Source organism: Gossypium arboreum, chromosome 1 (assembly GCF_025698485.1).
Source record: "Gossypium arboreum isolate Shixiya-1 chromosome 1, ASM2569848v2, whole genome shotgun sequence".
Classification (NCBI taxonomy): Eukaryota; Viridiplantae; Streptophyta; class Magnoliopsida; order Malvales; family Malvaceae; genus Gossypium; species Gossypium arboreum.
In genome coordinates this window covers 76,363,291-76,435,379 of record NC_069070.1, presented here as the reverse complement: position 1 = coordinate 76,435,379, position 72,089 = coordinate 76,363,291, and the positions used below count along the sequence as shown (strand labels likewise).

General features: G+C 33.5%; 5 protein-coding genes across 9 annotated transcripts; 2 read left to right on the top strand and 3 right to left on the bottom strand.

The window, feature by feature from the left end:
- Positions 1–1,007: 1,007 nt before the first annotated feature.
- Positions 1,008–3,680, bottom strand: LOC108480763 (uncharacterized). Of its 4 annotated transcripts, XM_017783860.2 has the most exons (6): positions 3,461–3,680; positions 2,873–2,967; positions 2,399–2,471; positions 1,541–1,604; positions 1,402–1,415; positions 1,008–1,295 (listed from the first exon to the last, which is right to left on the bottom strand). In XM_017783860.2, the coding sequence occupies exons 2-6, from the start codon at positions 2,955–2,957 to the stop codon at positions 1,286–1,288; spliced, it is 246 nt and encodes an 81-aa protein (XP_017639349.1). In that variant the 5' UTR covers positions 2,958–2,967; positions 3,461–3,680; the 3' UTR covers positions 1,008–1,285. The 4 variants fall into 4 exon arrangements, with proteins under 4 accessions (XP_017639349.1, XP_052875560.1, XP_017639348.1 ...); XM_053019600.1 differs by lacking the exon at positions 1,402–1,415 and having other exon boundaries at positions 2,873–2,994; XM_017783859.2 differs by having other exon boundaries at positions 1,008–1,415.
- Positions 3,681–41,725: 38,045 nt separating this feature from the next.
- Positions 41,726–45,369, top strand: LOC108482044 (COP9 signalosome complex subunit 4-like). Its single transcript, XM_017785150.2, has 14 exons — positions 41,726–42,050; positions 42,143–42,294; positions 42,578–42,681; positions 42,795–42,855; positions 43,018–43,110; positions 43,195–43,295; positions 43,545–43,653; positions 43,747–43,791; positions 43,879–43,947; positions 44,037–44,128; positions 44,214–44,256; positions 44,805–44,864; positions 44,947–45,006; positions 45,093–45,369. The coding sequence occupies exons 1-14, from the start codon at positions 41,921–41,923 to the stop codon at positions 45,165–45,167; spliced, it is 1,194 nt and encodes a 397-aa protein (XP_017640639.1). The 5' UTR covers positions 41,726–41,920; the 3' UTR covers positions 45,168–45,369.
- A 195-nt stretch (positions 45,370–45,564) lies between these two features.
- LOC108480721 (uncharacterized) lies at positions 45,565–49,465 on the bottom strand. The gene is made up of 11 exons (XM_017783803.2): positions 48,800–49,465; positions 48,633–48,687; positions 48,441–48,540; positions 48,105–48,327; positions 47,833–47,886; positions 47,626–47,753; positions 46,732–47,308; positions 46,497–46,611; positions 46,356–46,405; positions 46,133–46,273; positions 45,565–46,003 (listed from the first exon to the last, which is right to left on the bottom strand). Exons 1-11 carry the CDS (start codon positions 49,301–49,303, stop codon positions 45,728–45,730), a joined length of 2,223 nt encoding a protein of 740 aa, XP_017639292.1. The 5' UTR covers positions 49,304–49,465; the 3' UTR covers positions 45,565–45,727.
- Positions 49,466–55,450: 5,985 nt separating this feature from the next.
- LOC108482625 (uncharacterized) lies at positions 55,451–57,291 on the top strand. The gene is made up of 3 exons (XM_017785750.2): positions 55,451–56,094; positions 56,182–56,520; positions 56,651–57,291. Exons 1-3 carry the CDS (start codon positions 55,477–55,479, stop codon positions 57,131–57,133), a joined length of 1,440 nt encoding a protein of 479 aa, XP_017641239.2. The 5' UTR covers positions 55,451–55,476; the 3' UTR covers positions 57,134–57,291.
- Positions 57,292–59,152: 1,861 nt separating this feature from the next.
- On the bottom strand, positions 59,153–67,952 carry LOC108483084 (protein ESSENTIAL FOR POTEXVIRUS ACCUMULATION 1-like). 2 transcript variants are annotated; one of them, XM_053029077.1, is made up of 10 exons: positions 67,542–67,952; positions 66,508–66,596; positions 65,401–66,318; positions 65,200–65,320; positions 64,979–65,104; positions 63,767–64,513; positions 60,886–63,580; positions 60,210–60,400; positions 60,045–60,109; positions 59,153–59,779 (listed from the first exon to the last, which is right to left on the bottom strand). In XM_053029077.1, exons 1-10 carry the CDS (start codon positions 67,609–67,611, stop codon positions 59,753–59,755), a joined length of 5,049 nt encoding a protein of 1,682 aa, XP_052885037.1. In that variant the 5' UTR covers positions 67,612–67,952; the 3' UTR covers positions 59,153–59,752. The 2 variants fall into 2 exon arrangements, with proteins under 2 accessions (XP_052885037.1, XP_017641777.1); XM_017786288.2 differs by having other exon boundaries at positions 60,050–60,109; positions 67,542–67,940.
- Positions 67,953–72,089: the final 4,137 nt, after the last annotated feature.

Genomic DNA, 72,089 nt, shown 5'->3' with positions numbered 1-72,089 from the left:
AAATTCATTAGCCTTCAAACGTTAATATTAGTATATGTATAATATATGATATGTTGCCGTTGTATGCACCTAAACTCGTTCCTTTCAAATTTCATATTACGGTTACTCATTTTTATAATATTTAATCCGTATTCCATGTTTGTAACTTTGTTTTTTTATTATAGCATCGAACTCAAATTTCAACGTTTTAATTAGTATTGGTCGGCTCATTCCTATTCTTAACCATTTGAAGTCGGTTTTAAAATTGATTATTTGAAAGTTTTTCAAAATAAGACAATATTTCGTGTTTGGAAGTTCGAGAAATCGTGCCTTACCGTGCTGGGTTCCGATTTTCCGTTCAACCGAATAACTGAATATCCTTTGAAATTTCATCCATGTTTTCTTAAAATGAGGCAATATTTCGTGTTTGGAAATTCGAGAAATCATGCCCAATCGTGCTGGATTTCGATTTACCATTTAACCAAATAGCTAAATATCCTTTTGAAATTTCAAATGCATAAGTTTTGAAAATCATGAGATGATCTTGTATCGAGGGTTCGAAGTGTTGTATCTTACCGTGCTGGATATGATATTTTATTCCTTCTGAGCAAGAGAATCTCAATATCCAATTCAAAATATTTAAACGTTTATAAAGGAGTTACGTTTTAAAATCTTTTTCCAAATTTTCGACATTAAGGGCATAAATTGATCAATACGGTACCAAATTTTGAGCATTGCAAGAGTACTAATCCTTCCTCGCGCATAACCAACTCCCGAATCCGTTTTCTAGTTTTTCGTAGACCAAAAACGTTATTTTAATAAACCAAAATGTTTTATTAAAATGATCCATCACAGGATGGCCCGATCACACCTAAACAAAAAAGATTGGTGGCGACTCCATAATTTATTTTTGAAGTCGATCCTCATTTTTCAAAAAAATTAGTTTCGACAATATCAACATTCTTACGCTTTGTATCGTCCAAAGGAAACCAAAAAAAGAAAAAAAAAGAAAAAGGTAAAGCCAATGGTAAAACTCAAAGAAGAAAAATGTAATATTGCTACATTATGGTTCAGAAACCGACTATTGAATCAAAAACCGAAAAAAATTACACATTTAGCATTTAAGATTGCGGTGAAACGTAACTTTTGACATAAAAACCATCTCAATCTGAATACTTTAAGTGGAATTCAAAAGCATGCGCGTTAGAGCACTTCCAACAGTAACTACAGCAGGGCCAATGTTCTCAAGTTTTTGCCAGTGAAAGCCACGAAAATAGTGTAGAATACAGGGGACACGTGCACCGGTTCACTGCATCCTAACATCGTAGCATGCAAAATTGCAAATCCACATCAATTTAGATTTTTAACCAAGCAATTTGAACATTTTGAAACTCGTATCATCATAGCAACGCAACTCCAAACCTTAAGATAAATGCCTGAAATTTAGGGCAAAAAGTAGCATTAAATATGACCGCATGCACTATAGTGGTCGATGACTAACAGTTAAGGAAAGACATACGTATCAGGGTTTTTCAAAGAATATCCGAAAACAGAAAATTACCGGTAAAGTTTTAGCAAGGGATACAACAGTGTAGCACACACAGTTCCAACCTTCTGAAGCATCACTGACATAAAAAGCACTCTCCAAATGTAAATTACGCCTATGCAGTATATAAACTCAAAACTACATTTCAAAACATCATTTGTGATATCCACATCTATAGGACAACCAGGAAGGAAAGAACATTAATATCCCATCTTGATTCAAGAAATCTATAAGATCTTTCAAGTTTCAAGGAGAAAGGAACCAGCTTCAATAATCACTAACAAGCTTATAAAAATTCCATGATCCACATTTTTTTTTCAAATTATTTACAAAACAGTAAAGATTAAAACAAAAAATTAGCATTAAATTCATCAAGAAGGTGCAAAGAAGAAAAAGAACCCTAAGCTAGAAAGAACTCAAAACTACATTTTTGTCACAAACAAGGTACAATATTGTAAAGATTAAAAAAGATTTAGATGAAGGGAAGCCAAGCTCTAGACAATTTTTTCTGCCTATAGCACCAAAAATATCTAGCTGGAACAAAACCCCTAAATTTTTTAACTTTATTTAAGCCCATATACTTTCATTACACAGAAGTAAGGCCTTAATCTGTTATTTGCACTCAAAACACTTAATCTTTAATTTTACCAAAGAAGCCTTTAATTTTCAACTTATAACTAGATAAGCCGTTAGCTTTAAGTAATACTTTATTTGATATAAGGGCTTATTGGAGTACAAACAAAAAGAAAAGGAATAATTTAAGTTCAATGAATGTATAGAAGCTTATATAACTTATAAAGTTCGGGAGCTTTTTCAATAGTTCAACCAAAATATTCAATGAATAGTGCCAGACAGTAAGGCTAAGGATTTTACCCCTTCAAGAACACAGTTACATATCGTGAGCTGTTGTAGAAGATGAACCACATCAACACAATGACCAACATATCTTCCATGGTTTAGGAACTGACAAATGGTATATGAAAATGGTACAAAGACATAAAAACTGTTGTGATGCACAAATAAGCTAATAGGATCCTCTGCCGCTATTCTAAACTCACAGAAAAGGAAGCCAAAGTTTCTTGAAATACCAATGTCTAAAACGTCATTAAATTAAACATCGGGAAGAGTTAAATTGATGACACAACCGATCAGAAAATACTAGACAACGCAAGACAGCTCCTTGTATAACAATATCAGTATAATCTGGTCACAGGCTTAAAAAAATGACCATACTTTGACTTTTGTTAGGTAATAGGTGAACAAAAAAATACTTCAACCACCTTTGAAGTGTGCAAATCCTGAGACAGATTGGATCTCTTCAGGCAAGAGAAACAGAAAAAAGGATACTGAAAAGGCAACGCTCCCACCAATCCAACATGTAGAGTCCAAAGGTGACATTGTATAGAAAGATCTTGCGTTGAACCCAGTTCATACCTCTTAACCTATGAATTGAAAAATGGGAAATCCAACTTCATGGCGAAAGTCATTACAATGATTAAATACCTTTAAGGAAATGTTGAAACCATCTAATTTATAATTCAAAATTTCCGTCAAAAGCAACTTATATTTCTCAATATAACGCCATGAAAGCATAATTCTATATCATTATCAGAAAGAAGTGAGAAACCACAAGATCTAAACCTTATCGTCTTACTTAATTCACTGGTGCTTTTTGAACCAATAAAGCAATTTATCCAGCAAATCATGACGGAAACTATTATCAAACAACTTCAACAAAATTTCAGATGCAATCCAAAGCGACGAAGCTTAAGTTATTTGGATCGAATGGAAGTAAAGAATTACATGGAAGAGTTAAAAGGATAGAAATTCTGAGGGTAAATTGAAGGAATTCAACGCTTATTTAACTGAGAAATTGCTACTGATTTCTCGAAGATATAAGCAAAATCTTGAGGTATAAAGGAATCAAAAGCCTACCTCACCGGTGCAGGCGCCGTTAACGGTTCCGATGAATGGATAGAGAGTGAAGAGATTCTCTGAGAATTGCAACAGCAATTAGCTAAGGGAAAGTATAAAAAAGAAGCTTAACCCACAATTCCATATACATAGATTTGAGAAAAAAAAAAAAAAAAAAAAAAGAAACGCTTTAGCAAAGGCTTAACCCACCAATTCTAATTACCTAGTAAATCAAACCATTCACTCTATTTTAAAAGGTTTTATTCATAATTTAACCTCTAATTTTCTTTTGTTTTATTTTTATCCCATTTTATTAATTAAATTTTAAGTTATTATCCGTTTTATTTCAAAAATAAGCTATTTTAAAAAATTAATGAATTAGAGAATGACAAATCATTGATAATATAATGATTGATTAATGACATGATAAATTGACTAATGACATAGTATATTGACCAATTTTTATTAGATGTTAATCAGTATTGACCAATATTAATCGACCATTGATTCAAAGTTAACATACCATTGATTTGTCAAAAAATCATTAAAAAATATTTAAATTTGTAAAATTTTGTTTAGAAATGAAAAGAAATTGTAAAAATATAAAAATTATATTAATTATTTAGAAATTTTAAATTTATTTTAAAATATATAAAATTATTTATGCTCCAACTTGAGAAAAATGTACAGTTTACTATTAATTTATGGGTTAAGCTTTTCTTTTAAAATAGATTTAATTGGGTAGAAAAATAGTATAATTAAAATAATAATTTTTAGATAATCTTTTAAAGGTTTTATTTACAATTTAGTCTTTAAACTATACACATTTTTTATTTTGGTACCTAATTTTTTTCTTATGTTGGTATTTAAATTTTGCATTATTTCCTATTTTGGTACCTAAAAGATAACAACATTTAAAAAGTTGGCCAATCAAAATGCACCACGTCATCCATGGGATGGCAGATTAATTGATGATGTGACACATTAACCTATGATATAACAAGTTAATCAAGTATTGATCAGATGTTGATTAGAGTTGACCAATTGATTCACTCACATTGACAAATTATTGACCGTTCAACAAATCATTAAAAATAATTTAAAATCGTAAAAATTGTTTTAGAATGTAAAAATTATAAAATTAGTGAAACATTATTTAGAAATTTTAAAAATTATTTAAAATATATATATAAACTGTTTTTTAGTAGAAAAGAGTAGGCAATGCCTAATTGCTAACTGGACAAAGCCGTGGAACTGCGACTCCCAGTCTGCTGCTAGAACAAGCTGATTCAAGGACGATGACATCTCCTCAAGAGGATGTCATCCAAATGACGCACTTAAAACTAAATCCGCCAAGTGATATGTACACTTAAAAATTTTAAAAGTTATAAAAATTCTTAAAATTTGTAAAAATTGTTTAGAAAATAAAAACTTGTAAAAATTATAAAATTGCAAATTTTTAAAAACATAAAAATTATGAAAATCATTAATAATTTTAAAATTGCTATCATTATTTAAAGATTATGAAAATCACAAGAATTTTAAGAAATTGTAAAATTATAATTTTTAAATTATAATGTTTTTACAATTTTTTAAAAACTAGCTTCTAATATTCTAATTCAATGTTTTTCTTTTTCTAATTTAAAGTTTAATTCATTTGCTAAAAATGTTAATTATACTGAGGCCTAATTAACCAAAACTTATCATTGTCAACCTATGGGCGTAAGGATGAATCTTCAATCTCTTTATTTGAACAAATATTGCCATCTTTATCATAATAATTTTCATAATTTTTTAAAATCTTATTATTTTTACAATTTTAATCATTTTTTATTTTTAATGATTTTCACAATATTTTAAATTATTTAATGTTTTTACATTTTAAAAAGAATTACAGTTTTATAATTTTTAACAAAATTTCAAAATTTTTAAAATTTTAAAATTTTTAAATAATTTATATATTTTAAAACAAATTTTAAAATTTTCTAAATATTTTTACTAATTTTTATAATTAGTTAATAATTTTTTCAAGTTTTTTAAATAATTTTCTAATTTCTAAATATCTTTTAATGATTTTTTGACCTGTCAACAACTAATTAAGATTGACCAATGCTCGATCAACATGCCACATAATCGTTCAATCTACCATGTCATTGAAGATGTGGCATTCTAATTGGGCAGTTTTTTTGATGTTGTTAGCTTTTAGGTACTGAAATGGGTAGCGATAAGTTCAGGTACCGAAATGGGATAAAAAAGTTTAAGTTCCAAAGTGAGAAAATGAGTATAATTTAAGGGCTAAATTATGAATAAAGCCTTTAAAAAAAATGTAACCCACAAATTAGTACCTAAATTATACTATTTTCCCAAAGTTGATATCTCTGTTAGTTAAACCATTAACTCTATTTTAAAGGAAAGGCTTAACCTACAAATTAATACCAAAATTATACCATTTTTTTTGAAATTGGTACATGAACTTATTTTGGTCACAAATAATATGGACACTATTCTTCTGTTACCCATTTTACACCAAAATGTTATATTTGATAAAAAAAATTCCAACTAATAATAGACGATTGTCGAAACCATTTTTTTTAAAAGGGGTCGACTTTTATTTAAAAAGAAACGAAAAATGGGAGACGCCACCAATCATTTTTATGAGGTGTGATCGGATCACCTCGTAATTTGATTATTTTAATAAAATATTTTGATTTACTAAAACAATGATCTTGGTCTACGAAATTCAAGAAAAAAACAGGTTCGGGAGTCGGTTATGCACGAGGAAGGGTTAGCACCCTCGTAATGCCCAAAATTGATACCTAATTGATTAATTAAAGTCTTAGTGTCGAAAGTTGAAAACTCGAAAAGAATTTAAAATACAATCCCTTTTTTATTAGTGTTGATAGAAAAACTTGAATAGATTAAAACGAGTATTTAAGGCCTTCTTGTCTCGAGATAACAAGATCTCACATCCCGTAAGTTAGGACACGACATTTAAATCCTCGAAAATGAGTTTTCCTTTTAATTGCTTTATTTTAAAAGTTGTGCTTTGGTTTTTAAAAGGTTATTCGGTTGTTTAGATCCAACGAGAAAAATCGAAACCCCGTAAGTTAGGGCATGACCTTTTCGAGTTTCTAAACACCGAATATGGCATTTATTTTTATTAAGAAAACGTATATTTTGAAATTTGGACGAATATTTAGCTATTTAGGTTTAACGAGAAAAATCGAAACACTATAAGTTAAAGCACAATTTTCTCGAATTTCTAAAATGCAAAATATTATCGATTTTTTTAAAGTTTTCCCTTTTTTACGAGTTAATGTAATTTTTTAAAATGATATGCGAATGAAATGTCGTATTAGCAAAGGACAACAATGAATATATTAATAAAACAACACATAAGAATCACATTATATACACTATTTTAACATTAATGAGAACCATCAAAAAATAAATAAAATAAATAATGGCAACGATAATATCAACGACACTCACGCATAAAGAACAATGCCGATACAATCATAAAGACAAAGAAACAACTACACAAATAAATATAAGGAAAATAATTTGTAAAAATATAGAGAACAAGGACTCAAGTTAAAGTAAAAATAAAATTAAGGACATAATTTGTAATAAAATATCTAAATAAATAATAATAGTAATAATAGTAAAATATAAGAGCACATGAAAAAACATAAATAAATGAATCTTTAATTATTAAAAGATTAAATAAATAAATGAGTAAAATAATAAAAAATAATTTGGTTGAAAATTATAAAAGAATATGAGTAAATAAAACAAATAAAACAAAAGAAACAAATAATATTAATGAAACAAAAAGAAATATAATAATAGTGGCAAAAATATTAATTTAACTAATTTAATAACGAAATAACCAAAATAACAAAAAAGGGACTGAATTAAACTTTAAAACAGAGATTTGGGGCAAATTCGAAACAAGTAAAAAGAGAAAGGACCAATCTAAATGCACGAATAATAAGGAGGGACCAAAGTGGGAAATAACCCTGTCCTCCAAAACGCGTAGTATCAGGGAGGACCCAATTGAAATCGAAATAAATCATGAGGTAAAAATTAAAAAATAAGAAAAACTTGATTACAAAATAATAAAAAAAGGAAGGGCTAAAAAGGTAATTAGCCCTTCCGTTAAAAACATGCACATCCTTCCCTTGGAGCGGGTCGGGTTCGGGTCGGCCTTCTAAAATGGCGCCGTTTTGGCGTTTGGAAAGGTCAAATGAAACGGCGTCGTTTCAAGGTTGTATAAAAGCCCAAAATTTTCTTAAAACTCTCATTTCAACCCTCCCTCTTAAAAAAAAAACAAAAATAAAGCTCTCAACTCTCTCCCCCTTTTCAGAATCCGGCCTAGCTCAGGTCATTGGGCTGCCGACCGTCCATAGTGCCGACCGCCAGCCACCAACGACGGCACCACTGTCCGCGGTGGCCGAAGAGCTCAAAAGTCCCCCTTTTCAAACCCCTTTTGAATGGTTCGCCCCTTTATTTAAAAAAAATAAAGTGAAAAAGGACCCCAAAAGGCTTGATTTCTTTTAAATACCGTCGCATTGTCAAGCCCCAAACTGAACCCTAAGGGTTCTAAGCTTTCGGCGCCGGAGAGAAATCCAAATCGGAAGGATCTGGAAGTTTTCTTCGTTTTATTTCTTTACCAACAAAAACAAATAAAATATCATAAAAAATCACCTTTTTGACTTTTAATTTCTGTTTTCTATTGATTGCTTCGTAAAAAAAAATACAAAATGGCTAGTGATTCTTTTATAGATATACAAAGTTTGTTTGTTTCTTTGCTGCTGTTGTGTTATATTTTCCTAGATTTGTAGGTACAGAGGCTATAGGCTAGCTGTGTACCGTGGTGGTACGAACGTGTTGACGTGGAGGCACGAGCGACGCTAGAGGCTAGTTGCGGCGCAAGCATTAGGCCTAGGGTTAGGGTTTTCTGAAAACTTTAAACTTTTGGGCCTTTTGGGCCAATGTAATTGGGTGAGGGATTTGTGTCATTGGTTTTTATTATTTTGGTACTGGATAGTTTAATGGACTTTAGTCTTTGGTTTTGGTTTTATATTTTGTTTTATTTTTTGGGTCTGTTGGGCCCAGGCAAATTTGGCCCATTACAACTGTCATGTCATAAAACTTGGCAATGCCAGCCATGTTCGAAATTTGCTTTCTCAAGATTGAGAATTGAGATTGAGACGTTGGGAATTAATTTTGTTTTCAAACTTCACCCCCATTTCAAGATGCCGTGAGTATTGTAATATTGCTGCCTGATATGGAGAAAAATGATTGCTGGGGTAGTTTCTGTACAACACCAACACTAATTAAAAAATAATGTCTAAAGGCATTTTAGTCATTAAAAACTGCGTTGTAATCAGTTTAAAAGCCCCTTTTGGCTGAGAGAAAAGGGGAAGTTGTAGTTTTAGGTTAGAGAGACCTTTTTGTTTTTAAGGTTTTTTTCATTTTTTAGTGTAGGTTTAGGGTAGTTTTCTTCTCCATGGCTATAGGATTTAGTTTTTCTGGAACTTCTTTATTTTCCTTGCATTTTCTTAATTAGTTAAGTTAGTTTTTACTGTAGCTTAGGTTTATTAGTTAGTTTTTACTGTAGCTTAGGTTTATTTACATGTCTAGCATCTTAAACTCTGTTATAAGCACATTTTAATCTCTAGTTTAATATCATTAAGCTTGTTTACCTCTCATTTGTTTAAAATTATAGCTTTAGTGTTCTTGATTATTCCTCTTACTGCCATTTTTATTGTTGTTAAGTTTCTCTTAGAAAAATCTTATCTTTCATCCTTACTTTCTTAAGTTCAATATTTAGGGTTATTATGTTTGCTTATTTGAAGTTTGTTAGTTTAGATATGTTAATAGGTAACTAAATTCTAGGGAATTGATTAATGGAAATGTGGGTAAACTAATTTTTGGGTTAGGGACTAAATTGTAATAAATTGGACTAAATTGAATTAACCTCAAAACTTAAGATTAACGTTCCTTAAGAGAAAATTTAAGTAAGTGAGATTGAGAGGAGATCTTATTAGGCACCAATTCGTTAGTCTTGAATTAGTTTCTGAGGTCGAAAGATAAACCAGACTAATTTGTCTAAGTTGGTAAAGTTGAGACCGAGAGGTAAAATGGAACCAATTTAGGAGTTTAAACAATTTAGATCTCTAATTCAATAATTAATCAACCACATTGAAGTCAACCAACCACAGTTTGTTATTGATTGTTTAATCTTACAACTTTACATACTTTACGATTTCATCCTTTTTTTAGTTTCTTAGAAATTAGATTAATCATTTTCAAATTAATGGTTCGTCGTACTATGCTAATTCAATAATTAATCAACCACATTGAAGCCAACCAACCTACCTCTTTATGTGCATGCTATTAGCTAGAATTTTCTTACTTGCCGACTCTTATGGGTTTGATTCTCAAAGTACTCTTGTACCTCGTTGTACAAATATATTACAATTAACCTGTCACACTTGCAGACACTGCACGTAGTAATTCTCATTCGATTTTCGTTTTAGTATTGATTCTCAGCCCCGGTGCATGCATGCTGGGGCGGGCGGTTACAATTCAATTCAGTGCCATTCCATCAAAAACATCAAACATATACATCATTCATATCATTCCAAATACATATAGTCATTTGAGCATAATCTCATAACACTTATATGTCATTTCCCTTTTAAACTAATCCAGTAGCCCGATGAACTATAATAAATAGATTTGGATACACGGGTAACTACACTACATCAAAGGACACCAAAGTGCTAAAAGAGGCATCTAAGTGCAAACCCTTACAAGCGTGCAAATATCCCTATTGGCATGAAATTTGTATCCTATCCTTTAATAAATTTACTCGGGTACAATTAACTCGTTTAACCATTCTTTACAATTCAATCATTATATCACCTTTTTGTACCAATTTGTAAATAACTCAAATTACATACATACATATAAAAAGATTATAATTCAAGTACATATAAAAATTAAAAATATCCATACCATATGAACTTACTTAACAAAACTCAGCAAACAACTTGAATCATAGGGACTATTTATTTTTTCCTTTTCCTTGATTATCCTCGACTTGATTCAAGTCTTGACCTATACGATTATTTAATTTCAATCTACCAATTCCAATTGTCCTATAACATCCAAATATATAAATATGGCATTTTAATTTCATTTTTAAAAGGTTCCCTCAAATTTTTCATTTTATTCAATTTAGTCCCTAAAACTGAAATTGTTATAACTTTCAAATTTGAGCCTCTATTTCAAAATTGATCTCAATTTCATCCTTTTACAAACCACCAAAACCTATAATTACAGAAAGTTCATGCCAAATTTGAAATTATTGCACTTTAGTTCCTATGTTCAAAACTAATTATTTTCACTTTACAAATTAGTCCTTTTTCATTACTAAGCTTAAAATCTAACCAAATAACATCAAAAAATTCAAGAAATCATTAATGGGAAATTTTGGAAACTTTAATAGTTTTGCAAAATAGTAGCCGGGCTAGTTAAATCAAGCTCTTGAGATCTCAAAAATATAAAAATTACAAGAAACAGACTAAAAATCACTTACCAATCAAGCACTAAAGCATGAAAATTTTGAAACCCTACTTTTTTCTCTTGAAAGGAAAATGTTTCTTTTTTTCTTTAAAATTTTCCTTTCATACTTGGATTAAAATATAGTAAACTTTAATTAATTGCTTTAAATTTAATTAACTAATCACTAAGCATGATTAAGCAACAATAAGTAGGAAATGTTGTCATCCACCACCAACATTCCATATAAAAAGAGTAATTTTCCATATTGAACCCTTAGCAAACTGAAAATTTGTAGTGATTAAATTTTTACAACTTTTACGATTTAGTCCTTAAACCATAATTAACTATCCATTCAACAAAATTCCTAAACCGTAATTCAATATCATACTATAATAGACTCAAAAATATTTAATAACAATATTTACAGACTCGATAATCAGAAATGGGTTCCGAAATAACCGTTTACGACACCACTAAAATGGGATGTTACATATGTCCAGAAGTATTGTTTCAATAAATCACAATTTACTTAATCATGAAGTCAGTTAACAAGAAGTACCATGATTGAAAACTCCTTATTGTATACTATTTACGAAAGTAATTCATCCAACTACTTTGTCCAATGACCTCGTCATGTGTGTTGCCCTCATATAATATTCTTGATTCCTTTAAGTTAAATTCGTTCACTCAATACAATCCTCTTTTATCTCATTGTCACCAGTGTGTCTTCTTAATGATTAATATGATCACTATCAACTAATGGCTATGGCAAAATTGCTCATTCGAGAACAAGCAACCCATGGCCACGTTCCATATGAATCAATCCAAACAATGCCAATGAGAGGATATCGTTAAATATTTAATCGAGCTATGAATTTCATTGTTGCTAGTAAAGCCATGCCATACACGAGTCATGTACCTACCATACTGGCTATCATCTCAATCATCTTTATAGCATAAGCCTCTACTTATATCAAAGCACATCAGTTACATACGCATGGTCAATGACTAACTCAGGATTTAGGTAAGTCACTCCATGAACGTCACAAGTGAATCAATTCAAAAATGAATTAAGAATTAATTTCAACTTGGGTCCAGTCCAGTGTATCATTCTTCCAATGAGTACATCTATGTCTCTACTAGTGGAGTCAACTACTCCGATAGCCAAGACTAGCCATCTCCCTAATTAGAATTGTAGACGACATAATAATCCTTCTAAATATTTGAATCAAATGCTCACTTTGATTCTTTTACAGGATTACAGACTTGTTTAGATTATCTACTGAATTAAGTTATCTTTCTCACAAAATAAACATTATTACAGTGCCACTTATCATCAGTTCGAACTTAGACAACCAATGAGCTAATATTTGCTTGTCACAGTTTCGCTATGTAAGCAAAATATGAAAGAAAAAACCACAAAAGATATAATAGTGAAATTTGAAATTAAATTTGTTCATTTATTCATTATTCAAATACACAGAAAATAGTTACATGTTTACTACAATATAGGTACATTTCCTAACAGTTCACTACCCTGAACATCGCCGCCTCCAAAACCCTTTCTATCATCGTCAAACGAAGCCCCGATCTTGTGTCCAAACCAAATAGTAACCACTAACCACCACATTGTCACTACCTCGAGCACCATTGTTGCTCGACCGAAATCAATAATCCGACGATAGTTGAATACCTTCGGCCATCCCTTTTACGCTCATTGATGAGCAAAACTACCTCCGACACTCTGAAAACACACACCAAAGTCGCTCATATGAGCCTTGCTGATAATGCTCTAGAATAACATATTTTTATGTATTAATGCCTCCAAAACCCTTTCTATCATCGTCAAATGAAGCCCCGATCTTGTGTCCAAACCAAATAGTAACCACCAACCACCACATTGTCACTACCCCGAGCACTATTATTGCTCGACCGAAATCAATAATCCGACGATAGTTGAATACCTTCGGCCATCCCTTTTACACTCATTGATGAGAAAAACTACCTCTGACACTCTGAAAATGCACACCAAAGTCGCTCATATGAGCCTTGCTGATAATACTCTAGAATAACATATTTTTATGTATTAATCATGTGTTTATTCTGAGCTTGATCCTACTAATTTGAGCTATTAATGTCTTTTTATCTTTTAGGGACTGATTTGGAGGCAAAAGCAAAATTAAGCGACAAAAGTACAAATTTGGAGACACAATGGGCTGATATGCGACACAGGAAAAAAATTATGCCAAAAGTGCAAGCATGGAAGACACAAGGACTAAAAACTCAAAAAAAGAGATTTTATTTTATAAGACTCCATTTTATTTATATTAAGATAATTAATATTAAGATAATTATTAGGATTATTTAAATTTAGGATTTTATTTTAATTATTTTTAATTATCTTTAATTAAATGTATTTAACTTTTTAAAATTTAAGTTCAATTAGACTGTCTCCCTAGCACTATAAATAGAGGGTGAAGTGACTCTATTTGGTGTTCATTTTTTCTGTAAACACTCTCCCTCTGAAAGTCCAGGCTTTTGTTTCTTCATATTTTCTTTCAATAAAATTCCCTTTCCATTTTTATATTTATTTCTTTTTCCACCATTATTATGAGCCACTAAAACCTATCTAGCCGAAAGTTGTCAATATTCTCCAAAAAGGGTTCTTGAGGCCTAGAATTCGTACTTAGCCTTCTTACCAAGTATCCATCGTTTTTCCGTACTACGGGCTGACGCTTCCGTTCATGGCCCTTAAGAAGTAAGCTTTTCAACATATGCAAAGGCGGCCGCTTTGTATGTTTTGGAAGGATTGCATAGTCGGTTCGTTAACTTACTGCTTCAAAGGTTGGCGAGCCAAAGAGACGAAATGGCGTGGGATTCGCCATTGAGAAGCGTTGATCTAGCATAAATTACTGGCTAGAGTCAGGTTCCCTAAAAATCGTGAGACTAATCTTTGGAACTGGTGGTCGTATGCGTCCTTTTCAACTATAACTGGCTTACTTGAGTTGAGAAGGGTTATTTAAAAGTCGAAGATCGAACCCAAGGTGGAATGAGACAACTGGAGGTTGGAATCTACCAATAAGAATTTCTTTTCCTTCAACTCTCTTTATTATTTTTATTATTTTCGTAATCACAATTTCAGTCAACTTTAGATTCTGTTTTTTATTTTTTCCAAATCAAATCTTTAATTCTGTTATTTTTTTATTTTTTTCTGTCACGCAGGTTTTCTTGGGCACGATCCTGCCCAAGATTTCGAGAAACAAGGATTCGTATAATCTGATCCTTGAGGATTCGACCCTACTTCCCCTTTACTGTTCTTTTGCATTATTTTACAGGGAATAGGATATTTTTGGTGCTCTCAACGACCGCATCAATTTTTGGCGCTGTTGCCGGGGGTCGGTAACGTACTAATCTTATTTTTTTGTTTCTTATGGCCGGATCTGCTCCAGGAACTCTTGCGTTTGATTCTGAGATTGAAAAGACTGCAAGAGCTAATCGCAAGGAAACAAAGCTAAAGAAAAAGCAGTCAGCGGTGGTTGGGACTCAAAGTAATCCACCGCCAGGAATCAGAATCGACGACGAAGCAGAGTTTAGGGTTAACGAAAACCCTATTCAAACTTTTGAAGGTGAAAAATTAAAATTCGATTCCCCAGAAGAAGTGCTTAACACTAGGGTTAACATAAACCCTAATTTAGCACTTCAACCTATGGCTCAAACAATTCGGCAATTGGCCGAAGCACCGATAGAACAACCGCTACTATGCATCGCGTATCCTACTATGGACACTGATTTCGAGCTAAAATCAAGATTGATTCAGCTACTGCCAACTTTCCGTGGGTTACAAAATGAAAACCCCCACAAGCATTTAAAAGAATTTCATATGGTTTGTTTGAGTATGAAACCTCAAGGGGTAACTGAGGATCAAATTAAATTGCGCGCTTTCCCTTTTTCTCTAGCAAATTCAGCTAAGGAATGGTTATTTTATTTACCTCCTAGATCCATTACAACTTAGGCTGATCTATCTCGCTTATTTCTTAACAGGTTTTTCCCTGCATCACGAGCGGCTGAGTTCGGAAGAGAGATTGTGGGAATAAGGCAAAAAGAGGCAGAATCTCTGTACGACTATTGGGAACGATTTAAGAAGTTGTGTGCGAGTTGCCCACAACATGGTATAACAGAGCAATCTTTCCTCCAATACTTTTATGAAGGCCTGAAACCCATGGAGATGAATATGGTAGACGCCAGTAGTGGAGGAGCATTGGTCAACATGACTCCCCAACAAGCAAGAGACTTGATCTCCACAATGGCGGCAAATTCTCAACAATTTCGAGCTAATCCTGAACCCTCTAGAAGGGTTCATCAGCTAAGTAATTCTACCTTTGAGGATAGACTTTATAGACTTACTAATATTGTGAATTCTCTTGTTACAAAAAAAGCAAAACCAGCCCGAGTGTGCGGAATATGTGCTACACTTGAACATACGACTGATGCGTGCCCTAGTCTGTGCGACGATACTATGGCCCATTTAGATGCTGTGGGAAATTTTCCTTCGCCACCACAAAGGCGATACGACCCTTATGCAAATACCTAAAACCCAGGATGGAGGGACCACTCTAACTTTAGTTATGGGGCTAATCTACGATATAACCAGCCATACCAAAATCGGGTCCCACAACAGCCACAAGATTCAGGTAATTCTCTGGAAACTTTGGTCAATAAATTAGCAGCTAATGTCCTTGATTTTTAACAACAAACTCTTAATTTCCAAAAAAAAACGAAGGCATCTATAAGAGAATTAACCACATCAATTGAGAAATTAAGTTTTCAAGGGAAGCTGCCGTCGCAAACAGAACCAAACCCGAGACAGAATACAAATGCAGTAATGTTGTGAAGTGGAAAGGTACTGGAACCAATTTCTGGCAAGAATCTTTATCAAGAATTTGCCTAGAAAACTCTAGAAAATGACGAACAGATCCGAGCAGAACTCTCACTACCGAAAATCCAACCTCCATTCCCAGAACGATTAAATCAGTGTCAAAAAAGTAAGGAAGACAAGGAGATATTCGAAACATTCAGGAATATCGAGATCAATCTACCACTGTTGGATGCCATCAAACAGATTCCAAGGCATGCCAAATTCCTTAAAGAGCTCTACACCAACAAACGAAAGTTAACAGGCAATAAAAAGATAAGTGTTGGTGAAAATGTTTCCGCAGTGCTACAGCGGAAAATACCGGTTAAATGCAAAGATAGGGGTATGTTTGCTATTCCATGCAAAATTGGCCATTTAGGAATTAAAAAGGCTATATGTGATTTAGAGGCGTCCATAAATGTAATGCCTTATTCTATTTATGAAGCACTTAAAGCGGGTTTTTTGACGAAGACAGGAGTTATTATTCAATTGGTGACAGGTCTATTGTGCATCCCGAAGGAGTCCTCGAGGACGTCTTGGTAAAATTTAATAAACTTATTTTCCCTGCAGATTTTTACGTAATAAAGATGGAAAAGGACAACACTGCTGGATCTTCAGACCTTCTGTTGGGCCTACCCTTCCTTAGTACTGCTAGCACCAAGATCGATGTTCGAAGCAGCACTCTTACGATGAAATTTGATGGGGAGATCGTGAAATTTAATGTTTACAATGCCATTAGCCATCCAAGTGAAATCTTGAGCGTAAACTGTGTCGACATAATTGACTCATTAGTAGACGAGACTTTTGAGTCAACTTATGAAGACAAATCTGAATGTAGATCTGATGATTATGAATTTGTTAATACATTATTGTCCCCATCAGAAACTAAACTTCTACCTTCTGTTGTGCAGGCTCCAGATTTGAAATTGAAACCGCTTCCCGAGCATCTTAAGTATGCATTTTTAGGAAAAGGTAATACCTTACCCATTATAATTTCAAATAAACTCTCTAAACCTGAGGAAGAAAGTTTGATCCAGGTACTAAAGAGTCATAAGAAGGCGATTGGCTAGACCATCGCTGACTTGAAAGGGATAAGCCCTTTGATATGCACCCACAAGATTTACTTGAAGAAGAACACGAAACCAAGGAGAGAGGTACAGAAACATTTAAACCCGAATATGATGAAGGTAGTAAAAAAGGAAATAATTAAGTTGCTAGATGCTGACATAATCTTCCCCATTTCTGACAGCAGATGGGTAAGTCCAGTACAAGTCGTGCCCAAGAAAACAAGCGTGACAGTAAAGAAAAATATTGAGGGTGACTTAGTCTCGGTTCGAAAAGTGCGAATCGTGACGATTCGCATCGATTCTGAAGTTGAACACTTATACTAGAAAAGATCATTTCCCTCTTCCTTTTATAGATCAAAGGCTTGAAAGTTTAGCTGGTAAAACTCACTTTTGTTGCCTTGATGGATATTCAGTTTTCTTCCAGATCCTTGTTGCGCTAGAAGACTAGGAAAAGACCAATTTTACATGCCCTTTCGGCATATTTACATACAGGAGGATGCCATTTGGACTTTGCAACACACCAGCTACCTTCCAGAGATGCATGATGAGTACATTTTCTGAATATGTAGAAAAAATTATTAAAGTTTTTATGGATGATTTTACCGTGTATGGGAACTGTTTTATTGAATGCCTTGAAAATCTTACGATAATTTTGAACAGGTGCATAGAATTTAATCTTGTCTTAAACTATGAAAAGTGTCATTTTATGGTAGACAAAGGTTTGATTCTGGTCATATAGTTTCGTCTAAGGGAATTGAGGTTGATAAGGCCAAAATTGACATTATAAATTCTTTGCCATATCCCTCTACTATTAGAGAGATACATTCTTTCTTGGCCATACAGGATTTTACAGGAGTTTTATAAAAAACTTCTCAAAAATAGCTGAACCATTGTGCGAGCTGTTGTAGAAAGACAAGAAATTTGAGTTTGACCCAAAATGCAAAGAGGCTTTTGATACACTCAAGCAAAAGTTGGTAACCGCCCCTATAGTACAGGCACCAGACTGGAACGATCCCTTTGAAATTATGTGCGATGCAAGCGAACACAGTGTGGGAGCCGTATTGGGACAAAAGATAGCCAAAGAGCCTCATGTCATCTGCTATGCCTCAAAAACCCTAGATGTTGCACAAATCAACTACACGACCACAGAAAAAGAACTTTTAGCTATAGTATTTGCTTTAGATAAATGTCGATCATATTTACTAGGATCTAAGGTGATTATTTTTTTCTGACCAAGCAGCTCTTAGGTACTTGATCGCAAAGAAGGAAGCAAAGCCACGGCTCATTAGGTGGATTTTACTGCTCCAAGAATTTGACATCGAGATTCGTGACAAAAAGGGGTGTGAAAACCTGGTGGCCGACCACTTGAGTAGGATAAAAACTTATTTTGATAATGTTCCCATAAAGGATGAGTTTCCTGACGAAAACTTATTCTTAACTGAGGCTCACTATCTATGGTATGCAGACATAGTAAATCTCTTAACCACAGGACCGTTGCCCACTGAGTTAGCTTGATCCGTAAAAAACAAGCTTAGACATGAAGCTCGGAATTACATATGGGGCGATCCATACTTTTGGAAATACTGTTCAGATCAGATAATACGACGATGTGTTCCAGAAACCGAGGTAACCTCTATCCTTACTTTTTGTCATACAGAAGTTTATGGAGGTCACTTTGGCCCTAAGCGGACAGCTCACAAGGTATTGGAGTATAGGCTATATTGGCCCACAATCTTTCGCGACGCATATAACTTTTGTAAGTCTTGCAATAAATGCCAGCATACAGGTAATATCACTAAACGAAATCAAATGCCCCTATCCCCGATTCATGTACGTGAAATTTTTGATGTATGGGGCATCGATTTCATGGGCCCCTTTATTTCTTCATTTGGAAGCGCATATATACTTCTTGCAGTAGACTATATTTCTAAGTGGATAGAAGCAAAGCCTACTCGCAATGATAATGCTAAAATTGTTCTGGAGTTTCTAAAACGAACTATTTTTTCTATTTTTGGCACACCTCGAGCTTTGATCAGTGATCGTGGTACCCACTTTTGCAATAAGGTCATGGAGGCACTGTTATCAAAATATGGAGTTCATCATTGCATAGCAATAGTCTACCATCCCCAAACGAACAGCCTAACAAAGGTTTCAAACAGGGAGATCAAATCTATTTTGGAAAAAATAGTTTGGCCCAACTGAAAGGATTGGAGTCTTCGGCTCAATGATGCGTTTTGGGCCTATCGAATGGCGTATAAGGGCCCGATTGGCATGACCCCGTATCGACTTGTTTTTGGCAAAGTGTGTCATCTACCAATAGAACTGGAGCATAAAGCTTATTGGGCTATTCGACAATTAACATGGAGTTAGAGCCCGCAGGGAAGGCAAGGAAATTGGACATTCAAAAATTAGAGGAGATTCGCAATAATGCCTACGAGAATGCTTGAATTTATAAAGACAAAACAAAGTTGTTTCATGAAAAAATATAGTTCAGAAGCATTTCTCGGTAGGACAAAGAGTTTTGCTTTATAACTCCGTATTAAAGCTATTCCCAGGTAAGCTTCGATCTCGGTGGCAAGGACCTTTTATTGTGACTGAAGTATTTATGCATGGTGCAGTTGAAATAAAAAGTGAAGAATCAGGAAAGCGGTTCACAATCAATGGTCAACGGCTGAAGCCATTTTACGAAAATTTCTAAGCCCACACAGTCGAGAAAATTCAGTTAGAACCACCATAAAACCGTTCAAGGCGTCGAGCTAATGACGTTAAACAAGCGCTTATTGGGAGGCAACCCAATCTTTAATTTTAAATTTTATTTCTATTTTTTATTATTTTATTTATTTATTTATTTTATTTCTTATTGTATTTTATTTCATTTTGTTTTATTTTTAAATATTTTATTATATTTATAAATTTCTCTTCTTTTAAATAGATGAACTGAGATGGAAGTAAAATGCAAAAGGAAGAAAAGCCTTAAACCTGCAGCCAAACAGCCTCACTCTAGCCCATATCACCATCCCTATTCCAGCCCAGAATACCTTATTCCTGTCCTAGACTACCCCTAACCTGCAGCCAAACAGCCTTACACCTGCAGCTAAACACCACTTTTCAGCAACTAACAAACCCCCAATCCCTAAAATTTTTCCCCATTTTCTTCCATAGCCGTCGAACCCATCTCCCTAACCCCTCTCACTGTCGATTACCGTCCACCATGGTGCAAACTCGCAGCCGTGCCGCCGCTGAACCCTCCTTCACCGTGAACCATCGCCGGTGCCGTTTCTCCGCTCTCCAAGCTATAGATTTGAGTGACGCCTCCTCCTCCTCCTCTTTCTCCTACTCTTCGTCACATACCTTTCATACGCCATCGTCGAACCCTGATGAAGCTACGGTGTTCCCGACTTCATCGATGTCGATTGCACCATTTTCCCATTCCCCTACTCCATCTCTAGTCGCGATGTTGCACGACGAGGCTGACTCATTCCATTCGTGCAGCCAGTACCACGCCAGAGCACCATTACCTCTACGAGCCGAACACCCCTTCCTTTACCAACCGCCACTGTCGCCCCTAGCCACACACGCCACGACGCCACCAACAGTACCCAAACCGTCGCAACAGCAACCCTCGGCCTCACATGCCGTGGCCTTCTCTAACACCACCAACGACGCACCTGATCCTTCACGACGACGGTCTCGTCATCGTCCACCATGGCATTCGATCCACCCATCCGACACGTTCGCAAGTTCGTCACACACTGCCGATACCAGCATCCACAACCAAGCTGCAAGCTCCAATAACTCTGACAGTCATCACGATCAGCAGCCGCTGCCCACTCGTGGCCGAACCTACTAGTCTCGCTCATCCGTCTTACCACCCGAGTGCCATCTAAATGGTAACTTACAGTTCGATACTACTAGCCAGAACAGGTATGATCATTTATGCCATAAACAACTCGTACCTTGCTAATGCTTGTCATTGCCTGTTTTGGATACTCTGCGGATTGGAACTGACGTCACTACTTATTTTCACAATATTGGTTGGGTTGGGAATTTTGATATTTCTCATCGTGCATATTATGAACTGGTGTTGGAATTTTATTCTACATTTCACTTTTATTGGCACGGTAATATTTCATTGGATACACCTAATGTTATTCGATTTCGATTACTTGGTACTTTACATCGCTTGTCCATTACCGATTTTAATATAACACTATCTTTTGTGACTGATGACTATTCTATGAGCAGTGATTATGAACACAGCTTATATACTTTTCTTGTAGATTTTGAGGCTAACGAGGCCTTTGCTTTATTAACTAATAATGTCGAATCCACATATAGCTCGAAAACCTCAAAGGATTTGTGGTGTCGTAACCCTGCCTTTTGTTACATACACCGTTATTTGGCCTATAATTTTTCAAGTCGACGAAATGCTTCGGCTACCGTCTCGAAGACGGAATTATTTTTGTTATGGTGTATGTATACCAGTCGTCCGGTAAACTTGGGCTATTGGTATGCACTTCAATTCGAACATGTTATAAATGCAAAACGGCCTCTAATTTTGGGCTCTTTTATTACACAGCTGTTATTTTCCCTACATGGCACTAATGCTCCTATTTCAGAATTACATGTTGTTTGTCAGGCCGATCCTTTGGATTCTCGATGTCTCGACTCGATGGGACTGTTTGTTGGCACTCCATCTTCCTTTCTTTTTGTCCCTTCAGGTGTTCGCACCACACTAACTGAACGAATCTTTCGATGGAGAAATCATGACAATGCACCCACTCAAGCTCAACCATCGATGACCGTAGAACAACACCTTGAGCGTATCGAGGCTCGACTCGACACTTTTGGCTAGCAACTAGCGGATCTCATCACCATCATACGCGAATGACAGTGATTACACGGGGAGTTCATCTATACCCTTTTTATTCTATTTTCTTTATTCCACATCCAGGACTACGTGTTTTAAGTAGGGGAGGAAGTTATTCCTGTCGTTTTAACTGCTGAATTTTTGTTATTGCTGCTGGTTTGGTTGTTGCTATTGTTGCTAGCTCACTATTTTTTTTTGGAATATCTTTCCTCTTTTCATGACCAAGAATTTAACCATGACTTTGCCATTGTTTGACCTTCATGCATGATTTTTTTCTATTGAGTTAATTATGATTTTGCTTGATAGATTTCATCTCCACTATTTTATTTAGGACACTTAATTGCATGCTTAAAATGTGTTCATGACTATTAAGGTGGTTACTGAAACTTATTTTTGACACTTGATTATTTTTCCTAAGTCCTCTAAAATTACAATTTCATTTAATAATAATAATGTTTCCGTGGTTATGAGTGCAGCTTAGGACATGACTAGCTGAGTAACCGGGGTAGGGTGCTTGGGTTGTCATCCTATTTCGCGTCAAAAGGTTGTGTGACGTGTTAGGTAAAACTCCGCTAACCAGAATTAATTTCTAAGAATGTGTTGGGCCGAGTAACCGGGTGAGGTGCTTGGGTTGTCATCTCTCTTCAGCGTCAAAAGGTTCGATATGTTCCTAGGAATAATAAAAAATTAGGAATGTCTTTGAATGAAATACCGGGGTGGGGTGCTTGGGTTGTCATCTCTCTTGGCGTCAAAAGGTGCAAGATATTCCTAAGTAAAAATAAATAAATAAAATTAAAATTCTATAACAAAAAGAAAAAAAAAAGAAAAAAAGTCATATTAATAAAATGTGAGGACTAAAGGTAAAAATGAATAGGGTGTCTTGATAGGTTTGGTAAATTACCTAATTTTCATGAAATAATCCAAGTCGATCTTAATTTTGTTTGTGTTAATTAGAACACTTTTTCAAATTTTACTTAAATCAAGCTAAGGGTTCTCTTTATTTTTCGTATGCATTTTGACTAATTTTTATAAAACTTTGGAGTAGAATTTCTTTCATGGCAGGATTTAATTTTCACGGTGGACAGGAACCATACTTGAGGGCAAGCATGGGCTAAGTAGGGGGAATTTGATAATGCTCTAGAATAACGTGTTTTTATGTATTAATCATGTGTTTATTCTGAGCTTGATCCTACTAATTTCAGCTATATATGTCTTTTTATCTTTTAGGGACTGATTTGGAGGCAAAAGCAAAATTAAGGGACAAAAGTGTGAATTTGGAGACACAATGGGCTGATATGCGACACAGGAAAAAGATTGTGCCAAAAATGCAAGCATGGAAGACACAATGACTAAAAATGCAAAAAGAAGAGATTTTATTTTATAAGACTCCATTTTATTTATATTAGGATAATTAATATTAAGATAATTATTAGGATTATTTAAATTTAGGATTTTATTTTAATTATCTTTATTTATCTTTAATTAAATGTATTTAACTTTTTAGAATTTAAGTTCAATTAGACTGTCTCCCTAGCACTATAAATAGGGGGTGAAGTGACTCTATTTGGTGTTCATTTTTTTCTGTAAACACTCTCCCCCTGAAAGTCCAGGCTTTTGTTTCTTCATATTTTCTTTCAATAAAATTCCCTTTTCCATTTTTATATTTATTTCTTTTTCCACCATTATCATGAGCCACTAAAACCTATCTAGCCGAAAGTTGTCAATATTCCCCAAAAAGGGTTCTTGAGGCCTAGAATCCATACTTAGCCTTCTCGTCAAGTATTCATCGTTTCTCCGCACTACGGGCTGACGCTTCCGTCCATGGCCCTTAAGAAGTAAGCTTTTCAGCATTTGCAAAGGCGGACGCTTTGTATGTTTTGGAAGGATTGCATAATCGGTTCTTTAACTTACTGCTTCAGAGGTTGGCGAGCCAAAGAGACGAAATGGCATGGGATTCACCATTGAGAAGCGTTGATCTAGCATAGATTACTAGCTAGAGTCAGGTTCCCTAAAAATCGTAAGTCTAATCTTTGGAGCTGGTGGTCGTAGGCGTCCTCTTCCACTATAATTGGCTTACTTGAGTTGAAAATGGTCATTTAAAAGTCGAGGATCGAACCCAAGGCGGAATGAGACAACTGGAGGCTGGAATCTACCAATAAGAATTTCTTTTCCTTCAACTCTCTTTATTATTTTTATTATTTTCGTAATCACAATTTCAGTCAACTTTAGATTCTGTTTTTTATTTTTTCCAAATCAAATCTTTAATTCTGTTATTTTTTTTATTTTTTTCTGTCACGCATGTTTTCTTGGGCACGATTCTGCCAAGATTTCGAGAAACAAGGATTCATATAATCTGATCCCTGAAGATTCGACCCTATTTCCCATTTACTGTTCTTTTTCATTTTTTTACAGGGAATAGGATATTTTTAGTGCTCTCAACGACCGCATCACTTGCTTGTAACACCCTTATCTGTTTCTGTTGCCGGAATAGGATACAAGATGTTACCAGTCAAGTTGGAACAGTTAATAATAATTTATATTCAGCAAACAATTCAATCTTATAATTACAAGTAATATTCAGTATGAAAGAGGTTACTCAGTCTCGATCTTAGATTGAGCTTTCGAAGCTCTAGAAATAAGTCATGAGCATTCAGGGACCAATTCAGAACAAATCAGACCATATAGGGAAAAATTGAAAATTTCAAGTTAGGGGTCACACAGCCATGTGACAGAGTCCAGCTCGTGTGGCTCCAACATAGTCGTGTGGTTATCCCAAACGCTTGTGTGCATAAATCGTGTTACTCACTGATTTGGATCACATAACCGTATCACAGACTGTGTGCCAGCCTATGTAACAATCGAAATATCTTTACACAGCTTGTCGCAGGTTGTGTGTCTGCCCGTGTGAAAACTGCACCTATATTGTTTTCCCCCAGGGGTTGCCCGTGTGCTTTACACTGCCGTCTGACAGCCTGTGTCCCAAGTCGTGTGAACCCAAAATGACCAATTCCATGCTCAATTTCACCCCTTATTGTTAGGTACCTATATACTTTCAAATACACATTTTGAAATGTCAAAAAAAAACTTCAAATACACCCAAACATGACCATAAATTCATTCTATATATATCATACATTTTGTCATCATTAACACCCCAATAAATCTCACCACAATTCACCCCCAACTTTACAACCACAATCAGATTATATCTCTAAAAAACAAACATCCATTTCATTACAAGCTTTAAGTTAACACATAACAATCACTTCATACCATAACCATTAAGACACATTTAGGTAACAAGTAGGAGATCACAAGTCATTTAAGTACACAACATGTCATAGCATTTTACTCAAAACTAGGTATTTGACATAACTATACGTAGGGGTCCTAGTACATACCATATACCAAAATCGAGAAATTAAATCTACCAAGGTTCTCGGATAGTGTGATTCCTATATTGACCCAATCTTTTTAACGTTGAAAATGTAATCTACAAAATAAACAAAATACAGGTAAGCTTTAAAGAAGCTTAGTAATTTTGTTCGAAATCTAATAAACTTTTCAAATAAAACATAGGTTTAATCAGTATTAACGTAGAGATTTCCATTATACGCAACTTATAATAGTAATTAACAATCAATTCAATAATTCAGTATACTCAGTGGATATTGCTCGATTTAACTTTTCATCAGTATATCAGTAGATTTCTACTTGTTTGAGTTTCACTCTGTATAACAATAGGATTTGCTAGATTGAGCTTCATTCAGTATAACAGTAGGATTTGCTCGATTAAGCTTCTTTTCGTAGTATCAATAAATATAGATCAGTGAAGCATACTTCCAGTATATAATACAACATTCATTAAGAGTATATTAACAAAGAATAATTATTTTATAAGCACAAATAAACGTAAGAACTTACTAGATTAATTTGCAGAAAATTCCAAAGTACCAGGACTATTCCATAATTTTCCCTATTCCACGATTATCAGCATGTTCTTGATCTAGACATAATAATTTCATTCCATAATTAGAATAACAACACAATTTGATCCTTTCATGCAATTAGGTCCTTTTTAGAAAATTACTTACTTTCCCCTCAACTTTTCATATTCATTCAATTTAGTGCCTAGGCCCTAATCATGCAAATTACCCATTTTTCCTTAACACCCATGATAACCCAATGTTCTATAACTTCATATCAGCCCCCCATTTGAAATAATTTCACCTCAAGTACAAGCAATTTATCATTAAATCAATTTAGTCCCTAAACATTAAATATCATCAAAAATCACTTTTCAAAATAATTAAATCTATCAACAAGATTTCATATTTCATCACAAGCTTTAAGAAATAACTTCATTCATCAATGGAAACTTTTATAACTTTTAACTATTCCACAAATTGGTCCTCGATTTAGCTAGGTCAAGCTAATACGAACTCAAAAACATAAAAATTACTAAAAACGGGCATCAATACTTACCAAATCAAAGCTTGAATAAAAAAGGAACAAAAACCCTAGCTCTCTACCTTTTTCATGGAGGAGATAAAGAAAATTTCTAATTTTCTTCTTAAATTTTGGGTTTCATTTATTATGTATATCATGGTATTTTTGTAAATATTTTAACTTTCTTAATTAAGCCTTAATTAATCTAAGATTAAGCCTAATTAAACCATTCATTTAAGCATTGCATCATTAATTTCCAGTCACTAAATTCCCAAAGGGCTAATTTATCTATTTAGCCCCTTTTAATTTAATTACTTAATTTTTGCTTATTAAACTATCTAAACGATAAAATTTCTCAACCAAAATTTAATGTGACTCTAAAGACCTTGTAAATATATTAATTAAACAATATTTACGAATTATTTCATTGAACTTATGGTCTCAAAACCACTATTTCTGACATCACTGAAAATTAGGTTGTCACATTGCTCTCATCCTATCAATCTCAAAGCCAACATAGGAAGTGTCGGCATGACAATTGACTCGACAAGGGAATGCACATTTTACCTATTTTGGAACTCGAGTTACACGAACATTTTTCGTTCAACAAAGTGACAAAATGAAAATGGTATGCTAACCTTTATTGCAAATCCATACATTGTAAGCGTGTTCATGAGCTGACTTTAGATGCTTTGTATATTTGTAGTGACATACTTAAATTGTTTGGGAATATTGGTTGGAAACACTATTTTATGATTAATTTTTCAGCATTTAGCTCACTCGTGAGTTTTATACCACTTATGAATTTAAAGTGCCTATTACATTCTGTATGAGGGGAAAGCACTTTAAATTATTGATTACTGAGTTTAACATTGCATTAAGTTTGATCACTAATGACTATGCACTCACTAGTGAATACTTGAATAGTTTATTTGATTAACATGAGTCATTTGACCCCTATAGACTATATTGAGAATGGACTAGAACTTATAAGGTATCGTACGGTCCTAGCAAATTAAAGGACATTTTCCTTCAAGATCCAGTTTTAAAATATGACCATTGATTCCTTGCTATCCTATTTTTCTAGTTGAAAGGATTCCTATAATGTGTTAATGAAAATCAAGTTTTATTTCCTTTGGTGCATATAAACGAAAAAGAAAGTTATTCTTGGTTATTAGTAGCTTCCTAATTTGTTAGTGTTGTCAAAAACATACGTCATCTCATCTTAGGTTTTTAATTACTTAGATTGCATTGCATAAACGCTTGCTTGACCTTCACGATAATGATTTGCATGTGGCTTGTGAGATGATGCCTTTGGACTCGACATATTTGGAGGGGATGGGTTTTCAGGGCAAACTAAATGGTGCCTTCTATTTTCTTCCTATGGTTTCTATTTTGTTACGATGTACTCAGATGACCAAAAATGATTAGAAAGACATTGACGCTTCTTTTGCAACACATTTGGACACCGCATTGCATTTGGCTGATAGGATTGAGACAAATCTTAGTGCATTCTTTGCTTTCCTCAATTGTACACTGCCTTTTCTTCCACCACCACGAAATTAAAAAACACAGGGAAGTTTCCTCTTCAAACTTAATACATCCATTTATTTTTATTGTGATTAGATGCGAGCATCGTTCGAGTTAGGCCAGGCTCGACTAAAAATTTAGACCCGTTTGCTAGGCCCAGGCTGGCCCGGCCCAAAAAATGGGCCTAAAATTTTGCCCATGTCCAACCCGGATAAAAATACTAAAACCCGGGCCGAACCCGCCCAGCCCATATTAATTTTTATATTATTTTTATATAATTTTAAAATATATACAATACATCAAAAATACTAAAAATATTAAAATAAATATTTCCCAACAAATTGAAAATAAATTTTAAAAATATGTATACTTAAATAACACTAAGATATATGCAACTTAACAAGCAAATGTCTCTAAAATAATAACAAAATTAACAATAAAATAAGTTTTATATAATATCCAAACAATAACAACAAAATAGTAGCAACACAACAAAGAAAATAATAGCAATATAGGGAGAAAATAATAAGAAAATAATATTTAAAAAATAAAAAAAATTCCTTTAGTGAATTCGGGCCGAGCCTGGGCCAAAAATACATTACCAGAGGCCCGGCCCGTTTTTTAAACGGGCCTTATTTTTTTGTCCAAGCCCATTTTTCGGGCCTATATTTCTGTCCAAACCCTATCACATTTCGAGTGGGCCTTTGGGCCGGCCCGGATGGCCCGACCCATATTTACCTCTAGTTTTGATACATTGTGGAAAATGTATGTATTAAGTGGAACAGATTGAAATTACTTGTTAATTGATATATTTTAACTGCCAATGGTGAATTGTGTCATTACTTGCTTAGTCTTTGAGCATGAATTACATTTTTCATTTTCTTACTATGCTATTTTCATTTGGTAAAATTTGATAATCACTTTCTCAATTATTTCAAGCATCTAGATATTTGAATTTTTTTTACCCGATGACTTGATTTTGATAAGAAAACACATTGGTTCACTTAATTTGTAACAGTTCAGCTTTTAGTGGTGACGAAACAGTGGTTTCGGGACCAAAAATTTCATCGTGTTGACTCATAAATATTATTTTTAGAATATTTATAGAGTCATTATAGTCGTATTAAAATTTGGTTAAGAAATATTAATGTTAAGTTAGTTAATTAAAGAAAAAAATTAAATTGAAAAAGGTGTAAAACTTGCTAATTATAGCAATTAGGTGATGAAATGGTGTAATTATTAATTGAAGAAGGACTTAAGTGATAATTAAGCCCTAAATAATATAGTGGGAAGGCAAATTGAAGGAAAATGACAAAATAATGAAATTATAATGGTAAACTTGTAATTTAGTTGAAATTAAAATAAAATTAAGTAAAAAGAAATAGGTTTCTTCTTCTTACATTTCCATAGTCGAAATTCATGATTTTTCAAGCTAAGAGAATCGGCCAAGCAAATTTTTATGCATGTGAGTGAATTTCTTGTTTCTTGTAATTTTTATGTTTTTGAGATCGTTGCAACTAGGTCCAACTAGCTTGTATCTCCGTTTCTGATTCTGTTAAAAATTTTGGAAGTTTCCATTGTTGAATATTGAATTTTTTTTTATGAATATTATGTATTTAGAGTCTTTATTGTGCTATTTGATGAATTTGTAAAGAGATTTTTTTTTAAATCTTGATTTTAGGATTAAATTGTGAGAATGTCAAACTATTAGGGTTTGATAGTGAATTTTAGGTTTATTAAGGGATTTTTGAGGGCCGAGAATATTTGGATAGATTATTTATTTGATAAAATTAGTTAATTTGATGAATTAACTAATTAAGGGATTAAATTGTAAAAATTGTAAAAATTTAGGGTAATTGTGCAAATTTAAAAAATAAAAGGGTATTAATTGTAAAATGGATTGGAAATGAAATATATTCTAATAAATGAGTAATTTTATATTTTAGATCAAGATCCCGTAGATACTCGTGGAAAAGAAAAAATAGCGGAATAGTCCCTAAACTTCTGCAATTACTACAATTCAGTCCAGGTAAGTTCGTACGGTTAAAATTTAACAGTTGTATTAATTGGTGATTGGTATTATATATTCTATTATTGGAAATTAATTATTGTTTGAACTATAATATTGAATTTGATATTCGGTTTGAATTGAACGTGAGATTTGAGTACATTCATGATTTGGTGTATGACGGGGTTTGGAGTGGAGATGGTACTGGAGGGAGATATCGGCATTTTACCCAAGTAAATCAGGGTCCAATATTTTTGCGAACTCTCGCGTTTTATTTTCTATTTGGCATGATTGGGTGGATTAGCTCTTACGAGCTTCTGCTGGCGTATTTGGGAGGACCAGCTCTTATGAGCTTCTGTTGACTATGTACTTTTACCCTTAATACGTTCTTTGAATGGAAAATCTCGGTAAGGTGATTTATTTAACGAATTTGAAAGACATATTATTTATTTTTGTATTGATTTGAATACGGATGTATTTATCGATTGAAGTTGTTAATGACAGGGAGTTCTCTTGGATGATTTTTATTGTTTGATTTATTATAGTTAGTTTGGTAAGATTTTCGTTTAACTCGTCGAACTTACTAAACTTTATTAAGCTTACTTGTATTGTTTAATGTCATTGTAGATTTTCAGAAGGTTGGACGATCGGATCGGCACTCAAGTTACTATCCAGTTTATCTTGGTAGTTTTTGAAACATCTAATTCAGATTATATGGCATGTATAGGCTTTTATGCTGTTTTGGTTAATGTTTGGCTTATATAAATGTTATGAATGATATTTTGTGCAAATAACCAATTTGCAAATGGTATGAGAATGAGGTATAGTTGTTATGCCAGTATGTGTGGCTTACATATATTTAAATTGTTGTGATTTGGTATTGCTTGAATGAGTTGATGAATTGAATTAATGTGTATTTTGAGGTAAAGTTGTATATAATTGTGGTACCAATGAGGGTACATTGGTTAGGCATATATTAGGTTGGTTTTGATGTGTTTTTTATTATTAATGTCATTTTGATTTGGTATTTTGGTTAGTATTTGAGTTTTTTAAGGTCCAAGCAATTTGAAATGGTAAACTTGTGTTTTAAGGTTCATTTTAAGGCCAAATGGCCTAAGACACTGGCGTGTGTCTCAGCAGTGTGTAGCACACGGTCGTGTTGAAGCAATTTGAAATGGTAAACTTGAGTTTTAAAGTTCATTTTGAGGCCACATGGCCTGAGACACGGGTGTTTGTCTCAGTCGTGTGTAGCACACGGCCTGGCACGCTGACGTGTGAGATCATTTTGAAGGGTACACTGCCTGGCACACGGGCGTGTGGCTTAGCTGCGTCACCCAAGTCAGTGAGTTACACGGACTAGGACATGGCTGTGTGTCCCTATTTTGAATGTTCACACAGCTTGAGACACTTGTGTGTGTATCAGCCATGTGAGTCACATGGCCTGGCCACACGACCATGTGACCCCTGCAGTCCAATTTTTTCAACTTTTTCTTAAAACTTTCAAATGTTTCTGATTTTGTACCAGATTATTTCTATAGTAATTTTAGAACCTCGAGGGCTCGATTAAGGGACATTATAGATGTATTTGAATGAAATTTGATTATGTTTGTATTAATGTATGATTTGAATGTTTAATATTTTGTTTGTCCGGTAATGCTCCGTAACCTTGTTCTAGCGACGAATACTGTTAGAGGTGTTACATAATTACTTCGGATAATAATTGTGTGTGAAATTGATTGCTCTATGATATTGGTTTTTACTAAATTTATCGAGACACCTTAATTGTAAGGATACTTTGTTGTAGATGATCTTTTGTCTTATTTTGTGTTGAAATTTGTTTTTGAAAAAAATAAAAAAAATCAATAAATACTCCATTGATTGTTTAGATTATGAGTAAAGCTTTAGAATTGCAACCAGTCGAATAACCAGAGTCAAGTGCTTAGGTTGTCATCTATCTTCACGTCAAAAGATTGATTAACGTTCTAACCTATTCACTTACTCCACTAATCTTGATAATTATGAGAAGAGCTAGTAGTCATCTAGTGTGACATTCCAAACCTGACTGGAACAGACCGACCCAAATCTAAAACGACGCATTAGTCACTGAAGTGACTCTCCAACACAAAATCACCTAAAGCACACCCCAACCTTATAACACCTCAATTCTAACTAATAACTATCTAATCTAATTACAACTAATAAACAACATGTGTATAATAATTTAAAAATTCAAAATCATGCTTAATAAACAATAATTAAAACATACAATGGACTTATCTTAGTCATAAAGCTTTCCATTCCTTGACAAACTACAATTAAAATTTATTAGTGAAAATTTCATGCTTCAATCACCATGTTATCAATTAGCAACATACAATACTACACTCAACATTTAACCATAAAACCAAACATAAAAAAAAAACAAATATAACATCTCAAAATTAATATCCAAATGTAAGTCTCAAACATCCATTACAAATGTATCAAATTATCCCAATTGAGTGTCACAATGCTCTCTAATGTATCTATAGAAAATTCATTAATCTATACTACCAAGTAGCTTTAAACTTGGACCAGCCTTGCCCTTGCTCCTCGACTCTTCAAAGCTAGAAAAACTCTCATAAAGCTGTGAGGATGTGAGCTAAAAAAGCTTAGTGAATGACCATAAATTCAATAAGTAAATCACACCAAAGACATACTTAAACCAAGACAAATCATTTATCAAATTTCAGGTATATGATCCATAGTTTCAATTATATTTTCACACTTAATTATGGCATTCAATTGACTGAAATTTCCAGCAGTAATGCAACATCATAACATCATAATTCCACATGTTATTCCATGAGTAAAAATCACATTTATTATGGAATATGAAAACATAATATATTTAACAAACACACACTTATATTGGAAAATGACATCCATGGCAAAATATAAACATGTGATCATGCATTGGATAAACAGACCTCCAATCTCCCAAATATCTAATACAATACTTTAGTTTAGTGGGGCGTAGCCATACACTCCCTTATGTTGCCTCGAAATCGCCAATGATTGAGTGGAGAAAAAAAAACTCAACACTCCCTTATTCACTCCAGCAAAGTCAATACTCCTAGAGTTATATGCTCACAAATAACACATGCAGTGGTGATTACTCATTAATCCTATGGTATGTCATCTATATCCAATAGATCCACCATGCAATGTCGCCAATATAACCAAACACACCGGGCATAATCACTGATATTTAAGCACTTAACTCATGATATAAAAATTTAATTTAAAGCATGTCACTTAGCAATTTTAACATCAACATGGATAAGCTCAATAAGTGTCTTTATCCGTGGATTTAAAACCAACTATAAAATCATCATCAAGTGCTTTAATATACAGTAATCCATGCTTCAATTATTAATCAATACAATTCAAATCAACCATATCAAACACTCTATTCACAGTTTCCATAAATCATTTACAAATATGCTTTCATAAAATTAAAATCAATTTTGAAATCTAAACCATGCGAGATACAATTGAATCACTACAAACACAATTCAAAACCTTAATTCAGAATGTAAATAGGCATGTTTACCAATTGCCTTTAAAAACCACTCACATTCACACTATACTTCTCAAGCCAAAGTGTATCAAGTAGTTGTGTTTGGGCCTCAATTCTGGTTAGCAGTGGCCATTCCTCGATGTGGATCTTAAACAGAGGTAAAATACATGTTACAAGCTATCATTAACAATAAGAAAATCGAAAAATCATGAACTACATAAACCTGAAATGCCTCTTTAATCTACCTTACTGAAAACTCACGATCTAGTTGAAACAAAAATTTTAGCCCCAAAATGACCTTTTCTGCACCAAAAATCATTTCTAAACATCATTCCTAATCTATCAACAGAAAACCTAAGCATCAATTTCATTAAACAAATCGTTTCATAATTTTCCGGAAAATCAACTCATATTATTAGTTAAAAAAAACGGATTTGTCAAAATTGATCAACTTTTGTTTTCTAATCAAAAACCTCTTAATAAATATGATTTGAACTTAAATATCCATTTAAACTTAGATTCCAAGTCAAAACCATGAATTCAGCATTAATGAATCTCCTATTCAAAAGCTAAGAAATCAAGATTTGAAAAAACCATTTTAATCAATTTAAATAAAAAATAATGATTAAAAAAACCTTAGAATGAATTTAGAGTTGAGAAATACCTTCAACCGATCTAGAATCACCAATATTGAAAATTGGATCAAGATCTTTGAAGAACTCGAATGAGTTTTTTCTCAACTTTGGAAATCTTTTCTGGAGAATTTTCAGAGAATAAAAGATGAAATATAATCCTTGATATGTGGACTTCAGAAAAGAAAAAGAAAAACGAGAGAAAATGCTTAGAAATTGGGTGAGAATTGTGTGTGAAGTGAGGAGGCTACAGTGTTTTTGAACTGAAGAACCCCCGCCTAATTTCCAAAAATTGGGGAAATTGCCATCAGACCACTCCCACAATTCCCTTGTTTTACTAAATAATTCTTTCCCTCCAAAATTTTGAAAATATGGGTAATTTACCATAGAACCATTCAAGTATTTCCCTTGTTTTGCAAAATGGTCCTATGTAATTAATATTTTAAATTCTCTCAATTAAAACCCATTTTAATTTATTTTTAATTCTAATTTGATCCAAAATATTTAATTTACCTAAAATTATTTAAAACTATAAAATTAATTTTTCTAAATTTTTTATTTTCTAGAATATTATTTCTTGATTTTTAAATGAAATTAAGCTAACTAACTAATAATAATAATAAATTTACTTATAAACCCGATTAACTCCTAATTTTCACTCGGAACCTAGTAAACTTACCCGAAACTACTATACCTATTTTTATGGCCTTACATCTAGAGACGTGACGAATTGAATAACCAGAGTGTGGCTCTTGAGTTTTCATCCTTCTTCGTGTAAAAAGATTTAGTGACACTCTAGACATGCTTTTAAATTTTTAAATAAAATGAACACAAGAAAATGGGACAGAAGGTAGTTTATGGTTTTGAATTGGTTAATTTTGGTGTCTTTACAATTTTCTTGTGTATATGTTGGTGTTATGGAGCCCAATTATGAAATATTATGATAACCAATTCAAGGCTTTACAATTTACTATGAATTGATGTTTTGATAATTTATGTATTTAATTGAATTGCGAATTGATGTGTCTTCTTAGAAGAATAGTGTCTAATTGCTTGATTGAATTGGTTTAAATGAGTGTGGTATGCATTAAAAACTTAAGGACAAGCATTGACTAATGACTAAGTGGGGGATTTGATACTATGCTTAATTAACATAATTTTGTTATCCATTGCAATTATTTTTGGACATGAATTCTATTGGTTTTGACATATTATTGGTAAATTTCTACATAGGTATAATATTGTCCTGTTCATTGGAAAACAAGTCAAATTGTGGATTAAGATGAAGGTTTTGCATCAGGGTTGAAGTGGAGCACAAGATTGTTGAACATTAAGACTATTTTAATACATACTTTTACTATTTTCTATTTTTTAAGAGTTTAATTAGGGGTTGAATTTATCTTGAAGGATAAAGAAAAATTATATATTCTATTTTAGGGTTTATTAGTATATAGGGAAGCGTAAGGATGAAGTCAGGTATAAAACAAGAGAGAAAAGAAGGCTTTTGGCTTGATTTTTGGTTTTGAGCATAGACTTTGAATTTGGTTTTTGGCAGCCGCACAAGGATTTCAGTTTTTGGAGATAATTTTCTTTTTAATTTTCAACTTTAATTTTCTTCTAGTTATTTTCTTGTTTGTTGTTTAAATTATGAGTAGTTCAATCTTTACTCTAGTTTTAGGCGGATAATTAATTTGGTAATAGAATTGTGAGATTTCGAAATTGTACACATATTTTTTAATTTGATATTCATTAATTCTTCGGTTTAAGAGATAAACTCAATCGTTTTACAACGTTGTTTTAGTATCAAAATTGAGAAGAGCTTTGTGTTTGGTCCATTGAAGAACAAATTTATAAGACCAATTGAGGCTAAGGGAGTTACCAATCAAGTTTAAACGAATCGCGCAGTTGAGGTCATTGATTTGAGCTGAGTCTTTTTAGTTTGCAAAGCTATTGAGGAATTAAATTGTGGAAACTAATTTCAAGGTTATTCGTTTAGCAAGGATTAGTAGTCGGGTTGTTGCCATAGTTAATTTCCATACAAAAGAGGTTGTTCCTCGATCATTATAACCGACTTATGGAGGAGAAAATCTATTGTCCAGGATTTATTTGAAGCCGGAGTCAAAATCGTGCTTGCAACTGGAGCTTTTGTTATATCTATTTACTTAATTTTATTTTTGTTTGTTTATTTTTATCGAATTCAATTTATTTCTAGTATTTATTTTTATTTGAATTTTAATTATTTATTTTATATTTAGATTTAATCTCCCTTCTTTACTTTCATAGGTTCACATAATTTCTTGGTGGTAGGAAATAATAAAATTGATTAGTCTAGTCTCTGTAGGATCAATCCTACTTATTATACTGCAAATTTAATTTAATTTCAGTTCAAGTGTAGGAATTTATTTTTGGTAGATTCGACAGCCATCATATAATGTGGTGAAAATGTTATGTAACAAGTTTTAAAGAAATTAATATAACATCATTTTACATTTACATATTACATACACAGATAATTATAATTCCAATATAAAAATAAATTGATGTATTCATTTATTTAAATATATACAATTGAATCAAAATTAAAGCTTAATGTATATAATTATACAAAATTAAAATTCATATATCAAATTCTTATTAAATTAAAGTGCATGTATAATTTTAATATTTATCACTAACTTCATCATTTCAGCCAGAGTGATATTTAATTATTATATCAAAATTACCCCTAAAATGGAGCTTGTTCTAAGCAAGCATAGTGCTATCAGGATGAAAGGAAAACTGGACCACTTTTACTAGCTAATCACTGTCAGTTGGCATGGTCATTACCATATAAACAAATGAAGAAATTTGCTCCGTTAAGCATGATCAGATGTTACTTTTATGTTTTGCAAGAAATTTATTTATTTTCTTAACTTTCTCCTCATGCATATCTCACTTGTGGTCAGTTTATAGACCAAGTAAAATACAGCACAGTTCACACCAAAAACGGAGCAAAGAGAGTTGATAATCCTTGGCAACCTCATGCTCTCTCCTACTCTATCTCTGCCATGGCAACAAGCTCACAATGTTCATCAGCAGGTCACATCCACTCCTCCATCTCTGCCAAACAAGGAAGAAGATGAGAAAAAAGAAAAGAAAAAATAATGAAAAAGTAAGAAAATTTAAAAAAATAAAATGGATTTAACAATGAAATAGTGGATTTAATAGTGGCTGCCCAAATTGATGAATTTAATTAACAGCAATAATTAAATTAACAAAAAGAATTTTGAAGTGACTAAAATAGGAATAATTTAATTTTAGTATGACTAATAAGTAGTTTACTTATATTTATATATACCTATATGAATTTTTAATTTATTATTTTAAATTTAATTGGGTATATTCAGATACTTACAAATTCTTACTTGATTCACTCGATTTTTTTTTAGATTTCTATTGTTTAAGGTCTTAATCCGTATGTGTATTCATGAGTCAAGATAAAATTACTATCAAATCCACTTTTTAAAAGGTACAAGATGTCTTAAGGCATTTCTTATCTAACACTTGTTCAAATAAACACCTTTTTTGTCTTTTTATTTTCTAAGATAATATAACAATTGTCAAATTTCAATTTTGCTCTTTATACTATGCTTAAATTTGAAATTAAATCTCTTTACTCTAATTTTGACATAATTTGGTATCTTAATTTTTATAATGTTATTAATTAGTCTAAACATTTTATTTAAATTCACTATTAAATGTTTTGGGAATTTTAAGAATTGTTAAAACCATTAAAGTTCACTATTAAGTTCAAGTCCATTATAATATTTTTTTTGTTACATAAACACTAAGTAAAAAAAAAATTAATTTCAATGACAATGTAGAAAATTTAACAAAAAAATTTAATAATGTTAATAATCGAATCCAAAAAACAAATGATTGAATTCTTAAAATTATATTTTATATACACTAAGAACATATAGATTTGAATAGTGTTTTGACCTTAAATTTTTTTTTTGTCTAAAATATAACTAATTCAATGTGAATTGTGTTAAGAATATATTATTGCCTATGAAATTAAAAAGGATAAACTATACCAACTATCCCTAAACTTTGTTTAAAATTATATTTTGGTCATAAACTTTCAAAAGGTATATAATAGTCACTAATGTTATTAAATTGTTACCTTTTTGTCACTCAATTGACTCAATTGTTAACTTCTGCTCAAAAAGTAACATTGCATCTTAATTCAAAAGGTTAATAGCTATTTGGCCCCTGACCTATAGTTAAAACCATTTAGATATTTTTTAAATTTTTTTAACAATAATTGTAAAAAATTAAAAATATTAAAAATAATTAATTAATTATATAAAAATAATTGCAGCAAGGAAAAACTAAAATTTTGTAGCTCATAAAAATCACATTAAAAATAATATATATATGTTTTATTTATAACTGAAGTAAAATCTTGACTTGAAATTTGAGAGAAGAAATTGTGGGTTTTTGAAAAGAAGAAGAGCTCAATTTAAAAAATTCAAAATTCTAAAACTAGAGGTTACTCAAAAACTTAATCAATCTAGTTGTTGAGTTTGACCCCTATTTCAATCAAATTTGAGAAATAATTTTCTAGTTAAACTATATTTATTTGTTTCAATCAAACTCTGATTAGTCTAGATTATTTTATTATTATTTGACCTATGAATTTAGCCTGTAAATAGACTATTTTACAACCTTAGAAAATACACCCATTAGATATTAGAACTCATAACACTTTTGGAGAATTTTGTGTTTACATTTTGAGGGTTATTTATTTTTCGGGTTTCGGGGTTTAGTTTTTATCTCCATCTTTGTACTATTTATTCTTTTTCCATTATAGTAAAATTATTTTTGCCCGTAGTTTTTATCCTCTTTAGAGGGGTTCTTTCACGTTAAATTTGTAGATTTAATTTCCCAATTTCTTCCGTTATTTTTACTTGTTTGTTGATTAATTGGGTCGATCCCAAACAAGTGGTATTAGAGCTAGTTCAATTTTCGTAAATCAACCTATTTAGATATGGCAGCAACAAGGTTTGAAATTGAGAAGTTTGATGGTGTCACAAAATTCAATCAATGGTAAGTTCGGATGATGGCAATTCTAGTTTAAACCAGCCTGAAAAAGGTTATTACAAGGAAAAAGTTTGAGAATCCAAATCAAACATAATGGGAAGAGCCTGATGAAAAGGCCTTGTTTGTAATCCAGTTGTGCCTCGCGAATACAGTATTGCAAGAGATATTGATGGAAAAGACTTCATCCGCCTTGTGGAAAAGGTTAGAAACTCCTTATGCGACTAAGTCTCTGGCTAACCGTTTAGTGTTGAAACAATATCTATTTACGTTTCGAATGAACGAAGGTGAGTTTCTTAAATATCACATTAGTCAATTTGTTACTCTTTTAAATGATTTAAAGAACGTTGATGTTCAGATTGACGATGAAGATCAGGCTATGCTATTATTGTGCTCTTTAACCCCTTTATACAAATCCTTTAGGAAGACCCTGATTTATGGCAGAGACAAACTCTTGTTCGAAGATGTGAAGGGTCATTTTTTGAGTAGAGACAAGCTCGCAATGAGTTTGGTTAGGATAGTAAGGCAAATAGGCAAGCTTCCATTTTGGTAGCATCAAAGAAGCGAGACAAAATGTGTTGCTATTGTAAAAAGTTAGGTCACGTCAAAGCAGATTGTTATAAACTGCGAAATAAAAGAGTTGTTGAAAGTAACGAGGAAAATGTAGCTGGTGCTAATTTGACTGATGAAAGCGGTGATGATTTCTTGTTAGTGTCAACAAGCGATAACTCCAAGCTTATGTCCGAGTGGATGCGAGATTCGTGATGTTCTTTCCACATGTATCCCAATAGAGAATGGTTTTCCACATACAGTTTGGTTTAACGTGGAGTTGTGCGCATGGGAAACAATTCATCCAGTAACGTAATTGGTATTAGTACTATTAAAATTAGGATGCACGATAGGATGATTAGGACACTCTCAGATGTCAGGTATGTACCTGATTTACAAAAGAATCTCATCTCCTTAAGTATTTTAGACTCGAAAGGATGTAGAATCAACATCGAGTCGAGCTGCATTAAGATATCTCATGGAGCTCTCATTTTGTTAAAAGGTAAAAGGATCGACAGACTTTATATTCTGGAAGGTTCTAAGGTGATCGATGAAATTGGACGTCCCTCGTCTATTACGGAGTTGAAGTTAACTCATTTAGAGCGGAGGCAACTTGGTCATATGAGGGAAAAAGGTATGATAGTTTCGTTGAAGAGAGGTTCTCTTTTGGATGTAGATTTTGAAAAGTTAGGGCACTATGTTTGTGAAAATTAGACCTGGGTTAGTTTTGATTTGGCAAAGTACAAGTCGAAGGCTAGAAGTCTTCCAATTTTCAAGCACAAATTCGACTCAGTTAATTCTCGGCATAGTTCAAGATAGGCTCATGACAAGCTTTAGCAAAGATGGCGTTGTGGAAATATGAGTCAAGGTGGAGATTTGTTGAGTACGAATCCTATTTCAGTCAAATTTGAGAAATAATCTTCTAGTTAAACTATATTTATTTGTTTCAATCAAATTCTGATTAGTCTAGATTATTTTATTATTATTTGACTTATGAATTTAGCCTATAAATAGACTCTTTTACAACCTTAGAAAATACACCCATTAGAGATTAGAACTCATAACACTTTTTGAGAATTTTGTGTTTACGTTTTGGAAGTTCTTTGTTTTTGGGTTTCGGGGTTTAGTTTTTATCTCCATCTTTGTATTATTTGTTCTTTTTTCATTATAGTAAAATTATTTTTGCCCGTGGTTTTTTATCCTCTTTGGAGTGGGTTTTTTCACGTTAATTTTGTGTGTTCAATTTCTCAATTTCTTCCACTATTTTTAACTTATTCGTTGCTTAATCGAGTCGATCCCCAACACTAGTAACTAGAGTTACAAAAAAGAAATGGGGAGTTTAGAAAAGAAGTAGAGTAGGTACTTTGTATTATAATTGGAAGGGAAAAAAATCTTAAATTTCAAAAATTGGAGCTTATCAAAGAACCCAAACGATATGAGAGAACATTGTACACTTCTCTCTTGCCCTCTTCTTTCTTAATTTTTTTCCCTTTTTTTTCATAATTATCGAAAAAATCTTGCAAATAGATCGTCAATGATATAAGTTTTTATGATTCTCAAAAATGAAAACAATGTTACAAGTCTAGATTTTGTTTCTTGAAAACTCGAGAAGCAACAATCGATCTAATAGTGGAATATGAATCTTGCATTGAAATGTATTTTACTAGGGCTTTTAAAGCTTTGAGAAAAAATAAAACATAACAAAATTTGAAAAGCAATTTCTAGATAAAACAACATGAAGTTGCTGATGTGTTTGAAGGTGTGGTGAAAAATAAATGGAATTTAGTTTGAAAATTTTAAGATTTTTATATGATAAAAGTTTACAAGAAATGTTAGTTTAAAATTTTTCAAGTTCTAATTTTAAGAATTTTTAAATTTATACATATTTAAATATTTTTATTTTTTAAGAATTATGTTTTTTAATTATTTTTATAGATTTTTAATATTTTTAAACTATAGCTCAGGGTGCAACATTTTTTTAACGGGAGTAATAAGCCGAGTGATAAAAGTGTAGCAATTTGATAACATTTGAAAGTTGAGTGATAAAAATATAATTTTAAATGAAATTTAGGGAGAGTTAGTGCAGTTTACCCGATTAAAAACCTCAGAGACTCGGTTGCAGAAACCATAAATCAAAATAAAACCGCCATAAACAGCAAAGCATCGATTTTCTTAATCTCTCTGTTCTCAGAAAAACTAAAAAGAAAAGAATTTAGGGCTTAGGGTTTCTAATTTTTAGACAATGAAGAGTGCATTAGCAAACGCCTTGGCGGTCGTAGACCAGAGGCAAAAAATCGAGCAATACAAACACATTTTATCAACTGTTTTCTCGTCAAACGACATAGTTCAAGCCAAGAAATTCATTGATCATAGTAATTACCTTACTCTTGCTTGATTTATTTGGTTATTTAGGGCCTTTTTTTTAGTTTTAGCGATTTTAATTGGTGATTAATGTTTGCTTCAGTGTTATCGGACGATGTCCCGCTGATGGTTTCGAGGCAGCTTTTACAAACTTTCGCACATGAATTAGAGAGACTGAAGCCAGATGCTCAAAAGGAAATTTCCCATTATACACTTGATCAGATTCAGCCTCGTGTCGTTTCATTCGAAGAACAGGTTCGTTTTACATTTGATTGCTACCTTCTTACTGGAAGCTATAGGGACATTATTGAATTTGGAAGTACTCTTGTACCTTTAGATACCACATTGTTCAATCTTTTCCGTGGTTGAGAACTCTCGTGAATGCATCAATTACAGTTCTCCCAAATTGTATTAATTTATTATTTTACCTTAAAATTGCTTGCATTTTGTTTGCAAAAGGGTAATTGTGTCTGTGTCTGTGTTTATGCCTCATGTTTACTTTCTAAGAAAAGCATGTTTATTTTGTATGAGTTTACAGGTATTGTTTATTAGAGAGAAACTTGCTGAGTTGTATGAATCTGAGCAGCAGTGCTCAAAAGCAGCGCAGATACTAAGTGGGATTGATTTAGATTCTGGAATGAGGTCTGAGAGTAAGATTCTATTTAATTTTTCGATGATGGCTACACAGACGCATACAAATATATGTATTCTTTTGGTCCTATTGATGATGCTTATATGTTTGTGATCTGGCTCAGGGTTATTGATGACACATTCAGATTGTCAAAATGTGTTCAAATTGCTCGTCTATATCTTGAGGTATTGAATTCTTTTTGGAATTTTTTTTTCTTGAATACTAGCATGATTTAGACAGTCTGGACAAGTTAGAATGTCAAGGAGTAATGTGGTTATTTATTCCATTGCTGACACTTGAAATTTGTTTTGAGCTCTGACTGAAACTATTGCTTGAGTATTTTACAGGATGATGATGCTGTTAATGCAGAAGCTTTTATTAATAAAGCTTCATTCTTGATTAGCAACAGTCAGCATGAAGTATTGATTTTACAGTACAAGGTTTGGCACAGTTTTTAGGCAATAAATGTAATATTAGAGCTGGAAGTGGGGTCATTTGTTCTTTATTCTTTTTCTTATTTTCAGGTCTGCTATGCAAGGATTTTGGATATGAAGAGGAAGTTCTTGGAAGCAGCACTGCGGTACTATGACATCTCTCAAATTGAGAAGCGGCAAATAGGAGATGAGTACGTAATTTTAGTATCTCTTCTTTTTTAATCTAAAAGTTCTGCTTGTGTTTCCATTTAGGAAGCAGTTATTAGTTGACATATACAGAAGTACATTGATTCTAGACATCATCTTTACATTTAAAATGATCATGATTTGCATAGCACGTACAATTATCAGTTAGCTTTAATCTCATTTCTCCTTTTCTGAATTTTGAGATATGTTTGAGGAATTATGATACAAAAGTTATTGGTTTTCCCTTATTACAGGATAATTGATGAGGATGCACTGGAGCAAGCTCTGTCTGCTGCTGTAACATGTACAATTTTAGCAGCTGCTGGTCCTCAACGCTCTCGTGTGCTTGCCACCCTTTACAAAGTAAACACTTCTAATGTGGAATGTAATATGAGAAATTCCTTTTATTGTTTGAAACTGAGTCTAATTATGCTATTGGTTTGGTACACGTTTCAGGATGAACGATGTTCCAAGCTAAAGATATATCCGATATTACAAAAGGTTCTCTCTCCATATCTCGTGCATACCTGCATGCACTAGCCTTGTGTATTGTTGTCTATTTGATTGGGATTTAAATGGAAATGACAGGTTTATTTGGAGAGGATTTTAAGAAAACCTGAAATTGATGCATTCGCTGAAGAACTTAAACCCCATGAGGTTATAAAAGTTCAACTTTCCTGGATGTTGAATTTATAATGAAGTTGAATTCTGTGGTCTTTAGATTTAACCTTTTTGTTTCCCAACAGAAAGCAGTGCTTCCTGACAATTTCACTGTGCTGGACCGTGCCATGATAGAGCATAATCTTCTGAGTGCAAGCAAACTTTACACAAATATAAGGTTAGAATGTAATACCGTCTATTTTCATCTTATCTTACTTCGAAGTTTGTAAAATTTTAACAAAGTTCTGCTGTCTTTGTTGTAGTTTTGATGAGTTAGGTACTTTGCTGGGCATTCCTCCTCATAAGGTATGATTCCTTTGTGACATCTGTTTGGTCCAACTAAGGGTAAAAGTATCATGGAAGCCCCTATATTAAGAGCTAGATTGCATTTTAACCTTTCTACTCAAAAAATAGGCAAACTAATCTCTATACATTAAATTAAAGAGCAAATTGATTTTTTTGTTAAAAATTTCATCTCTTTGTACTGTTAAAAACTAGTGTGGTCGATCGAATAACTAGACAATGACATATGGTGTGCAATGTATACCTCATGTTGACGTACAAGAACCAAATTTTAATAGTAGAAATTGATGGAATTTTTAATAGAAAGATCAATTTGCTTTTTGATCTAATGTACATAAACTAATTTGCCGATTTTTTAAGTAAAGGAGATGAGATGCAATCTGACTTTTAATATGGGAGCCTCCATGGTACTTTTACCTCCAACTAAGCGACAATAGCAGCTGCCATCATATAACCTACTTGTTTGGCTTGTGATTTTTGCTCTCTCTATAAGGACATACTTCCATTTATTGTACTTACAGATAAGATGATTGACTGATAATTCTTTGCAGGCTGAAAAGATAGCATCAAGAATGATTTATGAGGATAGAATGAGGGGCTCAATAGACCAGGTTTCAATTTCTTGCCACACTAGTTGTTTAATTCCTGCTTTAATGGATTCAGTGATCAATTTGACATTTTGGTATGCATCAGGTGGAAGCGGTTATACATTTTGAAGATGACACAGAGGAGCTGCAACAATGGGATCAACAAGTAATGACCAATGAATATTGAATATCTATTTAATTTAGCCATTTTTTTATAAGTTTTCCAACTTGTCTTGGTATATGACTTTGCAGATAGTTGGGGTATGTCAAGCTCTGAATGATATACTAGATAGCATGGCAAAGAAAGGCATGGCAGTAGCTGTCTGATCCAGTCAACTTTACCAAGAACAAAGAAACTTAGAAGATGATTGATTCGGTCTTAAGCCATAGCCCAACCGTCCAAGCGCCTCTGATTTTATTATTTTACACCATTTTTCGTTCTTGAGGTTCACCTTTATGACATAGATTTTGCCTGTTATTGACGCGTGAGATTTTTTATATAATCAATCAAAGTTCCTATAATCGATAATTTATTCGTTATTTTAATTAGCTTTCTTTTCCTTTTCCTTTAATTTGTTTACTAAGACAGGTGCCTAAGTTGTGATTTGCCATATGTGTTCTTATCCTCGAAGTTGTTGCATATTACAGTCAACTTAACTCAAGCTTTGTTTATCTGTGTTGTAATCGTAACATCTATCACTACCAAAAGGGAATTCGGTTCCCATTTTCTGAAATAAAACAACCTTTTATTTGACATCAGAATAAGGAACCCGGACCACCAACATTTTATCTACAGGGCAGAATTTAGAGAAAGAAATGCAAATACGTTTTACTTCATAGAACTAGGGTTTGGCATTTGAGATATCAAATGTTGGGTGCTAAATGATCTAAAGAGTCTTTACAGGTATATTCGGCCTTTTGGTTCCTATTGATTTCTTTTCCAGCTTGAATGCAGCAAATATGGATTCAGTTTGGCCTACAGTACATCTCTTACCAGTGCACTCACTTGTTTGCAGTGAGGAGGAACGCCTTAATATTTCCAATAATTGAGCTCCAGAACTTGTTTCCATCTCATCTTTTCTTGGTTGTGAACTTGATCTGATCTGTGAATTACTAAACTTGGCTGATGGAGCATTTTTCTTTGGTCTGTTCTCCTTTTGGATCTGCATTCAGATTTCGTAAATGGAAGGCAATTAAACAAAGATACTTCTAGCAATCTAATTTCTGGAAATGAAATGGCAGCTGAATTTAGCTACTATTATAAACAATTGCCAATTCCAAAGCAAGCCTACCACAGCGGAAGGACTTTCTGCTATCGAGGTTGTGCTGCTATTGTTGTCTTCACGTTCAAATATAAATGAACGTAAGACGCCTGGTCCATGCTTGGTAGATGATGGAATAGAACAATTTGATCCCCGACCTATAAAAGATGACTGCAAAGTTTACCAAGGACAATAAAACTTAGTTGCCTCCAATGCCACCTTATTCAAATCAAAAGATGGCAAAATAGCTTACCTTTGAGGGCTCATTCCCTTTTTTCCCAATGAATAGCATATTAGAAAAGGCTGCCAAAATCAAGAGCAACGGTAATGACCATCAGGAAATGCTGAAAAGCAAATTTCTTCATTGAGAAAAATTTGTAGAAAAGAATCTTACATGATGTTTTGGCCTTTCTTCTGGTTTCAGGCATATTGTTGACCTTCTTAATATAACCAAAGAGTTCTGTGGACCTTGCATCCTTTGTTGGTGGCAAGAGCTCAGCTTGCTGATTCTGTTCCATATCACTTAATTCAGTTCCTATCTCATAATCAAAGCAATGAAGAAATAAAGATGCATACTTAAGGACCAAAAAGGTTACGCATGCTCAAATCTAAAATTGATGGTAACTTACGGCTTTCTCATACAAGCTCTTTTCAACAAGCTTTTTTTCTACTTCCTCGTCATCAGATGATATATAAATGTCGTTCTTATCAGTGAACATTTGTGGTATCATTTCCTTTATCTTTTTTATATGCAAGCGCAAGTTTACTGGACGTGAATCTTCATTTTCAAAGAAATCCTCTTCATCGTCTCCATCCTCTTCATCATCTTCCACAAATCCTTCATCATCATGCTGGTCAGTTTCTCTCTGCTTCGGACCCCATTTCCGCAATAACTGTGCTGTTTTAGCAGCATCCTGTTGGTCAAGCAATTTCTGATGGAGTTCCATTCGCCTATCAATATCACTTTGCTTTTCTTCAAATCCAGTTGCTATCATATCCCTGAGTTCTTCTAAATCTTCAGAATCTTCATCCTCTTCATTGTCATCATCTTGGAAGCGAAGTAAGTCATTGTCACTGTCATCTTCTTCTTCAGCTTCTTCATCAACAAATGCTTTAACAGGGTCAGCATTAGTTGGAGACAAATCAACAGATTCATGTGGATGAGGATCAATGTTCTCCTTGTCATTGTCCTCTTCGTCAGAGAAACTACAAGAAACAAGGTGATAAACGTACATATTAGATCAAACAGAACCTGTGAAGGGCAATGATTGATTTAATTTTTACTAGGTATAATGAAAATAATCAAAATAAGTTGCCTTCACATATTGCAAATTCATTACAATTCCAAACTAGTTCCCAAGATAACCCTAAAACTAACTTTTCTTTAAAGAAAACACTAGGCATGTTCCATTGCTAAACCCCAGTAGATTGAGTTCTCGCAAGTACTATAACGATGCTTATAAGCCCACTCCAAACAAATGACATCCTTCACAAAAGAAATAATAGAAAGTTCTAAGACTCACATATCATCAAGAGGAGCAGAGTCAAGCTTTAAGTTCATAGCAAGAACGGACGGTGCCAAAACTTCTTCTAAAGGGCTATCAGGAGTCTCATCTTTGGAGTCACTTGTTTGGGAATCAGAAAATAAATCCTAGAATATACAGAGTCAAGCAATTAGATTCCTTAAGTATTACTTCTTCAACCAATAAAATGCGAGGGTGAAAAGAAACCTGGGTATCATTTACAGGAGCTCGAAACGCAGGTTTGGGTTCCTCACTAGCGGCCTGTAATGTAAGAAATGATACCATCAGAACAGATACAAGTTTACCTGAACATGATGCAAGAACTCATCTGATCTGACTTTACCAGATTGATAATCACATGTAAATGAAATATACTACCTTCCCGAAATTTGTTTGCAACCTTAAAATCATAAAATCCATAAAACTTTCAAACATGCAATAATAAAATTCACTGTTATAATATCATATGAATTACTCACAATCTGTGGTGAAAAATTTTCATGACTTGAGACATTCTCAGCATTCTTTATTTCATCAGAACACGAGGTATCCGAAATCCCATGCTTTAAAATTGTTTCCTCACTTTCAACTTCCATAACCGCCCTATCATTGCCTCTCTCGTGCTCGCCAACATTTTCAGATCCAGTCTCCTCCAAATCCTTGCTTGAATTACCATCATGATCATCAATAGCAAAATACGTCCTGGAAAATTTAACAACTTATCCATCTATAAATTGGCAAAGCATGTAAAAATTTATAACAACTTCAAAAGTACCAAATCAACATAGAGGCAAACTAAAAAGTTAAGTACTCACTTTTTTGAAACCTCAAGCTTCCTTCGCCGAATCTTCTCCAAAACTGATGATATGGGCTTTTGAACAATCGGTGCTGGTTTAAATGCCGCATCTCTAGTTTCTAACCAAAGTCGCATATAATTCAAGAGTTAAAGTTGTTACTCATTCAAGTTACAAACCTAAGTTTAAATAAATCATTATTCTCCAAGATACCTCGGAGCAGTCTCTGAGATTCAGCACGAAGCTGGACAATATGTTCTCTTCTTTCCTGTAAAAATATTAATAACAAACCACGGAAAATCGGACAAAGAACTATCAGAAACAAACAATTTAAATATTGTGATTTGTAGTGTAAAAAATAAGAGAATATTTATTTTTACCTTCGCTGTTCTTCTTTCAGGTAACATGGGCATATCCCCATCGCCGACTCCTTTCGCTCTCTTTTTCTTTTTCGTTTCTTTACTCCTCATTTCATCAGAACTAGGCCGTTTCTTGTCTGACTCCTGTTCCACATCCCTAATTCCCATCTCTTTGTTCTGATCTTCACCGGTCCCATCAACTTCCTGGGTCATTGAATCAAAATCCAGCACCCGTTTAGCTACTGAACCCGACCCATTTCCATCAACACCCAACTCATCAAATCCAAAACTCAATTCATTTCCCTCGTCAAAATCATGGAACGCGGAGTCAGACCCAATCCCAGATCCCAATTTCGGCTCCTCAACAACTTGGGCGTCCGATGAATCCAAATCAAGGGCTTCAAAATGGGATGGATTCTCGGAAACCGTTTTCAGCTTCTTCAATCGTTTAAACTTTCTGTCTTGAATAGAAGATGATGTGTGGTCGGAAGGGGAAACTAGCTCTAAATCCTCGTCGCTGTCCATGTCTGGAACGGTAGCGGAGAATAGGATGTATTGGATTTTGTTTTTGATTGATATAGAAATGCAGAAGAATATTAGGGATCCGCAGATCTATTCTAAAGTAATTGGTGAAATTTTGAAAATTGGCGGTAAAATAGATTAAGGCGGCAAATGCTTTTATTTTTTGGGGGTTTCGTTTGGTCCATGTAAACCAAATTTGATCCGCTTAAAATCGTTAGTTTTGGGCCTTTTGGCGCTCTCCCGTACAAAAGTGATTCTTTATCTTTTTTCTTCGCTCAATTATAAAATATTTTATTTTAAACACTCAAAATAAAAAATTTTCAATTTAGACACTCATGTTATATAGTTCGTTCATTTTGATCACTTCTGTTAAAAACTCTAACAGAAATTTGGCATAATTTCTTTTCGCCACGTAGACCAATCATTGGACGCCACAAAGCACAATTTACCATGACATAAAAGTTGCATAACACTTTAAATGACTAAAATATAATTTGCCCAATACTAATTATTGCCCAAAATAGAATAAAACAATAATTAAATAGTTCAAAAAAACTCATAAATCTAGAACCCATATTCTTCTTTAAATAATGATGAGTTTGTGTCTATCTCCATAGAGTCGTCCAAATGAGTCCGTCAGGACTTTAAACACGATTCTTTGAAAGGAAAAGTCCATGGCACCATATGGAAGAATCATACAGTGTAAGACTATAGCTGGTGGGTTATGGCATCGTATGGAATGAACTAAAGGAAGGTTATTACCTAATAGGGCTTTTTGTGTGACCCAAGACGATGAGGGCAAAACCTCACGTAATTTGAGTTTAGGCGAATCCCTACCATAACCACGCTAGAAAACGAAAGCCTTTGTGGCGAAATGGAAACCTTTATGGCAAACTAAGAGATGAAAGCCTTCGTGGCAAATCTAGTAAAGGACACCTTTGTGGTGCACTCTAAGGGATGACCTTTGTGGCAATCTTTTGAAAGAAACGCCTCTGTAGCGGACTTTGAAAGAAAGAAATGATTTCTATGACATATTTGGAAGGAACGAAATTCTTGACAAATAAGGAAGGGAACAATATGAAATATGAATTCTGGACTTAAAGCCCTCGTGGCAAAGAATAAAAGAAATACCCTTATAGCAGAGTTCAGAGGAACATCTTCTTTGGAAAATCCCATAGAGAAAGTTTTCGCGGCACACAGAGGGTTACACCTGTGGCATGTTCTGGAAAGGCTCCCAAGAATAAACCATGAAGGACGTTCTTTGTGGTGGATTCTGTACTAAATGAAAGGCGTATTCCATATTACTCATAAATGCAAACAGTGAGAATGGTAAGTACAAAACGTATCTATGGGTATTATGGTAAGGTATTCAATATGGGATTTGTGTAGAGATGAAAATTCCAAGAGATATAGCGAGGTAATGAGAATTTATTCTGAAAATGAACATAAACATGACATGCTCGAAAAGAAGTATTGATCACTTGTGTATGAGTCTCTTCCTGAGTTTGAGAAAGTTATAGCTTGGTGAACGGAGAATATAGGTAAGGTCTCAAGGCACTAAAAAGAAATAAATGAAATCAGAGTAAGGGTTCAATATTTATGTGAGAACTTTTTTATTTGTTTACAGATTCTGCCCGTCGAATATTTACTCATAAATGCAAACAGTGAGAATGGTGAGTACAAAACGTATCTACGGGTATTATGGTAAGGTAATCAATATGGGATTTGTGTAGAGATGAAAATTCCAAGAGATATGGCGAGGTAATAAGAATTTATTCTGAAAATGAACATAAACATGACATGGTCGAAAAGAAGTATTGATCACTTGTGTATGAGTCTCTTCCTGAATTTGAGAAAGTTATAGCTTGGTGAACGGAGAATGTAGGTAAGGTCTCAAGGCACTAAAAAGAAATAAATGAAATCAGAGTAATGTATGGTAACAATGTGAGTGAAGAAGCAAAAATGGGGGTGAATCTTGTTAAAGGCTCGTTGAAGAATAAGAGCAACAAGAAGGTTCTTGAAATATTAGATGTGACATGCAAATATGACTTAAGTAAATGACGGTTGCCTCACTAAGTTTCGTTGAACTTATTTTTGCGTGTTATGTTTCAGGTGAACTCCTAAGGTCTGCAATGGAGGGACAACGCCAGGGCTACGCTAAGGAGTGGCAAGGCGGGCTATTATGCATACAGAGCAAATTGTTGGTGTTTTTGAGTTTGAGTTGTTTTGCATGAGTCTTTTACATAGAATAATTATGATATACCAGGATACCAAATCAATCATAGTTGTAAATAAATTCTCTGTATATATTAATTAAATCTTCACCCGATTTACATTTAGATATTTCATAGAAAAGTCGTAATGAAACAGTTGTAATTGAATGTAATTTGTATGAATAAAATTGAATTTCTCATGTACTTGAGTAGTAACACCCTAGGTTCGGATCGAGTTTGGGGCCTTACACATAAGGCACTTGCTTTTTTTATGTGGAAACTCCTCAACTGTGAACATGCCTTTAAGGACCAGTAAATCCACCTAAGCGTAACAGCCTCGTACGGCATAACAGAATGGGAACCACAGTGCATGTCTTGCACGTCCTGCATGTACCCTCTGATGGCAACTCTACTACAACGACCTGCCACACCGCATAAGCAAACAAGAGGACTTCCACCAAAAATACCCCCCAAACAAAGAAGAAGGGATATTTTGGCCTCTCTAGCAACTTGAGAATACTTCTTCTCCCTTGTCATTCCTCAACCTTTCTTCTTATCTCTTTCTAGCTTTTCACCTTTCTAGGTAAATTGGTCTCTACACCATCACGTCTTTTATAACACCCCAAACTCAACCCAGTCGTTATGGTTGAATTTAGAAAGTTACATTGGCCACTGGAATGGCCTAGAAATGCTTAGCAAGACAAAGATAAAGATATAATCAAAGCCATTCACAACATTAATATCATTGTTGATTGTTATCATTTGCACTTATTTTTACTAAAAGTTGTATAATCAATTGTCTAAAAAAGTTGTATAGCCAACTTTTATATATAAGCTTCACCCTAAATATATATAAGCTTCACAATTAAGATTGTTGATTATAAGATTTAAAAGTAGGGGATGGGGTAATACGGTTCAAATCTGTACCAAATGAGTGTTTGATAAGAGTTTTAACCATCATTCCATTTAATTAAAGACATCTTCATATCTCATTAACTACCCTAAAACCTTTTTATATAGGATTCTCTAAAATCTTGAAGGAAGACGATTATTTATTCCAAATTTGTTAGAATAATCGATTTGAAGATATGATTTTACTACATTGATTTAAACTCAAATTACAATATTATAGATTTTAAGAAATTTGTAAATTATTTTAATCAAAAAGTATTGTTGTCTGAGAATATTAAAATGATATGGAAGATTAACTGTGGAGAAAGATTTTATAAGTAGATTGTTGATGAGTTTGTTTGAAACACTCCACTTTAAAACAAAATTGTTTAAACTCAACTATCTCCACAACTACGTCAAATTTCATTGAGGGGTTTGGTTTTGAGGTTTGACCAACATACTTTCATTGATTGAAACTGGGGTTTTTCTTAACTTTTTATCTCTTTAAGTCTGATACACATAGAAAAATTATAATTAATTTTAACTATCTACTAAAAGGTTTTTTTATTTTGCCGATTAATAATATGATGGAAGCACCGAAAATGATTCAAATATTATTTTTATAACTTTTAAGTTAAATTAAATTAAAATTTAATATTTTTTATTTTAAAATAATTAAAATGGACAAAAGAAACCCTTATTTAAGAAATATGAATGAAATATAAACCACCCTTATCAATTTATATTAATGGGAATGTGGTACATGCAAAGTTGGAGCCGACCTATCTGAGATTGCCTAATATTTGGTACTCATGCCGAAGTCCTTAAATACAATATTTCATAAGTTTTCGTATCTTTAAAAATTAAAATTTAATTTCTCTATTTTTATTTTTAAAATTTAGTCTCTTCCTTTTTAAATTTCAAAATTCTAGTCTAATTATTAATATTGTTAATTTTTTTGTTAAATTCTAGTTTATTACAACGTCGATTTTTAATTACATGACTATGAATAGAGTATTTTTTTATTATTATTTCAAAATGTCAACAAATAAATTTAGTAAAAATATTTAGTAGTATCAAAGTTGAACTTGAATTTTGAAAATTTAAAAGTACATTGACTGAATTCTAAAATTTTGAAAAGTATAAATTATGATATATTTTAACTAAAATATTACAAAATCAGATGGATGTTCTGTATCACTCTTTTTATTTGAGATTTTCCAAAGGTTATAAGTGTTAATAATATAAATTTGAATATTATAATAAAAAATTTAATTCGAACTTCAAAGTATATCTATTTTCCCATTTATTAGAATCTAAATTATCTTTTATTATAGTTTTAATCCAAAAAATTAACTACAAAAATACAACCAATTAAAGAATGTCACATAGTTCCTTATATATTTTCATAAAAATATTACTTAAATTGTATTTACTTAAAATATATTTATTAAAGTTAAATAAAATTAATAAAATTTTATTTTTAATTCATTTTCTCACATTCTCTCTTCTTCTCTCTCCTCCATTTTTCTTTTCAATACAAACAACCATAATTAAAATATTCCTCTGTATTACCATATTCATATTATAACTATTAACGCTATACAAATAAAAAAGCATAAAAGATCATTACTCAAAATTTCAGCCAAAGCAAGAATGGATTTTTGGGGCTATTTTTGGTTGATTTAAACGGTGAAAGAGAAGCATATAAAAAGAAGAAGAATATATTGAAATTTGAAGAGAATTCATCTATGAAAAATATCTAATTTGGTGTTGAAGTTTCGAGATTTATTTGTAGATATACAAAAATTTAGTGTTATTTTAAAAAAATAAATGCTGAAAATGGAAAGAGATGTAAAAAACAAGAGAATAATGAAATTTGGACTTAAATGACTACTAGTGAGTGATGATTGACGGTGGAGCATGGTGGCAAGCGATGGCCATTGATGTTGGAATCTGGAAATTTTTTGGGATTAGTTTGGGATTTAGAAATTTTCTTGCTTTAGTTTGGGTTTTGGTTTGAAACTTTAAGGCTTAATGACAAATTTGGTCACTAATGTTTGCATGTTTTATCAAAATGGCCCTAATTGTATTTTTGACCCTTTTTTTGGCATCAATCTTTATTTTTATTGATTGATTGATTAACAAAGGCTATAGAAGGAATGATTATTGACTTTTACATTTGGTCCCAACATCCTGATTTTGCTTTGAATGTGCTACATGAGGATGTTACTAGTTTATCTTTTTCTAAATTGATTGTTATGTAATAATTTTACCTTCCTTAATAAAAAAATATAAGAGTACCTAATTATTCTCTTTTCTCACATGAAGAACATGTTCATGAAAAAAATTTTGTTAGATTTTTGGGTCAAAAACATTTAATTATTTTATAAAATTAATGAATTTTTATTTTTATATTTTTATTATTATATATTTTGTAAAATTTTTATATATTTATTTTTAAAATTGATATATAAATAGGAAAAACATTTGGCATACTATCGGTGAAGTTTTAGACTCTACAAGCATGAGTATAGTAAATTTTAAAAAAAGATACATATGTCCATTTTTTAGGCTACTTGTGGAATAAAAGAAAATACATTGCCAAATTACTAAGTACTCACCTATAGAAATTTATGATATTATATATATATATATATATATATATATATATATATATATATAAATTAAGAATGCCACATAGCATGTTTTTAGTGGCTGCCTATTTTTTAACGGTGTTAAAAAATTAGATCAAAATATATAGAGGAATGATACTTTAGGAACTCAATTGGGAAAAAATTAGTACAAAAATAAAAAAGTAAGAGTAAAATCATGAATTAATATTACAAAAATGTTGACATTGGTAATAAGAATAAATCCAAGTCCAATAAGATTTAAATCCAGATAAAATTAAGGTAAAAGCCTCCAAATCCAATATAACAGAAACCATGATGGTTTTACCATTCAACTTGAATGGTTTAGTTGCGTTGATCAATATATTTACTTGAATCAATTTTCTAGATAAATAAACTTAAATCTGTTTAACGGTTTAATAGGATTATACCTAAACATATGGAGTGCTGTTTGGTGATCAGGCTACTCCCAAAATTAAAGCAAAATTACGCACCGTTAAAAATGGTGCAAGCACGAACGATGGCTACGCGCAAGGGGCACCTCTGCCCTCAAATATCTTTATCAAATTCAAACCCAAATCTCATAATTATTCTATTCTATTCTGTTTTTCAAACTTCAATTAGTTTCCACAATTTCAGAGGCTTCGAGAAGCCTCTCTTTCCAAGGCTTCTTTCTCTCCATTTCTTTCTGCTGCTGTGTGTTGGAGCCTTGGGGAGTTGTGGTTCATTTTATTTTCCATTAACTCCAATCAAAAAAATTATGATAAGGAAGACATGCCCTATCCCTAATCTCCATATCCAAGACGGCCTAGAAACCGTCCTGGAAGTGCCTATTCTCGAAGAAATGTATACCCAATTGGGCACCGATGCGGCTTTATTACCATGGCTAAACATGCGAGCTTTAATGAATGATAATTTATCATCAACACCCCATCTCCAAGCTAAATCAGATACCGAGTTCTTAGCTTTGCTTAAGATTGTTGGGGCTCCTCTCATCCCTTTTCAAGTCCATTTGTTGAATTATACACTTTCATCTCCCCTCAGACATTGTCCGTTTGTAAGTAGAAAACACAAAGCTCTTCTTCAAATATTCCAAGGTATGAACACCAATACTATTAACGAGGATGTTCAATATAATTTGTAGGAATCTTCGAGTGCAAAATATATAGTGCAGCAGTTTGTAGCGGCGAGTGGAGGGCATTTGGCGTTGGGTTCAGCGACAAGCATGTGTGCAATGGGACGAGTGAAAATGAAGGGTTCAGAGATGCAAGCAGGTTATGATAGCGTGCAACTAAGGAGGAATTGTGAGGTTGGGGATTTCGTCTTGTGGCAAAAGAACCCGGATTTGTGGTATTTGGAACTTGTTGTGGCGGGTTTTAAGGTTAGTGCAGGGAGTGATGGTAAGGTTGCTTGGAATCAATCCACTTCTCAACCTGGACATGCAAATAGAGGCCCTCCAAGACCCCTACGAAGATTCTTCCAGGTATTTAATTTTAGGGTAAATGCTCAAATTAATGTTCAATCTTTTAGAGATGGCTCACATGGTCAAATAAGTGCCTAACCTTTAAAGAAGTGCTCAAATTGTACCATCTGGCGGTGCATGATTTCCTCAGGGATTGGACCCAAGGAGCACGGCTAGTTTATTCAAAGAAGCTGTTTGTGTAGGAGAGAGGACGATTAACAATGAAGATTGTTTCATACTCAGGCTTGAAACTGCTTCAAGCGTCCTCAAAGAACAAAGCTCGGCTCAGACGGAGATAATCCATCACACCATCTGGGGATATTTCAGCCAAAGAAGTGGGCTTCTTATGAAATTCGAGGACAGAAAGCTGGTGATGATGAAACCACCAAACAGGAAAGACCGAGTATTTTGGGAGACCACTGTGGAATCAGTGGTTCAAGACTACAAGCAAATCGATGGCATTAAAGTAGCCCATAGTGGGAATACCATGACGACTCTTTACAGATATGGCAAGTCCCATAATCACAAGAGGAAGATTGAAGAAACATGGAGGATTCATGAGGTTGATTTCAATATTTGTGGCTTGTCTGATGAAACTTTCCTGCCTCCACCTGATCTTAAGAGAGAGCAATGATTAAGTTGGATTTTTCTCTCTCCTTTTTTTGGGTAGAAGTTAAAATACAAAGAAATTAAGTTGAAGAAGAATGGGTGTACATATATAAGAATAGTTTTATATAATGTGATACACATGAAATCATAATAAATTTAATTTTACTTATTTTTCATAAAAAATTGATTAAAATCTCATCAATTAATGTTAAGGTGATAACAAATTTTAATCTTTGATACTTAAATTCAACATTAAATCAAACTTAGCGATTATTTAGTTATATATATAATTTATTTTTATATTATCAATCGTAATTAATAAATTGTTTGCTACTAAGATAATTTTTACTTTATGATAATTAATATTTTTAATTATGAAATTTGCCATTAATATTTGTTCTTATATATATATACATACATATATATATTTCTATTAATTTTAAATCATTAAAATAATTAAACTAATAATTTTATTCTAAAATGGTAGGCAATCTAAGAAATATGCAATTTAATGATCTAATGTTTGTGAGTTAAATTACAAAATTAATATAATTTAAAACCTAAAATAATAATGAAATTTGTAGTATAAAAACTTATTCAAATTTTAATATTCTAATGATTAAACATATAACTATCGTCTTATCTATCATAATTTACTATTTTGTTATGAATTGTTAGATATTGTGTTATTATTTACTAAAATATTATTAATTATTTATTAGTTTAAGTATTCTAGTTTATAATAATTAAAAATGTTGACTAAATCATGAATTAACACGATCAAATAATTTCAATTTTCAAAAGTATAATAACAATGTTATGAAATTTTTGATATTTTAATTAAATTAACAATAGTTTAGAATACACAATAAACTATCAATCTAGCTTCCATCTTGTTCTAACGAGCTTAGTTAACGGTATAAAGCTAATAGCCTAACAGCCTAGCTTCCACATATCATATCTTCAAAATGTTGTCGGTATACACCTATGAAAAAGATAGTAGCATAATGGCTTGAAAGGAGAATGAAGGAAGAAAATATGATGATGAATGGTAGAAATAGAAGGGGAAAAAGGAACAAAAAATAAAGATTTGAAAGAAAAGAAGAAAGTAGGGTGAATGTTGGTGAAAGTGAATCAAACATATATTAAATGAGTCATAAGTGTAGTATAAATGTTAACAATCACCAATTTGTTAGAAGAAATCAAGTTAGCGTAGTTTATAAACTCACTAAAATTCATCAATAAAATTTATATTACAATTCTCTCCTTTGATTTTCTTTCAATCTTATTCTTTAATCCTCTCGAAAGCCCATGAATTTTATGTCAACTTATTTCATTGTCAAAATTGCACTAAAAAAGGCTTTGAATTGTAGTTTAACAATATATATTTTTTAAAAGAAAGCTAATAGATGTAAAAGTATGATAGTCATACTAAGGTTATTGAAATCGAGCCGAATCAATTGGATGAGGAATCGAACAGTATATTGATCCGAAACAAGGGAAAGAATTAATTGACCCACAAAATAGTATAAATCTATGGAACTAAATGTAAAAAATCGGTAATATAATTTTAATTTTTTATGAATTTTAAAATTTTTATTTAATTGAAACGAGACCAATCTAATTAAAAATTAGTAACTTAGACCAGTTCAACAACCAATTGTTGAGACATAAAACAGCGACTAAGAGCCTAAATTACCATTATTTTGTTTTTACTTTGACAAATAAATCCGCTTTAATACCTATACTACATAATATTTTAGTAGTGTCATATTATCACCTAAAACTTTTAAAATATATATTTTATTTTTATTTTTATTTTTCAAGTAATCACATAGAATCCAAAATCAGATAATATAAGACCTACTTACCTGAAAAATATATACAAACACCAAATGTATCTAATTGCCAGAGTTCAAAAATTGCATTAACCTTCTATTTTGCTTAGGTGATGTGATCTAGTAACGGAAAAAAAAAAAAAAAAAGCGAGAGCATGACCTAATCTATGGAAACGTACTACCAATAGGCATCAATCTATCAACACTTTTTGTGATCAAAGTTGCTCTTTTATAAATAAACCTCTCCAAAAATAAACGACTTTCACCGCTCCAACAAAAACGCTTGAGCAGTTTTCAATTACTCCTGCACCCTAAGATGGTTAAAAGATTGTTAAAAAAAAAAAAATGAAACCCTAGCTGGACATTTACAAAGAGTAAAGCCAAATGTATTTACAACTAGCCCGACGTCTCAATAATCTATGTTATGATATCTCAAAGAGAAGTCAAGATTTATCAATCTTCTACTGTCTGAATCTCACCCATCATAATCCGGTTGCTGACGACATTGAATCCCAAAACAGCCGGACTCACCTTCTTCCCTTTCTTCCCTTTCTTCTTGCCTCCTCCCTTAGAAGACCCATCTCCAACATCTTGGTCTAAGTTATCAACACTTGTACTGCCTGAGTTCACATTTCCAGTGCCCATATCCATGAACTTTCTGTCATATCTATTTTGAAAAGCAATCTCAAGCACATCAGCTGGTAGCAATTCCTTGTAGTTGAGAAATTTCTCAATGAACTCGTGATTTGGATCAAATGATCCAAGGTTCTCTACCAGAAGTATCTCAGCCTCGGCTCTAGATTGCTTCAAACAAAATTCCAAGAAACTTGTATCTGGCAAAAGAGTTAAAAAAAAAAAAGCGACACAAGGTTAAAATGCCAACATTCAATGAATATTCAACCTGCTTTGCATCTAGCAATACTACCACGACAGCTTCAGAAAGTTGGAACAAGCAATAATTGAAAGGATATCATCTAAGGCTTGAAAAGAGAAGCCAAAATCAAAATTTACGTGATCTGTACTTTTCCAAAAGAATAAAACATACAAACATCATCTCCACCTAAAATGCGATAATTTTGGAAGTGCGGAGCACAATACCTTACCTTTTGTCCCAATAAGCCTAACACATTCACCCTCACACCAATCTCTGAAATCCATGGCCTCTGCATGATAGTTAAATTCATTGTGACGTCTAATTTTTAAGAGGCAGTCAAACAAAAAACAAACATACAAAGACTGATTACTCATCCTAGAATGACTTACCAGAATGCTTTGTCAACATATCACTTTTGCCTTTAAGGGAGGACTGAGCAGAGGAAGGAGAGGATGACAAAGAGCGGTCAATAGCTCTGCCACTTGACTTTTGCCGACTTAATGCCCCACTTGCAGTTCCTTTAGCAGGAGTGCTTTTTGTTCCCCGGCTGCCCGCATTTGCAAGAAGTGGGAAATCACCTCTGTTTACAACAAAATATAACTTTCACATACCCATATAGTGATTACATTTGAATCTCATTAAACATCAAGTCAGCAAGGATAAACTTTTCTAATGCTATCAGTTTACATGGAGGTATAACTTAATATAATTTTAGATAGGATTAAAAATAGCAAAATGAACCTCAAAAGTTTGGATATTTATTGTTAAGTTGAAATCGGTATCTCATTTTAATTTCAAGTAGAAGAAAGCCACCCTCTAACCACATTACTTAGCTGCTCTGGATAACAAGGAGTTGCAAAGGAAGCTTAAGTATGTTATCTTTGCAGGCTAGAATGCAGCTAAAATAACCAGAGACCCAACCTTTCCAACTCACCCTAGCAAGTCAGAAAAATACTTCACAAGAGTAAAAAAGAGAAATGAATGTCAGTGTGTGTATGTATGTATGTATGCATTATTATTTTTTCTTCTTAAGAAAGGCAGGGGTGCTAGGGGAAGAGGACATACTGTTTCGTTTCTTGCTTGGACTGATCAATTGGACCCCAGAAAAGGTCATCATCTCCTTTATATTTTGACTGAGATGCATGAGAATTTATCTGGAGTGGAGATGCAGTCTTTGAAGGTGAAGATGAAGTGATGGACCATGATGAAACACCAGCAGGGGTTGACTGACTTGATTGGGATTTATGAGGAGTCATTATTGGATTTGTTGGCTGGACAGAGGAATTCCTCTTCTGCTCCTTTTGGATGTCCCGCAACGATGTAGGTTTAGGGAGTTTCTTAGAATCAGCAGACCAAGCTGGAGCAGGGGAAGGGTTTACTTGTTCCTCTTTCCAAGGTACAAAATCTCCCAAAGAAGGACCTGATGGAATTGAAGGCAATAATTCCTTCTCAGCCTGTGCTGGACGAGAACTTTTGCCTTTCTCAACAGTACTTGCACTAACAAGAACAGCATCAGCAATATTTGGAATACCTGAAACTTTTGCTCCCACGCCCTTTGCTTTGGCAGACTTTTTCCGACTCTTTTTAGTTTCTTTAGCCTCAATAAAATTGTCATTATCAGTGGGTTCCACAATTGTAGTGGTAACATGGGCAGATGTAGTAGTGCCAGGAACATCGGCATCTCTTTCCCTTGATTTTGCCAAAACTTCTTCTGGCAACAGATCAAGTGATGAATTTTTTTTACTCAATGAATTTAAACTTTCAGGTTTCACAATAGCTGACTCAGAAATATCTGCATCTCTTTGACATTCTCTAGAAACTCTGGGTTCTAAACTAGAGACAACCCCAGTCCATGGAGTTGACACACTTAGAGAGTTGACAGAAGAAGTAACCTCTGATACTGCGATTTCAGTTTGAGCCTTCCTCTGTTCTTCCTGTTGGATTTCCAATAATGACTTTGCCTTGAAACCAGGAGCAGGTTTCCAAGCACGTACAGCAGGCTGTACAGTTGGGTTCTGCATTGGGGAAGAACTAGAAGGTTGAATCTCACCCTTAGGTTCTTTGGTTTCATCATCCACAACACCAACGTTAGCAGCTGAAAAGCTTTTAGCATAGTCAGAATCCATGGGAGCATTTCTGGATTTGTTCTCTTCCTTCTTTCCTTGAGACATCCCATCAATCTTATGTCCAGCAGTGTTTGAGTCACCAACAACTGACTCTACAGTTTCAGATGGTTTTGATTGCACCAAAGAGGAAGCCTTTGAAAGTCCCTTTGCAGGGTCTGAAGCTTGTGATTTACTAGATTTTTGCTTTCTAGACTTCTTTTCTGAAGCTTTTCTTACCTCAGGAGCTTCAACATTCTTAACTTCTCTCACCACAGAAGGCTGATCATTGCTTTTTTCTCTTCCAACTTGCAGTTCATCGATAGCACCAGTAGGTTGAACACACTCATTAATAGGTGTATCGGTTTTAGAGGTTCTAGCAGAAGTAATTTCATGGCCCTCCAAGGTTCCACGGTTTGCATCATTCATGGGGTGTACAACTGGCACAATTTCATCAATCTTCTTAGCACGTTCCAGCGGCTGCTCCACAGTAAGTGCATGGCTGTCTGAAGTTAGGAGGGGCTCTTGCACAGGAGAAGCCTCCTGAGAAGATAATTTCACTTCCAATGAGGGCGAGCTTTCAACAACATTTGTTTTCACCAGTAAAGACTGTTGCATGCCATTTACCAGTTCTGGTGCATTAGTACCCCAGCTCTTCTGACAATTGACACTACTGAGCATCTCTTGTGGTAGAAGCACAGGTGGGGACCCAGAACTAACAGCATAACTGGTACCCCTGGAAACTTGCTGAGACAGGTTCATATTATAGGCATGCTCATCTTGGTTGCCCGGGATCTGCGAACCAATCTGAAGAATATCCTGTGGTGATGACTGAGGTTGAGCCGGATCCACGGATGAATTACCTGTTGGTATTGTGGTAGTCTGTGAGTGTCCAAAAGAGGGTTCACTTAAATGCTGCTGCGATTGTTCTTGCAAAACCTGTGAAAGCAATTGTTGTTGCCGCAACAACTGTTGCTGTTCCTCCAGTTTCTGTTGCTGCTTAAGCAACATCATCTTTTCAAGTAGCAGCATCTGTGGAGTTGGTACTGGTGTCTGGGGTTGTAGCTGCTGCATTAAATACTGCTGTTGCAACATATTTAGCAGTTGGGGGTCTTGAGATGAAGTGGAGATAAACTTCTCAGGTTGTAAAATTCCAGATGGCTTATCCACAGTTTGACCAAGCAAACTTGTCAAGGAAGGTGGGGTTGGTGCTTGCAGCCTTTGTTGCTGGATCCCAAACGACACTTGGTTAGGAAAATTTTGAGCATGATGTATCTCGATCTTCTCTTGATGAGTATCTAATGCACCGTGTGCAGGAAAATTTGCCCAACCACTGACACTGTTGTTTACTCCAGGAGCAGACCTGTCAGGTAATCCTTGGAGGATGGACATTAAATCAGCAGCTTGTGGAGGCAGCTGAGGAGTGTTGTCAGTCAATGAAGGGAGGAGTTTTGCATGGCGTGTGGGTGACTCAGAGATGATATCCGGCTTTGGAACTAAAGATGCACCATCTCTCCCCTGCCAATTAGGGTAGGGTTTTGGCAAAGACATTTGCCGTTCCAGTGTCATTCTCCGGCCCAACAGATAGAGGTCACTCCCATTTTCTATTCCAGATGGCGGAATGCTACTAGGATTGTTTGGAACATATCCTTGCAGGCCTGAAAGCAAAACCATCCAAGAAATCAGGCAGGCTGTTAGAAAATAATAAAAGAAAATTTTATTAAACTGTGGAGGAGATTCTTTCGGTTTAGAACCCTAGAACTATACCTTCAGAGTTCAGCAAACAAAAATTATATATTATAAATAAATAAATATGCGATAGTGTCTCTATGTAAAGTCCCAACCTTGGGATGGATTGCTCATGCCACCAGACATGAGTGACTCCAAAAATCTATTTTCAGCTTCTGTTGCTTGCCTTGGCTCATTTCTGATCATATTGATCTCACTTGCACCAGCATGAACTTTTCCAGGGCTACTGTAATTTGGTCTGCTTGACAAATCAGAGAGTTCACCCTGTTTTGGCACACCAAATCCAGGTGGTGGACGTGCTTTAGCTCGCAAGTGGGGCATTACATCACCAAGTAAGGAAAATGGTGAGTCCCTGGGTGCACTAGCTAGCCGAACTTCCAAATCTAACCCAAAATACCCTGCCTCAAACCAGCTTATAATATCAATCCCTGAAAAGGGGCCTTGAATTTCACCTTGAGGATCTTTATAGTGAAGAATAAGGTCCTCCGGAGCAGTCAGCTTCCTAGGTTCAGGTTCCCTCACCAAAATTCCAGATGGCTGCCTCGTAAGGATAGGATCCTCACTAGATTGCCAATTTGCTTCATCTCTAGCATAGGATGAATTCATCACATTACTTTCTCGTTGGTTAATCATATCTTTCTGTGATTGTGACCAGCTCATGTCAGGGGTTCTTGACCTGGCATCATTTGGAATCTCCTTCCAGTCATGTGTGACTGTAGGTGATCGTTCCCCAAATGAAGAGGTTCGCCACATGGTGCCAGGATTAACAGAGTTGGGCACTTGTATGCTCGATTCCCTACTTATGGGCACCTCTTCATCCCTTTTGAAAAGAACCCTATTGTCTGCAAGAACATAAATGAATAGAAGATCAATTCTCATAATCAAATAAGTGCAAGTTGACAAAGGAGAGTAATATATCAAATCTATAGAATACAGTTTAGTGCATTGGATTTCAAACAACAGAAATGCTGAACTTTAGTACGAACAAAGTCCCAATCACGGAAAATAAATAACCAATCCATTGAACACAAAATTGTAATCCACAATGTGATTATTGCATTCCTCATCAAAACTCAACTAGCCCTTAACCCCCACAGACAAATTGATTCCAGTTGGCTACCTGAGTCTTCTTTTTATTCCAAACCATGTCGGCTGTTGCATTAATTTTTTAAAAGTAGCCCCGATATAATTTCCCATATGGTTCAAAAGCTTCAATTCAGAATACTTCTCACATCCAATTAAGTAATTGCAAGATGGTTGCCAGAGGTGTTACCAAATACAGGATTAATTGGTTTATGTAATTATACCTTCATATTTGAACTTAGTATCTGGGTATCCCTTATGCTTTTCAAGCTGTGAATAATTGCTGTTTGGAATGTCAGAACTTTCTTCTTTACAATCATCAACAGCAGGTGGTATATCTTCTCTACTGCCTGCATAAACATGTTCCAGCAGAAATTAGACACTACTTCAAATTTCAAAATATAAACAAATTGACAGTAGAATATAAGGTGCACTTGCTGAATACCAATCTTGTTTCTTCTTGGATGAGTATACTCTGTAGAGTTCCGGCTGGCAGGCCCATCTTTAGGCATCTGAGGAGAACCACTACTTGTTATGTCCCCTCTGTCTATTCCCTTTAGAACAAGCTATCAAAGAAGCAATGAAATCAACTGAGGACTCTAGATCAAGGTTTACCATCCTAATACATTAAAAATAAAATAATTACCATTTCATCAGAATTAGGAGCACAAAGAGCTAGAGGTTCCAATGGTTCATTTTGTGTAAGTGAAGGCACTGATAGAAGCTCTTCTATGAGTTTTTGGTAAATTCTCAAGTCGGTCCTCATATATAAGTCAAGCATTTTTTTCCTACTATACTGTAAAGGGGATGGCTCTCCATGGTCAATTTCACCCTTGTCAGATATGGTTCCCAGAGTTTGATGATGAGAAGGTATACTAGCCCCTGAATTTCCACCAGAACTTCCCCTTCCACGGCCAGCAGAAAATGTTGAAGGGTGACTTTCTCCACGTCCCCGGCCATAAGAAAATGTGGGAACCTGCTTGCTTGGAGTTAGCGCTTGGTGATGGGGAGGCTCTCCCCTTCCTCGACTCTGAGAAGAGGTGGATCTCCATGGGCGATAGTGATCCCCCTCTCTCACATCCTTCCCATGACTGGAAAGATGAGGCAACCCTTTGTCAAGAGGCATATCACCATCTCTACCAGAGTCTGCCCACTTATCTCGTGACCTTTCATTGTTTTTATCATCAGGTCCCCAGCGTGTGTTCCATTTGCTCTCACGCTTTTGATCATAATTTGAGTCCCTGTTACCTGAATCAGTCCACCGCTCAGTCGGTGCACGGCGTGCTTCTCCAAATTGTCTTGAAGGCAAGTTATCTACCAATCGATCAACCCTGCGGGTGTCACTGAGCTCTTTATCTCCATCCCTCCAGTGATCTTTGAGCAGAGATGAATGGGTATCTCGTTCTTCATCACGCCAGCGGTCTCGGCGGCCAGTTTCCATATCAAGTAAGGATGGTCTAAAGACATCCTTCTTTGGGGTATCATGCATCCCCTCGCCATTTCCAGACGGCTTCATGACTTCAGAGCGACCTCCATGAGAAGGATATGGCACAGAATGATTTTCCTGCATGGATGATTTAAAATTAAGGGGGGAGTTTGAGAGAGTAAGAATATTAAACAGAACATTAACTAATTATTGAGATGAGAACTGTATGTTGATAGAAGGATGGAGAAAGCCTTCACACAACATTAAACCCGTCTATAAATGAACAAGGACACCAAGAATCAGTACACAACAACAATAATAACATACCATAGTTCCTATTCCGGGCTTATTCTCCCCTGGCTTTGAAAGAAGCCATTGTGGTGAAAGAGGAATAGGATTGTCAGATCCTTGAACATCTACATAAAATAATCAGAAGCATCAATTAGAAACATGGCAGCTATTCAAAGCAAGTATTTGAAATCAAAATGCTTAGTCCCATTCAAAGACAGTACGCAACAAGTCATTAGAAATGCCTCAAGCCCAGAATTTTATTGAATACACACATTTTCTGGTAAATTACTGAACTTGCCTCTTGAAACTGCCACGTTGATTCATCATTGAATATGAAAAACAGAAGCACGAAACAATGAAAAAAAAATGCGTTAAGTCTAGAAAGGCATAATTTAGGAAGCCTACTTTCACAAGCAGCATTTCAAACTAATAAAAAGCCAAAGGAATTTCTCAATAAAATGCATTAATGAAGCAGCTAACAAGACAAATTGCACGATCAATTGTAAGTACAAAGCTAAGGTGCCATTTATAAATGGAATAAACAACTATGCAATTTTTTTATATAATTAATCACATAAATCATAGCATTTAAATCAAGACTGAAAAAAAAAAAGCGCAATAAAAGAAAGTCTAATACTAGTTTTGAGTTGAACTAATCTGAAAAAGAAAAAATAAATTGAACTACTTCACTACGCCTTATCACATCGTACTTTTCAAATTGAAATATATATATATATATATATATCAAGAACGGTAAGTCGGAAACTAAAGTGTGCCGTGCTTAACCGCAAAAAAATGGCACCAGAGAAAAAAAGGAGAGAAAAGAAAAACCTTCCAGATGATAAAACAAAAACCCTAGCTTCGAAGCAACAAACTAAAAAATATTAAGAAAAAAAACACGCACAAAGCAATCTCGTAAAACCACTGAATCTACAATAATGCATTTAAATATCAGAAAGAAATGAGTAAAAGAAGAAATGGTAAGAGGTAGGGTTTTAGAGAAGAAGAATGTAAGAAGATGTTAATCACTTAATGGTAGAAGGGGAAAGGAAATCGGTGAGGTAAACTACCTTTGGAGATCGGATGGGAAGGGTTGACGGTGAGGAGGCGGCGGGAATCGGAAGCAGAGGTATGAGCCATGGATGATCAGTGAAAGTCGAAAGAGAGAAGAGAACCAGAGGAAAACCCTTGCTGCAGTTTTTTGTTTTTCGTTATTACTTTTTTTCGCTTTGGTTGCGCTATGCGAGGTGAGAACTGATTAAGGTAGACGGGTGCGTAATACGCCACGACCGTGGAAATTAAGGTCGAAATGTGGTACGACGTGAAGAGCTGTCGTTTAATGGTAAAAACTCGCAATAAATTATCAAAAGGAATATCTCAAAGAATTAGATATTTTTCATACGTTGGAAAAAGAAAAAAGAAAAAAGAAAAAGGCATCCATTCTTTGCCATAATTCCCCTCTTTCTCACTCTTTCTAATCCTAGAACTCATGTCTTCTACCGGATGTAGATATTGCCATTTCAAAACTAAACAGTTACAAAGAATATCTTACACAAACATGCTCTGTTGTTCCACTTGTCTGCTTGAATGAGTTACCACTTCTCTTACACTATGTTTGTTTCACTGCAGCTTTCCAAAAACCCTTTTTTTAAATATAATAAATTTTACTAAAATTTATCTTATAATAACTATATTGTTTTATATAATTAATGCCTAATTAAAATTGAAATTTGAGATCATATATAAAAGCGGATAGCAGCACATAACATTGGACCCGGAAGGATAAATAAAGTTAAATAGGATTTAGATAAATATCCGTATTTATACTACTAAAATATTTATATTCTATATTATAAAAATTATTACTAAATAACTGTAAAATTATAATTCTATATATTTATTATTAAAATATTCTTGATAAAATATTAAGAATACTATTTAAATTTTAAAATTATTATTAATGTTATATTTTATTATTAAAATAAAATTGTAATTTTAAATAGTTTTAATAAAATAATAAAATAATAATTATATTAATAATTATTTAATATGTATATTTAATAATATTAAAAATCTTAATATTTTTAAAATTTTAAATTAAATATTTTTTTATAAAAACGATGTCTTGTTAAAACCATTCTAAAGTGGAAAAAGAGTGCACCGAAAAATCATTATTAATCGAATCAATGTCAATACAAATCCATGGACTACAAGGAAGAGGTTGACTTCTCTACGAGACACTACCATCACGACACCCCGACAAACTTTACCAAATAATGAGCAGGTTGGTTCCCAAATCGCAAAACATGATTCAACCTTGCAACACTAACTTTATATTTGGATAAAAATCTATAAAAGAAAGGGGAAAATTAAATAAAAGAATATATTATGTGTATTTATTTTATTTGGATAGATAAAATTAATTAAGTAAAATAAAAAAACTATAATTTTTGTTTAATTAAGAGAATGATTGATTACAATGATTTTTTATTTATATCTTTTAAAAATAATTCATGTAAAAGATTTAAGAAGATAAATTAAAAGTAACTTCACTTTTTTCTTTAACTATTCTCCCAAATGGAGTAATTAAAACTGAAGTAACCCAAGGGAGAGAAGAAACTATCCAAATAAGGAAAAGGGTGTTACTTTCCTTCCATTTCCTTTCTCTAGGTTTAATACAATCCAAACATAGTGTAAAAACTATGAAGAAGAGAATAAAATCAATCTAAAGTCCCCAAGCTAGACATATATGGTCACTAGCTGTAAAGAAGTTGATAAAAACCAAAGAATCACTTTCAATCTTGACATAATTCACCTGCAAATCAAGACCCTGCATATAAGCTTCCATATGTTACGTGTTCATTACTATCCCAAACCACAGCATTGAAACCTAGCTGATTGGCGCAAGCTCTTCGCCAACCGTCCACATTTAGCTTCCAAAAACAGTATGAGCTTAATCCAACGGGTCAAACTTTGGCATACCACGTCTAAAACGGGACAGCCGTTGTGCGGTCATGAAATTTTCAATGTAAGCTCCACAATATGAAAGGATTTTCGTGAAACTTTGAGTCTTCATTAAGATGGTTGAATTTATTAGGGATATAATAATATTTACCTCAATTCAAGTTAATTTTATTTCAAAATCATGTTATTTATAAATAAAGGTGTTCATGACTTAATTTTGAGCTAGACATACATGTAATATTAATGCATTTCTTGCTTGCTCAAGATTGATTCAATAAAAAATATGACTTCAAAATTTACCAAAGCCTATCCTTATTTTTAAATAGTTAACTTAAGCTCAATTTAGGTGGCCCACATTGCAAATATTTCAAAATATTTTTTAAAAATATGTTATTTTGAATTTGATATTTAATATTGTTGGTACAAATCTTCGGTGAGGAAAATCTCGAACACACGAATGAAACTCGAACAAAAGAAGAAATAGGACAAGGCTCCAAGGCATGTATCAAGCCACTATCTTTAAGGTTATATTCGCTCTCACCTATCTTTGGTGTGCAAACGAGTTCCAAGCAAATTAACCTTAAGGATACAATGAAGCCAATGACTATTTGCGTTTTGCACTGACGAGAATAACCCACTACACACTGAGCAATTGTATGACAAAAAACTCAATTTCTATAAAGGATTTCTACAGTAATACTTTATAGAATAATCTAATAATATTAGAAAACGAAGGAAGGAAAGAAAGACTATTAGAATTTGATGGTATGATTTCCAAATGAAATCTCATTCCTATTTATAGGAATTTTCATGTCTCTTCATAGAGACATCTTTCATCAATAGGTGTCTTTCTGAATAATAATGTCTTTAAAATAAACACATAATTATTATTTTAACTATAACTATTCAAATAAAATTATTTAAATAGTTATAATTCTTTTCAAAAATCAAACAATATAATCTTTTGATTAATTACACCTATTCATTTATAATTATTGGAACACTATAAATATTTGAAAATGTTCCAACAATCTCCCCCCATTTTCAAAATATTTTAGATTTTGATATTCTTGGAAATCAATTTGCATAAATGAAAGGTATCTTACGATTGAACCTTTACTTAGTGAAAACATGTTAAAGTTAATCGAAATTGCATGGTAGACTAAGCTTTGAACCAATTATTTCATTTGATTAACCGAACACATCTCACACAATAATTTCAACATCGGTCAATGCATAGTATCTAGGGACACTATTATGGCCATGTGTCTTTGTCCATTTTTCATGAGTGCTGTCAGAACCAAGCCCTTGAGCTCCTAGAAGCGGCCATACTTCCACTCACATAGGTAGATACCATCAAGAGTGTTCCCGTAATTATAACACTCTAACATTTTTATGTTATGGGTCCATTAAGAGTACATTACACATCCTTCCCTTATCATTACGGGTACCTAGCACTTTAATCTTAGGATGGATTTATTTACAGTGCTAACAGTCACATACTAATGATGTACTTTGTCTCATTGAACTCAAGACTTGACGTTATACCAAGCATTTAGTTGAGTTTCCATCATGGGTGACTCTAATTAATGGGCTTGAGTCCCATCCCTTTCGAGGTCCTTTTTACTGTATCTCTAGGAAGACTTTTTGTCAAAGGATCCGCCAAATTTTCACTTGACCTCACATAATTAATAGTGATCACTCCATCAAAAATTAATTGTCGGACATAACTATGTCTTAATCCAATGTGTCTAAATTTTCCATTATATATTTGGCTATATGCCTTTGCTAGAGTAGCCTCCCTATCACAACGGATAGAAATAGGTGAAATTGGCTTAGGCCATAAAGGTACATCATAAAGCAAATTTCTTAACCATTCTACTTTTTTAGATGTAGCAACTAATGTAATAAATTCTGTTGCCATGGTGGAATCAGTAATACATGTTTGTTTCTTGGAACCCCAAGCATCTGAATTTGTAATCCCACTAGCATCTGAATACCCTTCTAAAATTGGAGGATATCCATTATAACACAATCCATAGTTAATAGTTTTCTTTAAGTACCTAAGTACTCTATTCAAAGCTTGCCAATGCAAGCTACTTGGATTACTTGTGTACCTACTCAATTTCCCAATAGCATATGCAATATCTGGTCTTGTACAAGTCATTATGTACATAAGACAACCAATTAGACTTGCATATTTCAATTGATCAATTTTCCTACCAGCATTAGATACTAATTTTATTTGAGGATCCATGGGTGTAGATGCAGGTATACATTTGAAAAGATCAAACTTTTTAAGCACCTTTTCAATGTAATGTGATTGTGATAAAGCTATAGTGCTTTCATCTCGGGTTATTTTAATCCCGAGAATAACATCTACTACACCCATATCCTTCACAGCAAAGTTGTTTGACAATAATTTCTTTGTGTTTTCTATTTGTTCCAAATCCATGCCAAAAATGAGCATGTCATCTACATATAAGTAAATTATGACACCTTTTCCATTTTCAAATTTGCTATATATACACTTATCGGATTCATTTATTTTATAGCCATTAGCTAAAACAACATTGTCAAACTTTTGGTGCCACTGTTTTGGTGCTTGTTTAAGTCCATATAAAGATTTAACAAGCTTACAAACCTTATGCTCT

Bases quoted from the DNA above. Each gene is read 5' to 3' on its own strand.
- LOC108480763 (XM_053019600.1), bottom strand. From the start codon at position 2,957: ATGAACTGGGTTCAACGCAAGATCTTTCTATACAATGTCACCTTTGGA. The intron at 2,472-2,872 runs GTATCCTTTTTT...AAACCATGGAAG, and splicing joins GTGGGAGCGTTGCCTTTTCA to ATATGTTGGTCATTGTGTTG. The intron at 1,605-2,398 runs GTAAAATCCTTA...TTTTTATGTCAG, and splicing joins GTAACTGTGTTCTTGAAGGG to TGATGCTTCAGAAGGTTGGA.
- LOC108482044 (XM_017785150.2), top strand. From the start codon at position 41,921: ATGAAGAGTGCATTAGCAAACGCCTTGGCGGTCGTAGACCAGAGGCAA. The intron at 43,296-43,544 runs GTACGTAATTTT...CCCTTATTACAG, and splicing joins AAGCGGCAAATAGGAGATGA to GATAATTGATGAGGATGCAC. The intron at 43,948-44,036 runs GTTATAAAAGTT...GTTTCCCAACAG, and splicing joins AAGAACTTAAACCCCATGAG to AAAGCAGTGCTTCCTGACAA.
- LOC108480721 (XM_017783803.2), bottom strand. From the start codon at position 49,303: ATGGACAGCGACGAGGATTTAGAGCTAGTTTCCCCTTCCGACCACACA. The intron at 47,754-47,832 runs GTTTCTTTTCAC...TGTATATTCTAG, and splicing joins CTCCTGTAAATGATACCCAG to GATTTATTTTCTGATTCCCA. The intron at 46,274-46,355 runs GTAAGCTATTTT...TAAACTTTGCAG, and splicing joins AAGGGAATGAGCCCTCAAAG to TCATCTTTTATAGGTCGGGG.
- LOC108482625 (XM_017785750.2), top strand. From the start codon at position 55,477: ATGGAGTGCTGTTTGGTGATCAGGCTACTCCCAAAATTAAAGCAAAAT. The intron at 56,095-56,181 runs GTAAGTAGAAAA...TATAATTTGTAG, and splicing joins CCCTCAGACATTGTCCGTTT to GAATCTTCGAGTGCAAAATA. The intron at 56,521-56,650 runs GTATTTAATTTT...TGATTTCCTCAG, and splicing joins CCCTACGAAGATTCTTCCAG to GGATTGGACCCAAGGAGCAC.
- LOC108483084 (XM_017786288.2), bottom strand. From the start codon at position 67,611: ATGGCTCATACCTCTGCTTCCGATTCCCGCCGCCTCCTCACCGTCAAC. The intron at 66,597-67,541 runs GTAGTTTACCTC...TATTTTATGTAG, and splicing joins TTCCCATCCGATCTCCAAAG to ATGTTCAAGGATCTGACAAT. The intron at 64,514-64,978 runs GTATAATTACAT...ATGTTCTTGCAG, and splicing joins TACTAAGTTCAAATATGAAG to ACAATAGGGTTCTTTTCAAA.